Below are 72,089 nucleotides of genomic sequence, written 5' to 3'. Positions count from 1 at the left end.
TCAGTAGTTTACTCTGAATTGCTCTACACACACACGCTCACACACACACACACACACAGACACACATACACCACGACCATTTTGTAAAAAAAAAAAAATAACGATCTAGTGCTACAGATGCATCTTGTGACTGCGGATTTCCGTCCAAAACTGTAAAACACTTCCTATTAAATTGTCCAAATTATCGCGAAGCACGTCAAGAAACCATACATACTCTCCCTAACCACAGTATTCACCTCCCATACCTTCTAAATGGGGACAGACAGTATTCTCTAGATTTGAACAGGAAACATAGTACACTCGTTCATTGAACGTTCAGGCCGCTTTGGGCAAACCAGAATCAATGCTCCACAAACCGGACAACAACTTTAATTTCTGCACAACTCTTACCCATCCCTCTTCTTTTTATTCCTTTTCTTCCCCTCCTTCCTTCCCCTCCTTCCTTCCCCTTACTGTCTTTCTTTATAATGATTATGCAAAGGTTATTATGTTATTAATAGATTTAGTTTATTTAGACAAATTGTTCAGCCGTTACCGCCTTACGTTGTAATATCCATGCAGGAACACCACTTTAAGCTTCTAGCTTGTTGCTGTTACCTGTGTCTTTTGTATACATGTCATGATTGTAACATTTGTTGAAATAAACTTATGTTTAAACCAAAGATGAAGCTTTCGTTTCTTCTTTTTCCTCCCAGTCAAAAATGTATTGCGATTCTCTAGCCACTCTAGAAACCTTTTTCTGTCCAATCCTCGAAACATGTCTAAGGAAAGGAAACAATTGAAAAACAACAATAACAGCAGACTGAATAATCTTTATTTATTTTCCTTGTCTACTCCACTGGTCGAAAATGGGGGGTGGGCGTTTACTAGGTACTATACCATGTACACCTGCATGCAACTGAGGTTTAAAAAAAAAATTAAAAATGTCTCCCCATGTTTTTATTTCATTCAGTTTGTTTGGGTTGTTGCTATTGACTTTGAAACTGACACGCCGGCGAAAACGCCGGTAACGCCTGCGCAGAGAAGAGCAAGCATCGGGAATCTTCAATTCTAAAAATAACAAACACTTGTAGCTGCCGACCTTCCGCTAGACACACATGAATACCGGGGAAAAATATATAATTACTGGGCAGTACAAATAAATATTGGGCGGTAGTTAACGACAGTTTGACTTTGAAGGACACAATGTTGCAGCTTTTTAGCCAGCGTGTCAGTTTCAAAGTCAATAGCAACTACCCAAACAAACTGAATGAAATAAAAACACGGGGAGACACTTTTTATTTATTTTTTTTTATTTTTTTTATTTTTTAATCTCAGTTGCATGCAGGTGGCTGCTACCGCATTTTCGTTTTTTTGTCTTCTCTCTCACCTTTGTTTTTTGAAGCGGGGAGCATCCTTCATGGTTATTTTTTTATTTTTTTTAATCAAATGTTTACATGTTTAAGTTAACAAACTTTATCAATAAACTAATATCATGTTAACCAAAGATTTTTTTTTTAAACCATTCCTGCCTAAAAAAAAAAAATTAAATCAATTTTGCTATTATAACGTACTCTTTTGCACATGAAGAAAATAAACAAATGCCAAAGAGTAAAAAAAAATTACGGGCAGATGGAGATTTGAACTCGACTAAATCACGCATCAGGCGAACGAGAGAACCGTTCGGCCACGGACTCAGTTGAAAATAAATGGACACTGTAATGCATTAAAGAAGACGCTAGCACGCTTTCACCACAAGCCGGTATGATGGAGCATCGGTTGAAATCAGTCTTTCGCGAGCGGTATCTCGCATTTGTCCGCAATGCATTGGTGCTTAAATGACACCAATGTGTGTCCATGAGGGACATAGATCTACAAACAATATTTTAACAAGATTTATTCAAAATTGACGGTTTTAGAGGAGGCAGGTTTCACGGTATTGATTTCAGCCATTTCCCATTCTCTCACACTTCCAGTCAAACATTAAACTGTGAAATACTGTGAACATGGATGTTATTGTAATAATTAGGATCAGTACAACACAAAACAAAGAAAAAAATTATACGCAGAGTCTTATTTTCCATAGAAAATCAAGCGAAACGAAAGTTGCCCCCAAAACGTGAAAATCTATCAAACTGTGACAAACTTGATGCAAGCCTGACCCCAGAAAGAAGACAGAAAACCACTAATACAAAATGATTTACATAAATTTTAAACATATGACAGATTTTCACAACAAAGTTCCTTGCCTGAGGCTGTCTATATGTTTGCATGATGCTGTCCTTGATCAGAACACCATTTTCACCTAAACCGGCCGGCAAAATGGTTTTTTTTTCACATTTCAAGGTCTCCATACACTAACAAAAGTCACATGTTTTGAAAGTGTATTTATGTGTGTACAAGATAAAAATAGATAAGTACTTCTTTATCATTTTTTTAATGGCAGAAATAAACTTATACTATCGATACCCCCTAACTTTAGAAAACGGCAAGAAGAGCCAAGATACCTGTTTCATTAACAAGGAACACTTTTTTTGTTCATAAAAAGACACTCACTCATTTTGATATAAAATAATAATTAATTGCATACATATATGAATACAGAATGTTAAACAAATCTAGTTTTATTTTAAGTGGAAAAAACACACACCAAAAAACACGCACATAACTGACGCACACAAACTGAAGGCTTGCAACCAAAGACTGTGGGTACCCTAACTACTCTCCTCACATAGGGAGGGGGGAGATAGAAGGATCCCTAAACAAAGCCTGCCTCAACACGACTTTAGCAGGTAGCCGTGCCTGCTTGGTCATCCAATTATGCCGTCGAAAAACAGAAACAAAGAAGAACAAGTCGCGTAAGGCAAAAATACAAAATTTAGTCAAGCTGTCGAACTCACAGAATCTGGAACGCCGAAGAAGAAGAAGAAGAAGAAGAAGAAGAAGAACTCACAGAATGAAACTGAACGCAATGCAATTTTTCAGCAAGACCGTATACTCGTAGCATCGTCAGTCCACCGCTCGTGGCAAAGGCAGTGAAATTGACAAGAAGAGCGGGGTAGTAGTTGCGCTGAGAAGGATGGCTTTTCTAGATCTGTACCTCTCTTAGTTTTAACTTTCTGAGCGTGTGTTTAATCCAAACATATCATATCTATATGTTTTTGGAATCAGGAACCGACAAGGAATAAGATGATGTGTTTTTAAATTGATTTAGAAAATTTAATTTTGATCATGTTTATATTTTTAATTTTCAGAGCTTGTTTTTAATCCAAATATAACATATTTATATGTTTTTGGAATCAGAAAATGATGGAGAATAAGATAAACGTAAATTTGGATCGTTTTATAACAAAAATAATTTTTTTACAATTTTCAGATTTTTAATGACCAAACTGTCATTAATTAATTTTTAAGCCACCACGCTGAAATGCAATACCGAAGTCCGGGCTTCGTCGAAGACTACTTGACCAAAATTTCAACCAATTTGACAATTCGACAGTAAAAATGTAGTAGCCACTTGCTAGATAATTGTTGGGGGAAGTAAATGTTATACCTATTAGAACATAACAAGAAATTACATTTCAAAGAACTTTGGTATGTTTTATACCGTCTTTTTACATTTATTTTACTTAGCACAATTACATTTTCCCTCATATAGAGAAGTAAAAACATGCCTCAGAAAAATTCGAAATTCCTTACAATTTGATATGTTGTTGCTCATTCATTTCTCCAGCTATGGTGAAAATGTGAATATTAAGTCCCATGCCAAAAAATTAAACTGCAGGCTGTTTAACCCAAACCTACCCCCTAAATTTTGCGGTCGTCATTTTTCATTCCCCACATTCATAGACATCAATACATTTCAGAGATGAAAGCAAGCATAGCTTTCATATTTTGCATACTTATACCCTACGATGTCAACAAGGTCACAGGTGAGTTCCAAGACTTTGTAACCATTTCAGTATTTTGCAAAAACACAAACAAAAAAGGATACAAATCCTATACTGAAAGGGTTGTACATTCTGTTTAAAATCTGGAAAATAGAAGATATTTATTCTTTGAATGGAATGCAGCAAACAGTTTACAGTACAAAGAAGTGTGCATTATTTTATAGAGGTTTTGTATATGAATTTTGTGAGCGCTATTGGAGTTTTGTATTTAAAGAAGTAAAAACAATGCCTCAGACATATTCCAAATGCCTTAAAATGTGATATGTTATAGCCCACTTATTTCTAGAGCTATGGTGAAAATGTAAACATCAAGTCCCATGCCAAAAAATGAAACTGCATCCAATTTCCCAACCCTACCCCCTAAATTTCGCGGTCGTCATTTTGCATTCCCCACATTCATCGACATCAATACATTTCAGAGATAAAAGCAAGCATAGCTTTCATATTTCGCATACTTATAGCATACGGTGTCAAAAATATGTTAACCAACATTCGATGACCTTGACCTTCACACAAGGTCACAGGCGAGTTCCGAAACTGTGTAACCAGTTTGGTATTTTGCAGAAACACAAACAGAAAACATCTCTACTTAAAGGGTTTTATATTCTGTTTAAAATACAGAAAGCAGACGAAAAGCATTTTTTAATGGAATGCAGTGAGAAATGTACAGTACACAGACGGTTGCAATGTTTTATACGCGGCATTGTGGGTAGCGCTATTGCTGTTTTTCATTTCACAAAGTAAAACATAATGCCTCGGAGATATTGAAAATGCCTTAGAATATTATATGTTGTAGCCCACACGTTTTTCGAGCTATGCTGAAAATGTGAACATCAAGTCCCATGCAAAAAAAAACTTAAATTGCAAGCAGTTTCTCAACCCTACCCCCAAAATTTCACCCTCCTCATTTTTCATTCCCCACATTCATTTTCATCAACACTTTTTTAGAGATGACAGCAGCAGAGCTTTCATATTTCGCATACTCTACTTATAGCCTGAGGTGTCAAACATATGTTTACCAATATTCAATGACCTTGACCTTTACCCAAGGTCACAAGCGAGCTCCAAAATTTTGTAACCATTTGAGTATTTTACAAAAACACAAACAGAAAAAGAAAAAAAACTATGCTAAGAGGGTGGTAAATTATGTTTAAAATCCAGAAAATTGAAGATATGCATTGTTTGAATGGAATGCAGTGCGAAAAGTACAGAACAAGGAAGTGTCACATGTTTTATAGTCTTTTAATATGAAGTGTGTACAGTAGAACTCCCCCTTAGCAGGGACCTTTAATATAGGTCTATGCCCTGAGCGACCCCCCTGTTTACGACCACCCCCTTTTTACGACCGATTTTGCTACCACGGATGCATTCTACTATATAATGAACCCCCAGTGAACGACTCACCCCAAAACGCGACTTACGACCGAGCTTTTGGGGATGAATTACGACTTTCGCGCATTTGTAGTCGAGCAGACGAAAACAATACATGGCGGCTCTTGCTCCTCGAACTATCGCGAGACGAAAAAAAACCTGAATCTCGCGCACGATAGAATCCGCGGCGACGTCCTTAGGAGTCGGGAAGACGCAAATCCTGTGTATCGTCAAGGATAATGACCCAAAACGCGACTTATGACCGAGCTTTTTGGGATGATTTACGACTTTTGCGCATATTTCGAGCAGACGAAAACACAACATGGCGGCTCTCGCTCCTCCAACTATCGCGAGAAGAAATAAAAACAAAATCTCGCGCGCGCGAGATCCTGATACATCCGGGTTTTTTCTGCACGCTATCTTGTCACGACGACTGTCTTGTTGACAAACGAAGATTCGCGAAAGAAAAAGAAAAGCGCCGACTCTTGAGTAGAGAGCTAATAAAGTAATCGCAAATCGAGCGAAGTGGCAATCCGCGGCGAGTGACTTCCTTGGGAGTCGGGAATACGAAACATCTTGGACACCCGGCCAGTACTGAAACTGGCCTTGGCAGGGAACGATTCAAGGGGGGGCAATCTCAGTCATCTCAAAGAGGGAAATCCAAACGTAATCCGCCTTGTTCGATTGTATGGGCTTGGACGATAGAGAACAATAAGAAAAGCAAAAGCTGGAGTCAGTCTGGACGAAATTGCTATCAAGAACGCAGAATTGATTTTTTCTGAGTTTTTTTTTGTTTTTTTGCCGTAAGCGCCATGTACTGAAGCACTGAATTTCTCATAACTGCTGTTCACAATGCGGCCGCAGTGAAACCAACAAGGGGCCTCACCGTCTGGAAGAGTTTCCTGCTCCGATAAACATGGCGCTTACAGCAACAAAAAAAAACTCCGAAAAAATCAATTCTGCGTTCTTGATAGCAATTTCGTCCAGACTGACTCCAGCTTTTGCTTTTCTTATTGTTCTCTATCGTCCAAGCCCATACAATCGAACAAGGCGGATTACGTTTGGATTTCCCTCTTTGAGATGACTGAGATTGCCCCCCCTTGAATCGTTCCCTGCCAAGGCCAGTTTCAGCACTGGCCGGGTGTCCAAGATGGAATACGAAAATCCTGTGTGTCGTCAAGGCCGGATAATGACTCGGTGTTATCTAGATGGTGAGAAGGATAGCGAAGCGAAGCGAAAGTACACAAAGAGAGGAGCCTGTACGAAGACCTCAACGATTACGCCATGAGTAAATTTTCTTTGAAATTTGAGTTCAAGTTGTTCTGCTGTAATGTGTTTGGGTTTGTGTGTGTGTGTGTGTGTGTGTTTTGATATGACAGTAAACTGCAACTGTGTGTAAACATGACAGTATATACATAGCTGCAACCAAATTCATGACCGACCGGCCAAAAACTCAAACCCCCCTTTTAAGACCCCCCCTATTTACGACCTAATTTTCAAGGTTTTTCCAAAGTCGTAAACAGGGGGTTCTACTGTATAACACTATTGCAGTTTTTCATATAGAGATGTGAAAAATATGCCTATGAAATTTTCGAAGATCCTTAAAATGTGATATGTTGTACTGAGCACATTCATTTCTGAAGCTATGGTACAAATATGAACATCCAGTCCCTGGTCAAAAAATAAAACTACAGGCAGTTTCCCAACCCTACCCCATAAATTTCGCGCTCGTCACTTTGTCTTTGGATTCCTCACATTCATGGATATCAACACATTTCTTTTTTCTTTCTTTTGTAAGCTGCTCATGTTTAACAGATATGATTAAAATGTAGTCATCATGTCCCTTAACAAAAAGTACAAACACAAGTATCAGTTTTCGAAAACTGTGCAAGCCACTCGTATCGCAGTAACAGATATATGATTTAAATGTAAATATCTTGACCCTGGACACAATGTACAAACAAGTATTTCTCAAAACCTAAATTTCGTGCAGGCCATTTTTTATCCTTCGTGACATATAAGCGTGTGGAATTTTTTAGAGATGACAGCGTGCACACACGCGCACGCGCATTCAAGCGGCACGCACGCTCGCACGCTGACATACAGCATACATGCAAACAAACACTCACACACACACACACACATGGGCACGTGCAAGACTCGAATCATCTCAGGTCTAAGGCCGGGTTTGCCGAAGTAATTCGCCAGCAGGCTGGTGTGTGTGTCCGTGTGAGCCCTCATTGTGCGTGTGTGTGTGTGTGTGTGTGTTTCATCCGAAGGAGTTGATTCTGGTGTGTACACGTGCTACAAAGTCGCCTTTCTGCAATCTTACGTGCAGATTATCCTTCTTAGATGACTCAATTTTTACTTTTGTCAGATGTCCTCAAAGATGTTCTGCATTTTATTATTAATAAACAAGGTTTTGTTGCATGCCGCCCGGCAGTTTAATGGCCCGGTCACACAGCCCAAAAGTCGCGTAAACGAATGAATCACGCATAAAATTTGGTTGTGCGTGCTTGTCGGTCGAGAATTTGACCATTTTCGCTGATTCACGCGATGAAAATCACCGATGAATATTGCGCAAGAACTACGGAAAGATCACGCAAAAATCACTAACAAACCACGCACGTGACTACAGCGCATAGGCATGCAAAGGTCCACGGAAAACCACGTATAATCTGCGCACTAGTACTATCACTAATAAACTGCGTATGAATCGCGCATGACTCGTGATTCGCGCATGAACTGCAGTATTGCGCTGTTTTACGTAATTTCTGCGTAGTTTGCGTAGTTCTTACGCGAACAATGCGCAAAACATGCGTCATATCAGTGTCTGCTAATCGTCAGTGGAAAGTCGTCGATGAACGCGATAGCGGCAACATTTTCGCGAACGATCACTGATATTCCACGCATATTTCGCGCATTGTTCGCGTAAGAACTACGCAAACTACGCAGAAATTACGTAAAACAGCGCAATACTGCGTAAACTCTTACGCGAAGCCAAGTTTTGAGCTGCTCAAAACCTGGTATCGCGTAAAGCGCCGATCCGGCGAACATCTGGGCCCGTATGCATGAACTAGAAGTAAGAAACACTGGAAGTAGAGGCCTCTTTTCGAAGTGGGAACTCCCGAAGTCAACTTTCTAACTGTTCACAATGCATGAACTGACTTGAACGCCAAAGTAGTGACAGCGAGAGTATTAAGGTCAAGGTCGGGGAAATTGGGGGAATCCCTACTAATACGCATGCGCACGTTTCTATCAACATTTCAGTCAACGAAAATGGCAAGGCACGTGTGCCGCTCAAAAAGAAAGTAGACACAGAGGGGCGTTCTGCGCCTTTTTCAGATGGTGAAATTGCTGTACTCTTGACAGAAGTGTTTTACGAAAGAACGGTTATTCTGTCCAAATTTCAGAACAGTCTAACTGTTAAACATAAAGACGCTGTCTGGTCCAAAATTGCCAAAGAAGTGTCGCGCTCTCTCTCTCTCTCTCTCTCTCTCTCTCTCTCTCTCTCTCTCTCTCTCTCTCTCTCTCTCTCTCTCTCTCTCTCTCTCTCTCTCTCTCTCTCTCTCTCTCTCTCTCTCTCTCTCTCTCTCAGTCTCTTACGACACACGCACACACAGACAAACGTACACTCATGCACATACTGACACTATGACACAAGTGACACTGACGGCACACATAAACACACACACACACCACACACCGCTGCACACACACACACACGCGCGCGCTCATCACAAATACACACCACACCCGCACCCATACACGCACGCACACAGTCACAAACAAATAACCACACACTCACTCTCTCTCACTTTCTCTCATTCTCTCTCAATCTACACTCATACACACACTGAAACTATGATGACACAAGTGACACGTCACACACACACACACACACACACACATACACACACACACACACCCACACACACACATACACACACACACACACACACATACTCACCGTAGTGACACACATATACACACGCGCGTACAGTTGAAAGTCAAGACATGATATGACTTTTTCAAAGCATAGGAAGGTTTCTTTTGCAAATGAATAAAATTAACACAGAGGCAAAACCCGGTTTTTGCAGCCGGAATGCAACTGCAGAGGCTTAAAAAGGAAAAGATTAATAAAAAATATATAGCTCCCGGCGGAACTTGAACCCGGAGCAACTGAACGAGAGTCCGGAACGGTTACCACTGCACTATGTTACTCGTGTAGAATAGAGGCATGATGAAAAAAGGCATTCTGAGTTATTCAGTCGTGCTGGTTTGAAAGCTCGCCACCTTCGCCGAATGACTCGAGCACGTTTTTTTCGGTCAGTAACTGATCGAACTGTCGCTTTTGAGTCACTCTGTTTTAAGCATTTCACCTAAATTAAACAAGAATGTCACAGTCCGTGTCTATGGTGCAAGGTAGGAGACCGTCTCATTGTAGCCAAGTTACGACAGTTGCTCGATTGACGCATTTCACGTCTTCGATATTGTGTCTGAGATAATTTCCCAATGAGCTGCCTTTAAAAACGGAATGTCCTGCAATTGTAGTATGCGCTGGAGGTTTCTTTTGGACGGTGCAAGACAACTGCACCCCAACTGGGCCCGATTGCACCCCAACACCTCTGGGGTGCAATTGGGCTAATTTGTTTGGACAATACCAACCCATTCCACACCATCCCTTACAGGGCCTCAATTGGCTTATTCTTGAGACTAAAGAAATTTTTATAAAATAGTTCATGTATAAAGCAGTAAGATAATTAAAATGATCTACAGCGTTTACGTGAACATACACGCAAACACCTTCACTGAACATGCATGAACTTGTGACCGAGGCACACCATGTTGTCTCTCGATGTCATGTCACCATTTTGCAGCTTTTGCCTCTGATTGAAGGCAAAGCGGACTTTCCTGAGAGCATCGGACCTGATCAGAGCACGTATGTGCAATGTCCGCATTCTGATGTAGGTGTTTGCCTGTTCATCTGCTTTTCATATATAATTGCTGGTTTGCCCCTCTCGCTAGTAGTTTCAACAAAATCCATCATCCAACTTTCAGTGTCTCAAAGGCAGAATGTGGGAATAGCACAACAGTTGAGGGCCCCAAAGGGGGGGTATCATCACGATCACGGGAAGGGAAATTTTAGCTTTCACGATCACAGTTACCTTGATTTTTTTTTCACGATCACGAACACCAGTGGCAAATCACGGTCACGGTAAAAGTTGCATGTACAGAAAGCACGTGTCAAAGTAAACACAACCACACAGTAATTCGCTCCTCTGGATCTATTGTTTATTCAACACAAAGTGAGAACTGTTGCACTTTTTATTATTATTTTTTGAATTCTCTTTCATACACACATAGAAATACATATCATGATTTGTAATCAGTAACAAGAATGTTGTTTTCATTGTTTTCTCTCTCTCTCTCTCTCTCTCTCTCTCTCTCTCTCTCTCTCTCTCTCTCTCTCTCTCTCTCTCTCTCTCTCTCTCTCTCTCGCTCTCTCTCTCTATTTCGTTATCTCTCTCTCTCTCTCTCTCTCTCTCTCTCTCTCTCTCTCTCTCTCTCTCTCTCTCTCTCTCTCTCTCTCTCTCTCTCTCCACTCATACACATTCAACTCACACACCCTCACTTACACATGAATTTTTATTCTTGCACAATTTGACATTTCCAGAGCAAAATCTTGAAAACCCATTTTCTCCCCAACTATTGGGTGGATTGAAATTGAAGTACATGAATGTGTGATGGGGGTACACCATCGCCTGGTTTCATGTCCTTGAAAAACAAACAGGAATGCTACAGGCCAAAAATGGTTTTACCTGAAAGAAGCGCGCAGTGCCAGTGGCGAAGCCACAAGCCTGAGCCTGCGAAGCAGGCGAGCCAACTAGGGGGGTCCGGGGGCATGCCCCCCCGGAAATTTTGTCAAAAAACGGTTAAAATCTGTGCAATCTGGTGCATTCTGGGCATCATTTTCCGGGCTGTAATAGTGTTGTGATCTTGTTAAAAATCCCATTTTAGCCTCCCCCCACCACCATTCAACACACCTCCAAACTGGTGAAAACAACACTACTGTGCGCTGGCTTCATTGAGACCGGTGCCTGGTCGCGTTGCGCGATATTCACACGGATCGTTTTTGCGGATATTTTTTAACTTCACCGGAAAAAATTTGACTTTACCGGATTTTGAAAACGGCTTTATCGAATTTCCGTTAATTACCGGAAAAGTAGCATGCCTGACAAAATCCCCAACGAACATGACTTTGATCGTCTTTGACATGAGGATCAAGTGATCCAAACTGGCACGTCTCCCCGCCATTGTTTCTGAATTTAACCCATTGTTGATATTAAAGTTTACAGGCGCTAATATAAATCCAAGCTTAATGCAAAGAAGCGACAATTAGAATCTATGCCAAGCGTGTCCACGTTGCTGGGATGAAAAACACAGTCTAGTTTCGGTTTTGGCTACACGCAGACTCGATCTCGAGCCAGTCGAGGACACACTGAGCGAGTGACAGCCGGACGTGGCAATGTCGACAATGTCAATGATCTCACTCAAACTCAAAGATCTTGAACAAATTTCAAGATCTTTGCCTACATTCAGAACAGTCATAGAGCAACATAGATCAACATACCTTGATATTTCGTCTTCGGAAAGACCGACCCGTAGCCTGACCTTTCCACCAAGGAAGGCATTCTCGCCGCCTGCTTTGGTCTGGCTTGAATCCACAAAATATAACAGAAGTTCGATGACAGTACCGCTGCACGCCATGTTTGATCTTCGAATTCGAATTTGACTGAATGCACTCAAAACTTTTGCACGAAGCCCTTCCATTGGATGAAGTTTGGAAGACTTTTGCAATTTGCCTTCTGATTGGATCTCTTTTTGTCAGTGTGTGATTGGTTCTTTTGAAGGGAAGCAATCGCTGTCAAAATCATATTTCTGAATGTGTTGTTGCTTCCCTTCAATCGGAGTTGGCTCCTTGACGAATAGACTAGAGGATCATAGAGTGATACAGCTGTGAAAAATGTACGTTGAAAATAAAATGCTTTGCAATAATGCCCATCACGATCACGAAAACAAATCACGATCACGATCACGAGACTTGATTTTTTTTTCATCACGGATCACGGGCAAAGTCCCATCACGATCACAGAAATGGAAATTTCGGCAATCACGGTCACAGAAAGGTCAAAAAACGCCAATCACGATCACGGTTTTAAACCCTTTGGGGCCCTCACGGTTGTAACGGACAAGAAAAGACGTGTGCACATGTTCAGCTCAAGTGGCAACCCATGTCCGCAACGTGACTTTTACTCAAAGCCACTCTGACAAACTCGGTAAGACAGAACTACTCGTGAGGCCCTATAAGGGTTATGGTTCTCAAAAAAAACCATGATGGGGTGTAATTGGCCACATTTTTTTCTTGGGGAGCTATTGGGCAAGTTTGCGCTTGGGGTGCAATTGTACTGTAGCCCTTTTGGATGGGTAAGGACCCTTGAGATGCGATATCGTCGTATAATTATGTCAAGCGAGAGGCCCTTGACATTGGAAGTGGGAACTTCGAAAGCAAAGTTGCCAGCTACTCGGTATGCACGAGCTAAATTGAACGCCGAAGTAGTGGCTTCGAGAGTTCTGAGGTCAAGGTCGAGAAAATTGGGGGAATCCCAATTAGTGCGCATGCGTTTGTAAACGGTAGGCTTGGTGACCAGAAGAAACAAATCTCATCGCGAGTTCGTAAATGGGCAAACGTTGATCGCGCTGTAGCTTTTACTATAATTGTTGTTTTTAACTAGTTGAACGAAAGCTGTGATAATTGTCCTTAAATAGAATGACTGTCTATAATAATGATTTCGTTGACCAGAATGTTGGGGACAATAAAAAAAGGTTGTTTATGTGGTAGCGAAGTCGGTTAACTTAAAACTCTTTTTGTAGTGTTTTTTTAATGATTGTGTATCGGTAAAACTGCTGGACAAAAATAGTTTGGTCAGAGCGAATGTTTGTGTTACTGGTAAATTTAAAAAGGCAGAACTCCATTTTTTGGGAATCAAGATATAAGGTGTAGTGAAAAGAAGATAAGTTCAGCGAATTTCATATTATTTGAGAAAATGTGTGTCCGAATTTTTAAAACAGAAAAATTGTTGTACTTAGGTGTTTGTAAATTACGTTTGTCCTCGTTAATTGTGAAGAGGATGTATGTTTATATAAAGTTCAAAGTCAAGATTGGATTTTTGTAGCCTACGTGCGTGTGTGCATGTGTATTAGACATAATACATAGACATAGAACACTTTATTATCTCAATTACGATAAACTCGGGTGTGGTGAATCACAATAAACAGCATAAAACGTAAGAACATGAATAAAATATCAAGGCGCAAATATAGTCAGCTCATCAATAGCCCGGTGTGGGGAGTGGGTACACACACACACACACACACACACACACACACACACACACACACACACACACACACACACACACACACACACCGTCGAACACACACATAACGTCGAACACACACACACACACACACACACACCGTCGAACACACACAAACCGTCGAACACACACATAACATCGAAAACACACACACACACACACACACACACACACACACACACACACACACACACACACACACACACACACACACATAAAGCAATGACAAAAAAAATAGCAGAAACTTACACTTCAACACTCGAACACACACACACACACACACACACACACACACACACACACACGCACACAAACACACGCACGCACGCACACACACACACACACACACACACACACACACACTCACACATGCACACAAAGACGCCCATTTTCATAGAAACACAGTAACCCCCTCGTATAAGCGGGAATGAAAGAGTGGTGGCCAATGACCCAGAACAAACAAAAGTCAAAGCTGGCAACTCAGGTTTGTATTCAGGGAAATTTGCACGAAATGCATGCAGAAGATACGACTTTTCCCTCTATTTTCTCTCTTTGGGAGCGTCAGCTCGGTTTGACATGAAAAACTGAAGAAAAGCCCTGCCTTTTTGCACTGAGAAACTGTGGAAGTAGCGTGTTTACTACTGGGTCTGGCTGTAGTACATTAACCCTCATTTACTTCCTCATTAGCTTCCAAAGTAAACTCTTTTTTCGTCCCATGCATGCGAGAGTGAGGATGTACTTCCGATGTCACTCAAAACTTTAGAAGTAGTCGCAAAATACCCTGAGTTACTTCCTCGCTTTGCTTCGAGGTAAACCCTTTTTCCGGCCCATGCATACGAAAGTGAGGCAAGTACTTCCGATGTCACTCAAAACTTCGGGAGTTGTCGCGAACTTCCCCCATAAGCATACGGGCCCTGCGGACAACAGTTACTACGGAGGTTCCACTGACGTCAGACAAACTCAGTGATGAAATGCGCATGTATCGCCGGCGTAAGGATCGAATTTCGTGTTTGATTCATGCGTTTACGCGACTTTTTGGCTGTGAGTGACCGGGCCTTAAAGGTCCTTGTCTACATTTTTATACCGAAATCGCCATTTGACCATTAGAATGCAGAGTCTATTATCTGACAATTATCAACAATACACCCCCTTTCGATCAGGAAAGACGAAGCCAGTGTAGCCGTTTGAAAATTCATTGTAGTATTCCAGCGGCGTAGTAGGCTACTCATAGTAGGATATCCTTATTTGAAAAATGCCAAGCGCAAAACTCCTCTCAAATCCCGTGCATTTCGTGCGTTTAAAAAAAAGCGTGGTCGTCTACATTTTTGCTTTTTTTCAATAATCTAATGCAGATTTCGCTAAAAAGTTATGTCAGATGATGAATGAACCATTGGGGGAAAAAGTTATAGAAAAAAAAATAAATGTAAACAAAGATTTTATTTTTGGGTAGCGTGACTCACGCTTCCAATATTTTGTTTTCTGTTTGCTGAGAACATGTGCTTTGCCTAAAAATACTGACCAATCAAATTCATGTCACTATGCTTATAGCCACGCCCAAACAAGTGCAGCAACAGTTTGACACCGGATCGCTGTCCACGCTTTTTTTTAAAGGGCAGCTGTTGGGTTTTGGCTCTCAAAATCTGTTCATTAGAATGAGTTATCATGTAACTGAAACTATACTTAAAAGTTACTTGGTGATTTTGACAGCTTGATAACACAAGTCCGAAGACTTTAGACATGCTACAATGTCTTTAATCGAAGAAAGTTTGCATTCTTGGCCGAGTCAATGCAGCCCGCTCGAAAATTACTTCCCTTGGACGCGTGACGTCAGCCGCGGAATCGGCCGGGTTGAACGGTGCTCTCTTTATGCCGTGTAATGGGCGCAATCGGGTTGTCAAGTCAAGCCCTCAAGCATACTTCACGGGTAGGTGAAGAGAAACTTAGGATGGGGTGACTTCTCCCAGGCCAAAATTTCGCAGTAAAAAACGGAGTTCATAACATGTCTTCCGTCCCCCTCCTGCTTTTGTTCCACTTGAACCCTGTTTTTGTTCAACTTATTGGCAGATATTGTCACGCGTCGAGGAACACAAACACACACACACAAACACACAGACACACACACACACACACGCACGCACATACACAGACACACACACACATACGTGTTATCACACACACACACACACACACACACACACACACACACACACACACACACACACACACACACACACACACACACACACACACACGATAACCATCACAAACACAGTTTGACAAATTCATCTTTGATTTTTTGCGGCCGAACCCCCCTCCCCCATTTTCCACACTAGATCCACTGTTTCATCTTTGTCTCCGTCTCTCTTCCCTTTATCTTATCTCGTCTATCTACTTGAGTGAGTAACTGAAGATGTATTATCATCATCTCTTTCCTAGATTTTCCCACCGACAGAGTTGGCTTTTGTCTTGAATTCAGTACCTCACACGTACACGGTAATTGGTGTGACACCTCAAGCGGACCTTCTTCATAAGTGTACAGTGTCTGCTGACCAGGGACACGAGGGTCTGTGGTTGAGCAACTTTATGGTTTAACCGGGTGGACTGGAGGAGTAGCAACAGCATGTGAACCACTTTAGAAATGACTTGTAAAGGTTGCAGTCGGTCAGATCAAAGAAGAGAAAATGGGAACGTGGGTCTTGAGAAGATACCACCATCCTAATACTTTACTTTGTGCAAGAATCAATCACGCGTACAGCATTACAGATGTCCAGCTGTAGTCTACATTGTACTGTTGTTGTTGTTGTTGTTGTTGTTGTTGATACTAAATTTGTTTGATATCACGTTGTTGTTGTTGTTGTTGTTGTTGTTGTTGTAAGCACGCTGCTGGATTCCACACACACACACACGCACACGTACACACACACACACACCATTACAACAAAAATATTCATCAATAACACAGACACGTTCGAGCTTTTGTCGCGTCGAGCTTATGTCCATTCGAGCTTTTATCGCATCGAGCTTTTGTCGCGTCGAGCATTTGTCCATTCGAGCATTTGTCGTTCGAGCATATGTCGCGTCGAGCTTTTGTCGCGTCGAGCATTTGTCCATTCGAGCATTTGTCGTTCGAGCATATGTCGCGTCGAGCTTTTGTCGCGTCGAGCATTTGTCCATTCGAGCATTTGTCGTTCGAGATTTTGTCGTTCGAGCTTTTGTCGTTCGAGCTTATGTCATGTACCCAAACTTCCGGTGTCCGACATAAGCTCGAACGACAAAAGCTCGAACGACAAAATCTCGAACGACAAATGCTCGAATGGACAAATGCTCGACGCGACAAAAGCTCGACGCGACATATGCTCGAACGACAAATGCTCGAATGGACAAATGCTCGACGCGACAAAAGCTCGACGCGACATATGCTCGAACGACAGAAGCTCGACCGGACAAATGCTCGACGTGACAAAAGCTCGACGCGACATATGCTCGAACGACAGAAGCTCGACCGGACTGTACAATGATGCTGTCAAAACTACTTTGATAACGTCATATCTGAAACTGTCACGATGATGTTGTTCTAGTTTCGAGCGACAAATTGACTAAATTTGTTTGATATCACGTTGTTGTTGTTGTTGTTGTTGTTGTTGTTGTTGTTGTTGTTGTTGTTGTTGATACTAAATTTGTTTGATATCACGTTGTTGTTGTTGTTGTTGTTGTTGTTGTTGTTGTTGTTGTAAGCACGCTGCTGGATTCCACACACACACACACGCACACGTACACACACACACACCATTACAACAAAAATATTCATCAATAACACAGACACGTTCGAGCTTTTGTCGCGTCGAGCTTATGTCCATTCGAGCTTTTATCGCATCGAGCTTTTGTCGCGTCGAGCATTTGTCCATTCGAGCATTTGTCGTTCGAGCATATGTCGCGTCGAGCTTTTGTCGCGTCGAGCATTTGTCCATTCGAGCATTTGTCGTTCGAGCATATGTCGCGTCGAGCTTTTGTCGCGTCGAGCATTTGTCCATTCGAGCATTTGTCGTTCGAGATTTTGTCGTTCGAGCTTTTGTCGTTCGAGCTTATGTCATGTACCCGTACACTTCACAGCGGCCTTATCGGCTTCCTCGAGTGACGTCACAGCAAGGCTAACGCTGCGGCGTCTTTTCTTGTGCTGACAGAGTTGTCGGTCGCGGATTTTGAGTCGTTTCGGCCTGCCAACTGCTTCGTTTTTTTGCGGATTGTGAGAACTAGCAGAAAGTTTCACGCATTTTAATGGTTTCAAACTAATGATGAAAGTGTCTTCTTCTGGACCAAATCAACAGTCTTTAGTTGAATCAACTCGGAAAACTCTTAAACGCGTTTTTGCACGCGACTCCGCGCATTTTTGAGACCAGGCCAACCCGACAGCTGCCCTTTAAACGCACGAAATGCACGGGATTTGAGAGGAGTTTTGCGCTTGGCATTTTCCAAATAAAGATATCCTACTATGAGTACAATACGCTGGAATACTACAATGAATTTTCAAACGGCTACACTGGCTTCGTCTTTCCTGATCGAAAAGGGGTGTATTGTTGATATTTGTAGATAATAGACTCTGCATTTTAATGGTCAAATGGCGATTTCGGTATAAAAATGTAGACAAGGACCTTTAAAGCTTCCTGTTGTTCATGTAACCGTGCCGCAGTAAGGCTGATGGGGTCCAGTATGTCGACCAAAAGAGTGGGATTCCCTGTAGGTCGAGTTCCTGTAGGTGGATTCCCTGTATACCTAAGACTTTAAAATTGGCAATCTAGTATACAGGGAATCCCACAGGGTGCAGTTTTTCAATAAAACTTGCAAACCATACTCGAATTTATAAGAAATATCAAAAAAAGATCGAAAAACATCAAATTCTAACGATCGCTAAGGCATCACGTGACTTTCATTGATATTAGCGAAACGCTACAGGAACTACACCCTGTGGTATTCCCTGTATACAAGATTGCCAATTTTAAAGTCTTAGGTATACAGGGAATCCACCTACAGGAACTCCACCTATAGTGACTCCCATTCAGTTTTGGTCGACATGCAATAGACCCCAACAGCCGCAGTGGGTGTGTGCGAGTCAGTGTGCATGCGTGCGTGTGGTTTGATCCTTGAAAGGACAAGAAGCGCAGGACTCCTAACATCAAATTGGTCAAAAATATAGTTACTCTGAAAGATTTAAATAGTCAATGCAAGACCCACCCAATGTTATGAAAGCAAATGCCAAAAAAGTCGTTTATCTACTGGAACATTTCAGTTTATATTTGTTTTAACTGTGTTTAAAAAAGGCAAATTTAACTGTCCAGCACTACTTCTTAATCTCAAGTGATTAATTTAGACTCGCTCGTTTCAGATCACTCGAAATTTTATGAAGGGAAAAATGTATGTCGTGTATTGGTTGTTAAATGATCTTTTTTTTTTTTTTTGAACAGTTTTTATTCACAAAAAGCTCTTTTGAACCACATAGTGAAAACAATTTACACTTAATGAACATGCAAAAGTACAAATGGAAAGATGGCATGAAGCAAAAACATGGTTATGATGTAAACGAAAAAGAGATTTTGGGAGGAAGAAACAAGTATAAACAGATCAAGAGCAATTTAAAAGATCAACATGCATTTGTGACATCGATCATACATATCAGTGTCAAAATGTTATAGAGAAAAATCAAAGTTGGAGTGAGTGACAAAAACAAATAAAACTGAAATACTGCACGGTAAGACTAGATTAAATAACAAAGAGATTCAAATTGTGAGACGCTGCACACCCCTCACACACACACCTTCCCTACAAATGAACACATCCAAGGGAAGCAATAGCTGAAAAGAAAATTTGTGTCACTGCTACTCTGCCTTGAGGAGTTGCTTCCCTTGTACCGTACTACGAGAGCTTTGTTCGCAACAATTTTGCATGTGTTGATGCATCACAGCGTCGCAACCTCTTGCGTGACGTGACATAAAACTGGAAACCAAAGAATGTAGTATGCAGTAGGATGTCATGTTTGCTAGGTCTTTTTCTTTACAGGGGAAAAATTGACTGACAAGATCTTCAATTGCATGATGTCACATATTTTCAGTTGGCACATTTAGGTATAGTCGTGTACACACGCACACACACATTCACAGAATAAGTATATATTTACACATTGTACACTCATTTTTAATCCCATGCAGTGGGGGAAAAAACTGAAGTCTTTCCTTATGCAGCTTACTTATAAAGTTTAAAGCCCTCTGCCACAAATTTACCCAGGTTTAGCAGCTTTTTTCGATTCGGGGTGGTCATGAGATTAGAATACTTGAAAAAGTTGGGATGTTGTCTAAAATGAGGGGGAATGAATTTCTCACGGATTTCAGCTAAGGCAGGGCATTCCAAAAGAAAGTGAAATTCGTCTCCAACTCTATTTAGGTTGCACTTTGTGCAGACTCTTTCATACTTTGGGAGGTTGGTGTATCTGCCTTTCTCAATTGGAAGCTTGTGGTTACTCGTTCTAAATTTTGTTAGAGCGATTTTGTAGCAATTAGGTAGTTTATCGAGATAGCTCTCATAATGAAAATTCATCTTGAAGAGTGAATAATTATCAGCCTTACTGCATTCATTACAGGCCTTGGTCCAGTCTTGTATATAGATGTCTTTGAGCTTTTGCGCAAGAGTATTTGCCAGCCAATTGGTTGACACGGAATTAGGGAATAACCACACAAATGATAAACCACAATCATTTAGAATAGATTCTATCTTTTTTAGCCACTCACTCTTGTACACATCATATTTGGCACACTCATTGAGAGTGCGTAGCATCTGGCACGAATATTTTTTACTACAAGTAAGGTCTGTTATCAATTTATGCCAAAATTTAACCATCCTACAGTAAACATGGAAGTACGGGTCCAAGGGAAATAATCTATGTAAATGTTGAGTAACATGTCCATTACAGTTGCGTACCTTGTGAGCTTGATCCAGGGAAAGCACTCTGCTTGGCGTGGAGGATTAATTTTGGCTCAGAGATTATGGTAGCAGTAGCACTGAAGAATGACGAACGGTAAATGTTCAACGTTAGCTGACCCAAAGACGAGTTAAACTTACAAAGAGTAAGTTACACTAAATCATCTGTGGCCTATGCATAATTAAGAAACGGTATTATAACCGTTATGCGCCTAACCGTTAAACATCAGCGTTGTAATCGAGCCGTATCGTATGTTTCTAGAGAACTTCTGAGAAGGCTAAGTCTTCGATCAGTACTTCACTACTTGTAATCTACACCCGGAACAAGGTGAGATGATGTTTACAGTTCGGCATTCACTACAGTATTATAACCGTTTAACGTCAGAGTTGTAATCGAGCTGTATGTTTATGGAGAAGCCTACTTCAGTACTTGTACACCCGGAACTAGGCGAGATGAAAGACAGGACATTTTATCGATCGATCCGATGTATGGTAACTTGTAAGTGGTTTGACTACGGCAATTGTTTGAGAGGAAAGCTGTGATGGGAAGAAAACACGCGGAGATGGGGGCGGGCGGGGGTTCTTAATTATACAACGGGGGGGAGGGGAGGGGAGGGGGGGTATGAAAATTTTAGGAGGGAAACAGAATGTAAGCATTGGACCAATTGGTATACTTTTTTGCATCTGACCCTCTCTACAGAGAACTAGACAGCAACTTCCAAACACGCTGACATCATTTTGATCCACAAAGACAATTGTATGGGGAGATTTATTGTGCTCTGGAATTGCCTTTGTTTTAGGAATTTGACACTGTTCATTAAAAGGGTGTAACAATCATCGCACTAGCTTACAATACGCACTCCGACGTTAACTTCCGGTCACGAAGTGAATTTGCCATTCGACGCCACTTTGCGATAGAAATGCAGAGCAGTTGCATTATCAGAGAGTACAAAGCTACGGTGACTCCTATCTTTAAGAAAGGCAGTCGCCTGACCCCAGGCAACTACAGACCGGTGAGCCTGACCTGTATCCTGTGCAAAGTGATGGAGGGTCTAGTGAGGGAGAGAGTCATGAAGCACCTGGCAGAGAATAACCTTATCCACAAAGAGCAGCACGGTTTCGTCGCAGGTCGGTCATGCGTGACTCAACTCCTGGATGTTTTGGATGCCTGGACTGAGGTTCTTGACGATGGCGGGAGTGTGGACATCATTTACACTGATTTCATGAAAGCGTTCGATTCGGTGCCTCATAAACGTCTGCTGTCGAAAGTTGCGGCCCACGGAATCCAAGGAAAGGTCCTAAGATGGGTGGAGTCATTCCTCACAGACAGAACCCAGTGCGTAGTGGTCAACGGAGCATCCTCACAGCAAGCTAAAGTTACTAGCGGCGTGCCGCAAGGCAGCGTTTGCGGGCCTCTACTCTTCGTCATCTACATCAACGACCTGCCGGAGGTGTGTTCCTGTCCTGTCCGCCTATTCGCCGACGATACGAAGGTCTACACTCGCAGCGACACAGAGGGGGGCCAGAGGCACTACAGCATGACCTGGACAGTCTACAACAGTGGTCGGACAACTGGCTGCTCCGCTTCCACCCAGATAAGTGCCACACCTTGAAGCTCGGCAACAAGAAGTCCGAGGCAAAGTACTTTATGAAGGGGAAGAGGGGAGGGGTGGATGTCAACATTGAGCTACAGGAGAGTGAGGTGGAGAAAGACTTGGGTGTGCACGTCGACAACAGACTGAGCTTCAAAGAACACGTCAGCATAGTCTCTGGAAAGGCCAACCAGATCGTGGGCGTCATCAGGAGAACTTTTGACTACCTGACGGAGGAAATGTTCATCCAACTATACAAGAGTCTGGTCCGACCCAAGCTGGAATACGGGCACTCAGTGTGGCAGCCACACAACAAGACGCTATGTGCTGAAGTGGAGAACGTGCAACGCAGAGCGACCAAACTCATTCCAGGTCTGAAAGACGAGCCCTACTGTGAGAGGCTGAAAGCTCTGAAACTTCCAAGCCTGGAACACCGTCGCCTGCGGGGCGACATGATAGACACCTTCAAGTATGTGCACGGCATGTACGAAGCGGACAGACCCCACTTTGAGCCCATCAGCAGTAGAGACACTAGAGGCCACTCTCTGAAACTCGGCAAAGACCACTGTAGACTGAACGTACGAAGCAATTACTTCTCCCAGCGAGTAGTGAACACCTGGAACAGTTTGCCTGAAGAGGCAGTAACAGCGCCATCAGTCAACAGCTTTAAGACCAGGATAGACAATTTCTGGCGCCACAGTACTTCTATGTACAACCCTACCTGCCTAGTCTAGATTGTAGAACAGCCCGCCACGCATGCTACAGTCTAGTAATAGGACCTATGTAAAGGCTACACAGCCTACCACATAGTAAAGTTCAAGTTCAAGTTCAAGTTCAAGTTCAAAAACATGCAGTTCCTGACGAAACTGAGCCCTTACGGATACAGACTTTTGGCAATGTTTTATGGACAACGATATTGATAATGACAACGACCAGAGCACGCAAATGGATTTTAAAACACACCCAGCCCCCCCCCCCCCCCCCCCCCCCCCTCTCTTTTCTTGCCAGAATGATCATCCTCAAGATCGTGGGCATTACCGGAAAGAAGAAGAAGAATACTGTAATGTAGATTGCATTCTCTGAGTGTACTTAAAAGACCAGACAACCATAATTGCGAAGGAACGTAGTGCACTTTTAGTTCTTCTTCTTCTTCTTCTTCTTCTTCTGCATTCGTGGGCTGAAACTCCCATGTACACTCGTGTTTTTGCACGAGTGGATGTTTACGTGTATGACCTTTTTTACCCCGCCATTTAGGCAGCCATACGCCGCTTTCAGAGGACTTTTAGTTCATAGTATCAGAGTACACTAGGGACAAACACACACACAAAACTGATGCACGGCAGTTTATTATCAGAGTAAGGAACACACTTGGAGTGTGTATCGACATAGAAGTGGTTTCATGTATATCATGTGAGAGTACATTATTGCCAGCCCTGTTTACACTCGAAAAAGAGATCGAGTTTTCAAGCCTCTCTGTCCATAAAATTGAGCAACACAGTGCTTAAAGCCTCACTACGCCTCACATGAGGTTGATAGAACGATGGAATCTTTCACCAAATAAACTATTCTAACCTAATGGAACACACTTGCTCTAGCTTTAATTAACAGCAGTAAATGACACAGTTCGTTTGAACGGCTATTTAGTATGCGTAAACCACACACCAGTTCTCATGGTTTATTCAACCCCAGAGCGATCGTGGACTCGTGTGACCCACTTTCTTTTTTTCACAATTTAGTCATCAGTTTGTGGTTTCAATGCGACTCGCTGTATATATAATTGTGTACCTCTGAATCTAAAATGCAACAAACAACTGCTAGTCACACGAACTTATTGGTGGCGGTAGATTTCAAAGAAACAAAGCGACATGCAGAAAATGTGTCTGCTTCGGCAAACATTCAAAACTTCAAATTGTACTGATCTTGTCTTGATGAAAAAAAAAAAGTTTTATGATTTAAAAATGTTTGTCTCAATTGTCATGCTGTCAATTTATTATTTAGACTTTAAAAGTTAGTTCTAGCGCCGAAACGAGGCTTCGAAAGTAAATACGGCTGGCCACGCAAAAATACATTTGAAAAATGCTAGCTCTTTATGGAGGGCACCTAGGATGTTTTCTCGCGGTAAGTGTTTGAACGAAAGGGTGTTTGTACTATGTGTAAAAGCCTAACAATTAGTGTCTGTGGTCAGAAACTGATAGTTTACGGGAAGCGGATTGGGCCTATTTAGTATGCGTAAATCGTCGCGATATAACCTTCGTGGTTGAAAACGACGTTAAACACCAAATAAAGAAAGAAAGAAAGAAAGAAAGAAAGTATGCGTAAACCACACACCAGTTCTCATGGTTTATTCAACCCCAGGGACTCGTACTCGTGTGACCCGCTTTCCTTTTTTCACAATTTAGTCATCAGTTTGTGGTTTCAATGCGACTGGCTGTATATAATTGTGTACCTCTGAATCTAAAATGCCAAAAAAACCTGCAAGTCAAACGAAGTTGTTCGAGGCGGTCGTCTTCAAAGAAACCAAGCAACATGCAGAAAATGTGTCTGCTTGGGCAAACACGACCAGTTGCATGACCTGCTTCCGGACTCCCTTTTTTCAAGCTTTTGAAAACTTTGAATTGTACTGATCTTGTCTTGATGGAAAAAAAAGAATTGTTTTATGATTTAAAAATGTTTGTCTCACGTCATTGCTGTCAATTTATTACAATGTATTTAGATTTTAAAAGTTAGTTCTAACACCGAAACGAGGCTTCCAAAGTAAATCCGGCTGGCCACGCAAAAATACATTTGAAAAATGCTTGCTCTTTATGGAGGGCACCTTGGATGTTCTCTAGCGGTGAGTGTTTAAACGAAAAGGTGTTTGTACTGTGTGTAAAAGCCTGACAGTGTCTGTGGCCAGAAACTGATGGTTTATGGGAAGCGGAGTGGGCCTTTAAGTTAATTCACCCACTTTAAATTTCATTCTGTTATAAGTGTATTCTAGCTGTTGCGTCCCTAATGTATCCTGCAGAATAGATCTGATGACTCTGTAATGCTTTCATCCGGGAACAGTCAGGGACCATTGACGCCTTGGACAGTGAACAGCCAGAGACCATATTTTTGCGTACTTCAACATGGAGGAAGGAGACACAGCTCTTCTGTCAGACGTCAAGATAGAGATAGATGTCGCTGAAGAGATGCCACAGTGTTGGCATAGGACTGAACCACATCCGCAAGGTAAGAATTTTAATGAGACCCCAGAATTAATTTACAGAAGAAAAAAATGCAAAACTCTGCTGAAATAATGACTTGTACGTTGTTTGAATTTGTGCATTACAAATTATCTGCCCTGCAGGAACATCTAAAAATGTTTCACTCCATAAAATCCCCGGAAGATTATTTGTTCATCAAAGAAAATTATAGGTGTTCATCAAAGGAAAAGTTGAAGGTTTAGAGTCCTTTTTGACTCACCTGAGTAATTGGTGAGTATTTACTATTAGGATTGATATGTGTCCAGTTGTACGGCCGGCCGGCTGTCCATGAACAGAAAACTTAACGTTGAGGTTATCTCGAATGTTTTTCAAGTTAGACCTCTGAAACTTTGAACACTTTTAGGGTTTGATCACAGGGGATAACCTGACATAAGCGGGGCGGAAGTTATACGCAGGTCCTGACACTTTTTACATTTAAATTCCACTCGTGCAAAAAAAACCACACGAGTGTACATAGGAGTTTCAGCCCACGAACGCAGAAGAAGAAGAACTTAATGTTTTAACATAGAGGGGGAATCGAGACGAGGGTCGTGGTGTATGTGTGTCTGTCTGTCTGTCTGTGCGTGTGTGTGTGTGTAGAGCGATTCAGAGTAAAGTACTAGACCGATCTTTATGACATTTGACATGAGAGTTCCTGGGAATGATATCCCCGGACGTTTTTTTCATTTTTTCGATAAATACATTTGATGACGTCATATCCGGCTTTTTGTAAAAGTTGAGGCGGCACTGTCACACCCTCATTTTTCAATCAAATTGATTGAAATTTTGGCAAAGCAATCTTCTACGAAGGCCGGACTTCGGTATTGCATTTCAGCTTGGTGGCTTAAAAACTAATAAATGAGTTTGGTCATTAAAAATCGGAAACTTGTAATTAATTGGGGACGGGGATATAGCTCAGTTGGTAGCGCGCTGGATTTGTATTCAGTTGGCCGCTGTCAGCGTGAGTTCGATCCCAGGTTCGGCGGAAATTTATTTCACAGAGTCAACTTTGTGTGCAGACTCTCTTCGGTGTCCGAACCTCCCCCCGTGTACACTACATTGGGTGTGCACGTTAAAGATCCCACGATTGACAAAAGGGTCTTTCCTGGCAAAATTGCTTAGGCACAGTTAATATACCCGTGTGACTTGGAATAATAGGCCGTGAAAGGTAAATATGCGCCGAAATGGCTGCAATCTACTGGCCGTATAAAATTTCATCTCACACGGCATCACTGCAGAGCGCCTAGAACTGTACCCACGGAATATGCGCGATATAAGACTCATTGATTGATTGATTGATTGATTGAATTAAAATTATTTTTTTATTAAACGATCCAAAAACAATTTCATCTTATTCTTCGTCATTTTCTGATTCCAAAAACATATACATATGTTATATTTGGATTACAAACAAGCTCTGAAAATTAAAAATATGAAAATTATGTTTAACATTAATTTTCCGAAATCAATTTAAAAACAAATTCATCTTATTCCTTGTCGGTCCCTGATTCCAAAAACATATAGATATGATATGTTTGGATTGAAAACAAAATCAGTAAGCTAAAAAGAATTGACATACAGAAAAGCGTCCTGCTCAGCGCGACCACTACCGCTCTATTCTGCATGGCTTGTCTCGTCGCGATATAACCTTCGTGGTTGAAAACGACGTTAAACACCAAATAAAGAAAAGAAAGAAAGAAAGCATGGCTTGTCGATTTCACTGCCTTTGCCACGAGCAGTGGACTGACGAAACTACGAGTATGTGGTCTTGGTGAAAAAAGCAGTGCGTTCAGTTGTATTCTGTGAGTTCGACAGCTTGACTAAAATAATGTTGTTATTTCGCCTTACGCGACTTGTTTTCAGTTTTGTTGGATTTAAAGTAAGCTACTGATTCAGCGCTGACTTAATTTGTTTCTCGATGCATAAAATGTAATAGAGCAATTGATATTTGTCTGTAAATTACCCTCAAAGCTGAAAATGTCGGCGATCGAGCGCCTGAAATGGCTGTTCGATGGGCTTTGGAAGTAGAAATGTGCTTTTGTTCACAAAATCAGCTCGTATTTGACATCGGTTTGGGATTCTAATAGATGATGGAGTCATTGACGATGCAAAGAAGTGCTATTTCGGAGGTAGAATATATCAACTGGCCCTGTAGACGACAGGCGTTCAAATGTGAGAGATGAGCGTACGCGGGGCTGCCGACCGCGAATGAGACAGCAGATTCCTAATTTGTTTTGATCAGTAACAAAAAAGGCTTTTGTACAATCACTTGTCTTTTAAAAACATGCAGATTCTGTTCATACGCCATGATTTGTACAAAATCACATGTTTCTGTTCGTACACATTTCTTTGATCAGGGAGAAACAGGCCCCTACTACAAGTTATGAGTGTTCCAGTGGTCGTCATATAGCACAGAGTACGCCTACGAGTGATATTGGACCTATGTAAACCATAAGATGTATTGAATTTGCTTCATCCAAAATCACGAACATATAACGCATACAAACGGAAACAATTTGATGAAGTGGTACTTCTTCTTCTTGTCGTTCGCTGTTAGATCGTCAGTCCGAACTGCAGGGCGAAACGTGCTGTCCTAATGAAGTGGTACGAACAGACACCTGTTTTCATCAAAACTGATTGATGCAAGTTCAATACATCTTATGGTTCACATAGGTCCAACATCACTCGTAGGCGTACTCTGTGCTACATGACGACCATTGGAACACACATAACTTGAAGTGGGGGCCTGTTTCTGCCTGATCTAACAAATGTGTACGAACAGAATCAATTTTTGTACGTACGAACGAAAACATGCACTTTTGTACGAACGAAATCATGGCGTACGAACAGAATCTGCATGTTTTCAAAAGACAAGTGATTGTATAAAAGCCATGGGTTTCTATAAGTATAAACTTCTGTTCAAGCAAAATTTCGTAACAGGCAATGGTTTTGGTGACCATGCGCAACTCAGGGGTCAGATTTGATAATAGAGCAAGAACAACAAGAAAATGTTAAAAAATCAGGCAATTCTGCCACGTTTGGACCTCGTGTGTTATCATGAGGATTACTTATCGTACACATAGCCCAACCAATTAGCTACATAACTCTTGCAATATCACAAAAGTGCGCTGCCCACCATACTTACCGCCACGCTTTTTCCCCAAGCAAGTGCCAAAAATGAGGCTGAATGAACAGAAACATCCTGCGTACGAACGGAAACATCCGGTGTATGAACGGAATCAGTTGACACACCCTGATAGTGTCAGAAATGAGGTCACACAAGTGTCTGAGTATACATATTTTGTCTGGGCTAGCCAAAACTCAATTTGGTCAAAAAATTAGTAATTTTTATGATTCTTGTTAGAAAGAATCTCTTTTTTTTTTTTTTGAATATGTGAAATTTTCTTAGGGTTGAATAACAAAATGGATTGATACAGGTCATATAAGGAGTTCTCTTGAACATTATTTTATGAAGCTGGAACAGCTTTTTTTTGTGGGGGGGGGGGGGGGGAGCATAGGTTGTGGAATCCTCCTTTTCTTCTTCTTCTTCCTCGTTCGCTGAATCCTCCTTTTAAAGGTGGTCGTCTACATTTTTGCTTTTTTTCAATAATCTTATGGTTAGATTTCGCTAAAAAGTTATGTCAGATGATGAATGAACCATGGGGAAAAAAGTTATAGAAAAAAAAATTATATGTAAAAAAAGTTTTTATTTTTGGCTACTTTTACCATGCATGATTTAGCCCCAAATGTATGTCAAGTTTCAAGGTTTTAACTTTAAAAAAAAAAGTCTGAGAAAAAGATATCTTTTCCTTTTGACAAACGCTCGTGTTATCATTTTTTTTGCTTTAAGGTCGACTTGCGTACTCGATCTTTTGCTAATCTCAATTAAAATTCATCTTGGAAGTTCGGTTTTATTATGCTTATAAGGCCAAATAAAAAAAATAGGTCTGTTTACGGTATCCCAACCGACCCTAATTTTTCGGCCCGACCCTAAACTTTTTTTTTTTTAAATAAAAAAAAAATGAAAATGAAAAAAAAAAATTTGGTCTTTGTCGTAAAGTCGCTTTTTGGTGTCAAACCGGAGCGTACTTAGCTATATTGTAATAATTTTTGCCTTGTGAGGAAAGACGATAAAATTCCCTTCGTTTTCAAACAACAATTGAACAAAATCGGACAGAAATGGACCAAACGAGACGGGGGGGGGGAAATCCGACCGACCGACCCTATTTTTTTTGGCCATGTTACCGTGAACAGACCTATTTTTTTATTTGGCCTAATTAAGAAGCTTAACACTTTCGCGACGGGACACTGATAAATCAGTACCAGCGCTGACACGCCCATGGACGGGAAGCGCATTTTTCAGTACCAGCCATAGAGGGTACACGACTCGTGATTGCTTCCCGGTTTTTGAAGCTTGCAAATAAATTGAGTTGTTTCCCTTGATACACTTGGCGTCCCCTTCTGCCATTTGCAAATCCGCCTGATTTGTGTGCGTTTTTGAGGGAAAAAAATGAATCAAAGGTGAGCCTTGTCTCGGGAGGAGATTCTCCGGATGTTGGACCTAGAGGATCCCGTAGAGCATGATTCGGACGTATCGTTTTCGCCTCACGAAAGTGATACAAGCAGTGAAAGTGAGGAAGAAACAGTCCCGTTGTTGCTAGTACGAGTCGGCAAACTACACGTGGTTGGCGGTGATACTGCTAGACGAACATGTATCTCGGAATCGTGCAGGAGCTATGGGGGCGTGGCAGCACTGATAACAATGGATGGCTGGAGCCTTCAAATCCTTTTGGAATTGTTCATAGGTGTACAGTTGGTACTTTGTTGTGAAAATGTGACTTATATTCAATATGGATTACCTAGACATCATTTGGTGAGTGTTAGATCTACAGTTTTGTTTCATTTGAGTCAGGATGCTGTGAGTGAATGCGTGATTTGCTTGTTTTTTTCTTTGTACTGTCTCCTTATTTCTGTGTACAATGTTAACAATATTTCAGCTAATTCATAGGTTTTACACCTTGTTTGGTTATAACATTATTTATAATACTTTCTGTTAAAAAATAACTTTTAAAAAAAGCAGTAGAAAATAAAACACACACAAAAAAACGTTAAAAAACACAAATTATCCCCCTTTCACCCCCCTTTCACCCCCCTTTGCTAAAACAAATCGCGTGACAAACTTATAAATAGCACGACTGAACTGGGCATCCATTTTTGAATTAGTACACAAAATTTGGTGGTGATTGGACTTAATTCAAGCTTGCTAGACAGATTTCTTTACAGTTACTGATTTTTGGGAAGTTTCTTGGTGGCAAGCTTGGGCAGGCAGGACGTAAACGCCGTGGCAGTGCTAGTCACAATAGTGTTAAACTCAGACAACAAATAGTTAGTTTTCCCATTAAACTCGATAAGGTAGTAACATTTTATGTTGAACGCAAGATTATGTCGCAAGCAAGATCTCAAAAGATGTTGACGACATAATTTCAACACTTGGTAGCGCATTCGTGGTTCGTGATTTCTTCACAAATTTTGAACACAGAATCAACCCGCCTGAGGGAAAAGAACCCTCACTTGTTGGACATCAGTGGGGACACAGTACATATCGTTGCCAATGCAGCAAAGGCGCTTTTCAAACCCTTTGACGGCTACCTTGAGAACATATCGTCAGATATTTACTACGACCTGGAGAAGTCGCCAAAGGCAAAGGATCTTTTTCAAGAAGTGCAGGTTGTGCTCGGACAACCAAAGGGGCTTCACATCATCAGGCCATGCCCCAGTCGATTTCTGCAAATGTTACAGGTGTGTGACAGGATTTCAAGACTTATCGACAGCCTCCGCGTCTACTACTTCTCCTTCCTGTCTACAGAAGAGCAAGAGCAGTACCGGTAGGAATGGTTCTTGATATATATCATCCCTCTTTTTTTTTCTGCTCCTCTTCAATTTCTTCTTTGTTGTAAGTGAAAATCTGATATTTGATCTGTTTGTTTAGTCTCTATTCACCTCTCTTCACTTTCTGTGTCTGAAACCTTTCTTATTTTTGGCTCACGTAAGTGTAGCCTATGCGATCGTAACTTTGTCTGTCTGTGCGTGCGTGGGTATGTGCGTGCGTGCGTGTGTATGTCTGTGGTAGAAACTCTAACATTTGAAGACGTCACATTACATTGACGTCACATTATGACGTAAGAGGGTTAGACGTCACGCGAAGGAAGTACTGAAAGTCTCGGTCATTATTATTTTGAGCGGGCCGAGACTAGTTGGCAGTCGTGTCCCTGTAAGTAGGCTACATGCAGACAGACAGATCTAGATCTAGTGTCTCGCTTTCTTGCACAGTTTCACCTATGCTCTGTGTGTGTGTGTGTGTGTGTGTGTGTGTGTGTGTGTGTGTGTGTGTGTGTGTGTGTGTGTGTGTGTGTGTGTGTGACGGAGTGATTGAGTTTGTGTTACTGTTTGTCGATTTCTTACGTGAGCCTTGATGGCTTCGCCTCTTGTTTTGCTTTGTATTTAAAAATGATTATAAGACATGGTTAGATTTGTTTCTATTGTTACAGCATTACTGTATATTATTATGGTAACAGGTAACATACACTCATGCTCACATACTCACTCTGACACACACTTGCACCACTCAAACTGTAAACTTTTGCTTCCTGAATGTCATGTTGGTTTTAAAAATAAAATATCTTTTTTTCAGGCCTGTGATCAACAGAATCCTCGAGAGTCATGCGGTGTCGTCCAGTGCAGCAGCCAGGATCAGAGTGATCCAGATTGCACAGGCCAAGCAATCCAAGACGTCCTCAAACCTCTCAAGAAAAGACAGGATCCTCACTGGTCTGTTTAAGGACTACACCCAATTTCAGGCCACTGTTGATCTGTACAGGGGACTCTTGAAAAAACTGGAGAGCTACACCAAGCTTCTTCAGTCAGAAAAACCAGTGCTCCACATCCACCATGAGCTGATGTTTTCCTTGGTGCAAAAGTTTCTGATGCTGTTTCTCCAGGCGAATCACGTTCCAGAGACAGTGAAAGGAATGGTGAACCTGAAAGAGGAGGTGCGCTTGCGATCTATGCAGGTGGCTGATGGTGAACTGTGCGTCGGGGAACATTGCCATGCTGCGTTCACAAAGGGCATCAAGCAGTCTCGCCACTGGGCAGCTGATATGGCAGGCAAACTGAGAGAAGGCTTTGGGAAGGCGTCTTTCTTGCTGCTTGACAGCCTTCCTCTGGACAACTCGACCATCATTCAGCTGAGCTGTCTCAACCCAGCAGCTGTTTCAGATCCCCGGTTTGGCAGGATACTGAAGAAACTTGCCACATCGCTGCCAAACGTCATCACTGAAGAGCAGAGGGGGACATTGGACTCTGAAGCCAGGGACTATGCTGTAGACAAGGATGTCAAGAATCTTGCTGCCAGTTATGACCCAGACAGTGACACTTGTCGCCTTGATGTAAACTTTTGGAGCCTTGTGTTTCGGCTCAAGACCAACGGAAGTGTCAGATTTCCAATGATGATGCGACTCATAAAAGCCCTCTTGTCCATCTTCTCAGGGCCGTTAGTGGAATCGTCCTTCAATACGATGGATGACTGCATCAGAAAAGACAGAGTGAATCTCTTATCCGAGAATTATGAGGCTGTTGCCATGGTACGATCATCTCTGAAATCAAAACAGGCCACCGCAACAACACTGAGTGTGACACCAGGCATGATTTCATGTGTACAAGGGAGCAAGGGGGCATTCGTTCAACACAGTGTATGGAAGAGGGACAAAAAGAAGAAGACACAGACACAGATATGGGATGCAGCAGTGGAGCAGTTGAAGAAAAAGTCAGGGAGGCAGGTCAATTGTCTACCTAACCTGACATCTTCTGCAAAGAACACACCTCCTGCCACCTCAACCAGCAGTTCCGCCCCTGCCCGCAGTTCAGTGTCTGCCAACTCAACCAGCAGTTCCGCCCCTGCCGGCAGTTCAGTGTCTGCCACCTCAACCAGCAGTTCTGCCCCTGCCGGCAGTTCAGTGTCTGCCAACTCAACCAGCAGTTCTGCCCCTGCCGGCAGTTCAGTGTCTGCCACATCAACCAGCAGTTCTGCCCCTGCCGGCAGTTCAGTGTCTGCCACATCAACCAGCAGTTCTGCCCCTGCCGGCAGTTCAGTGTCTGCCAACTCAACCAGCAGTTCTGCCCCTGCCGGCAGTTCAGTGTCTGCCACATCAACCAGCAGTTCCGCCCCTGCCCGCAGTTCAATGTCTGCCAACTCAACCTGCAGTTCTGCCACTGCCCGCAGTTCAGTGTCTGCCAACTCAACCAGCAGTTCTGCCCCTGCCGGCAGTTCAGTGTCTGCCACATCAACCAGCAGTTCCGCCCCTGCCCGCAGTTCAGTGCGTGCCAACTCAACCAGCAGTTCTGCCACTGCCCCTTCCCCCAGTTCAGTGTCAAAAAAGGGAAAGAAGCAAGCTGCAGTGGGTGATATCAGGTCTTTTTTCAAGAAACCAAGGAGCTCTCATGACTGATATGTACTGGAGGGGTACATCACGAAGCGTCCCGGTACCGAAGCGTCCCGGTGCCGAAGCGTCCCGGTACCGAAGCGTCCCACTATAGCGCGTCACAGGGGTACCGGGACGCTTTGGTACCGGGACGCTTCGGGACGCTCCCGCGCAGTAGGGCACAAAGCGTCCCGGTACCGAAGCGTCCCGGTGCCGAAGCGTCCCGGTACCAGTCACCACGCACATCCTGGGCTCGCATGCCAATGTATTATATAGCAAAGGGAATGCCTGTAATTCACACAGAGCAATCACTTGGTCTTAAACGTGCACAAGACAAAAACTTTCATACTGGGGGAGCGAGCCAGTCTGAAGAGTACTCGGGTCCAGCGCGAGCGTTCTTTATTACCCAAATGAACCCAAACAAACCCAAATTAACCCAAATGACACAATTTAAAAGTCGGAGGCAGAACTGAAAAGACTTTTTCCGACGCTCACGCTTAGTGAAGCCAGAAAGCGTGTGTGATAACAGACATATCCCTCTTGTGAACGGAAGCCTACGGACTTTTTCCCCGAACTTGTCCACACGGGTACAGTATTTCTGTGTTGTGAGTACAGATCTAAAGTAAAGTTGGGGAAAAGTTGGACAAAAAGTGATTTTTTTTTTTTACCGAAAGCAAATCAAGGTCTGTGCAAAATTAAAAAAATCAGTGAACTCAAGGTCAAATCAAGGTCAAGATTAAATTTAAAAAAAATAAATATGGTTAGTCAAGTCAAGGTCAAATCAAGGTCAACAAGGGCCAATCTGGGGGGGGGGGGGGGGATTACACGGGTTACGTAACCCCCCCCCCCCCACCCCCCCCCCCCCCCCAAAAAAAGAGGTAATTTATTGGCTCAGGATGCACCAGATAGCTCTATTTTGCTTCTTTGGATAAACAAAATTTCCGGGGGGGCATGCCCCCGGACCCCCCTAGAGGCTTAAGCGCCTTTGGCGCCGTCAACTTGTATCTTCGCAGTCATTTTGTAACCCCCCCCCCCCCCCCCTCCAAAGTGAATTGATCCGCCCTTGGTCAAGGTTTTAAAAAAAAAGTCTAAGTCCTGTGACGCGTTATAGTGGGACGCTTCGGTACCGGGACGCTTTGGTACCGGGACGCTTCGGTACCGGGACGCTTTGGTACCGGGACGCTTTGGTACCGGGACGCTTCGGTACCGGGACGCTTTGGTACCGGGACGCTTCGGGGTGTCCCCTACTGGAGAAGGCTATTATTTGTAAGAAACTCTGTACAGTGTTGTGTAAAAAGTCTTGAGTGGTGCTTCATGAACAATTTTGTGTCAATACTGATACATGATTTTATTGCCATTTTTTTGTCTTAATCTACGTAGCAATCTCCCTGTCAGCTTGAAGGAGAGGCCTTCAAATACCCTTAAAGTTGTACATTTTGCCCTGACCCCCTAACAGGGGTGCTGCCCCTGTACCCAGCCAGGGGCCTCGGCGGCCCCTGGATCCCGGCCTTTTCAGTTTTTTCATTTTCCAGCAGTTGCACCCATGAGAATGTGTCACATGGTTCCCTAGATGAAGTAGATCCTTGTACATGTAAATTTTGTTTTTAACATAAAATAACCGTTAATTACCGAACATTATGTCGCACTCAAGATATGACGACATTTTCAGGTTTGTTTTCAAAAATGCTGTTTAAAAGTTCTGCCGTCTTTGCTGGATTACTTAAAAGACAGCAGTTTGATACACCGTTATCGCTTGACGTGTCGACGTCAATTCCAGAGTTTAAAAAAAAAGAGCTTTAGTAAATATCTGCGATTTAAAAAATGTATGCCGTGATGACCACACATCTTGCATGCGACACATTAAAATTCGGTTATCGAAAAAAAAAAATTCTGTCGAGATTTAGATTTGACGTTTGGTCTCGTCTGTTAAGCGATGTTTAAGGCTTTCAATCAAACTAACTGCAAGGCATTTGTGCTTCTTGTTATTTTTCTGTGGCATATTCAAAACACAAGGTATCACGATGTCCATTTTCAGATGACCGATTTTCGCGTTATTTTTGACTTTTAACAAAGATAACTTCAAAACCGTTCAAGTCAGACACACGAAATTATGTCCACTATATCTTCGCACATTCATCCACACACACACCAATTTTCAGCAGACACACGTTTTTAGAAACATTTTTATTGTAAAAAACAAGCCGTCTTCTGTTCTGTGAGCACCTTTTGGCACTTAATTATTAAAACCAAAGCAAAAGAAAAATTGATAGTTCACTGTCATACTTAAAGTTGATCATAATCAGGATTGTATTCATGGATGGGTCTTGTCTGTTTTTTGTTTTCTATCCAGTGCCAGTCAAGGAAGCTGTGGCGACAGAGAGTACAGCTACAATGCATGCAGTGCAGACAATGGAAGGACAAGCTGCAGTCAACATTCAGTGTGGTCTCTGGCTGAAACAAGAGACTGAGACTTTAGAAACACAAGCTGCATTTAACAATCACAGCGATATCTGTCTAGAACAGAGTGTTGCAGTCAATGTTAACGTTGATGTCTGGGTAAAACAAGAAATAGAACCACTAGAAATACAACATGCAGTCAACCATCACAGTGACATGTCCCTGAGACAAGAGGCTGGGACACCCAAAACACAAGCTGCATTCAACAATCACAGCGATGTCTGTCTAGAACAGAGTGTTGCAGTCAATGCTAACGGTGATGTGTGGATAAAACAAGAGATAGAACCACAAGAAATACAACCTGCAGTCAACACTCACAGTGACATTTGGGTGAAACAAGGTGCTGGGACACCCAAAACACAAGCTGCATTCAACAATCACAGCGATGTCTGTCTAGAACAGAGTGTTGCAGTCAATGCTAACGGTGATGTGTGGATAAAACAAGAGGTAGAACCACCAGAAATACAACCTGCAGTCAACACTCACAGTGACACGTGGGTGAAACATGAGGCTGGGACACCCAAAACACAAGCTGCATTCAACAATCACAGTGATGTCTGTCTAGAACAGAGTGTTGCAGTCAATGCTAATGGTGATGTGTGTGTAAAACAAGAGGTAGAACCACAAGAAATACAACATGCAGTCAACCATCACAGTGACATGTCCCTGAGACAAGAGGCTGGGACACCCAAAACACAAGCTGCATTCAACAATCACAGCGATGTCTGTCTAGAACAGAGTGTTGCAGTCAATGCTAACGGTGATGTGTGGATAAAACAAGAGATAGAACCACCAGAAATACAACCTGCAGTCAACACTCACAGTGACATTTGGGTGAAACAAGGTGCTGGGACATCAAAAACACAAGCTGTTGTCAAAACAGTCGGTGTAATGTGGCTGGGACAAGAGTGTGATGCTAGGTTCACAAAATCAACGTCTACACGAGAGAAGAAGCATGTGTGCACAGTGTGTGGTCATAGATTCATAAAGTCTGGATGCTTGAAAAAGCACATCTTAACACATACAGGAGAGAAGCCACACGCATGTGCACTGTGTAGTGCAAGATTTCCACGTTCTAGCGATTTGAAGCGGCACATGTCAACACATACAGGAGTCAAAAAGTATGCATGTACAGAGTGTGATGTTGGGTTTGCACGGTCTGGACATTTGATGGATCACATGTTAACTCACACAGGAGTGAAAAAGTATGCATGTACAGAGTGTGATAGTAGTTTTACACATTCTAGGGGTTTGAAGCGGCACATGTTAACACATACAGGAGTGAAAAACTATGCATGTACAGAGTGCGATGCTAGGTTCACCCTATCTGGTACTTTAAAGCAACACTTGTTAACACATTCACGGGTCAAAAAGTATGCATGTACAGAGTGTGATGCTAGGTTTGCACGGTCTGGATATTTGATGGATCACATGTTAACTCACACAGGAGTGAAAAAGTATGCTTGTTCAGAGTGTGATGGTAGATTTACAAGTTCTAGGTATTTGAAGCGGCACATGTTAACACATGCAGGAGTGAAAAAGTATGCATGTACAGAGTGCGATGCTAGGTTTACATGGTCTAGTTCTTTGAAGCGGCACATGTTAACACATACAGGAGTGAAAAACTATGCATGTACAGAGTGCGATGCTAGGTTCACCCAATCTGGTACTTTAAAGCGACACATGTCAACACATACAGGAGTCAAAAAGTATGCATGTACAGTGTGATGTTGGGTTTGCACGGTCTGGACATTTGATGGATCACATGTTAACTCACACAGGAGTGAAAAAGTATGCATGTACAGAGTGTGATAGTAGTTTTACACATTCTGGGGGTTTGAAGCGGCACATGTTAACACATACAGGAGTGAAAAACTATGCATGTACAGAGTGCGATGCTAGGTTCGACACCCTATCTGGTGCTTTAAAGCAACACATGTTAACAAATTCACGGGTCAAAAAGTATGCATGTACAGAGTGTGATGCTAGGTTTGCACGGTCTGGACATTTGATGGATCACATGTTAACTCACACAGGAGTGAAAAAGTATGCTTGTTCAGAGTGTGATGGTAGTTTTACAAATTCTAGGTATTTGAAGCGGCACATGTTAACACATGCAGGAGTGAAAAAGTATGCATGTACAGAGTGCGATGCTAGGTTTACATGGTCTAGTTCTTTGAAGCAACACATGTTAAAACATACATGTGTAAAAAGGTATGCATGTACAGAGTGTGATGCTAGGTTTGCACGGTCTGGACATGTGAAGGAACACATGTTAACTCACACAGGAGTACAGAGTGTATTGCCAGGTGTACACACTCTAGTACTTTGAAGCAACACATGTCAACTCACACAGGAGTTAAAACTGCATGTACAGAGTGTGATGCTAGGTTCACCTGTTCTGGGACCGCAACACGGTGGCCTAGTGGTAAGGCGTCCGCCCAGTGAGCGGGAGGTCGTGGGTTCGAACCCCGGCCGGGTCATACCTAAGACTTTAAAATTGACAATCTAGTGGCTGCTCCGCCTGGCGTCTGGCATTATGGGGTTAGTGCTGGGACTGGTTGGTCCGGTGTCAGAATAATGTGACTGGGTGAGACATGAAGCCTGTGCTGCGACTTCTGTCTTGTGTGTGGCGCACGTTAAATGTCAAAGCAGCACCGCCCTGATATGGCCCTTCGTGGTCGGCTGGGCGTTAAGCAAACAAACAAACCTGTTCTGGGCCCGTATTCTTGAAAAAGGTGCAACATTGTGTCCTTTAAAGTCAAACTGTCGTTTAACTACCACCCAGAATATACTCAATTTTTGTAAAGATTTTAGTCAAGCAGTGTGTTAAGTCCTTTGTACTGGAAACTTGCATTCTCCCAGTAAGGTAATATATTGTACTACGTTGCAAGCCCTTGGAGCAAATTTTTGATTAGTACTTTTGTGAACAAGAAACAATTGACAAGTGGCTCTATCCCATCTTCCCCCTTCCCCCGTCGCGATATAACCTTCGTGGTTGAAAACGACGTTAAACACCAAATAAAGAAAGAACAAGTCGCGTAAGGCGAAATTACTACATTTAGTCAAGCTGTGGAACTCACAGAATGAAACTGAACGCACTGCATTTTTTCACAATGACCGTAGTCCGCCGCTCGTGCAAAACGCAGTGAAACTGACGAGACTGTTTAGCGCGGAAGTGGTTTCGCTGTGCTGCATAGCACGCTTTTCTGTACCTCTCTTCGTTTTAACTTTCTGAGCGTGTTTTTAATCCAAACATATCATATCTATATGTTTTTGGGAATCAGGAACCGACAAGGAATAAGATGAAATTGTTTTTAAATCGATTTCAGAAATTTGATTTTGATCAAAATTTTTATATTTTTAATTTTGAGAGCTTGTTTTTAATCCGAATATAACATATTTATATGTTTTTGGAATCAAAAAATAATGAAGAATAAGATGGACGTAAATTTGGATCGTTTTATAAAAACAATTTAATTACAATTTTCAGATTTTTAATGACCAAAGTCATTAATTAATTTTTAAGCCACCAAGCTGTCAATGAAATTTGATTGAAAAATGAGGGTGTGACAGTGCCGCCTCAACTTTTACAAAAAGCCGGATATGACGTCATCAAAGACATTTATCGAAAAAATGAAAAAAAACGTCCGGGGATATCATACCCATGAACTCTCATGTCAAATTTCATAAAGATCGGTTCAGTAGTTTACTCTGAATTGCTCTACACACACACGCCCACACACACACACACACAGACACACATACACCACGACCATTTTGTAAAAAAAAAAGAAATAACGATCTAGTGCTACAGATGCATCTTGTGACTGCGGATTTCCGTCCAAAACTGTAAAACACTTCCTATTAAATTGTCCAAATTATCGCGAAGCACGTCAAGAAACCATACATACTCTCCCTAACCACAGTATTCACCTCCCCTACCTTCTAAATGGAGACAGACAGTATTCTCTAGATTTGAACAGGAAACCTAGTACACTCGTTCATTGAACGTTCAGGCCGCTTTGGGCAAACGAGAATCAATGCTCCACAAACCGGACAACAACTTTAATTTCTGCACAACTCCTACCCATCCCTCTTCTTTTTATTCCTTTTCTTCCCCTCCTTCCTTCCCCTCCTTCCTTCCCCTTACTGTCTTTCTTTATAATGATTATGCAAAGGTTATTATACTGTTCAAAAAAAGAAACGCATAGCTTGTAATATTTGGTTAATTTAGTTATATGGCTACAAGGATATCCACCAAACTGCAGAAAATGTTTATCTGGTCGTCGACCTTTCGTCCATTGCCTAATGGGTTAGTGCATTTGTAAACAGGAATCGCTTGACAAGTGGCCCCCTTCATCCCCCCCTTCCTCGTCCTGATATGGCTCTGCGTAGTCGGCTGGACGTTAAGCAACAAATAAACAAACAAATCGTCCATTGCCACAAGTGAGTGATATGGCTCTGCGTAGTCGGCTGGACGTTAAGCAACAAATAAACAAACAAACAAACCACAAGTGAGCTCTGCACGTGACGCATGCGTTATCAGTGGCTACAATGTCAAAATTGCTCATTTGGCATGACCACTCGTCATGCTTCAGTGTAATCTCGTGAAACTCGGGGAATATTGAGCTCTCACCATGTCTTCCAAAACCCATAAAAGCGGATTGTTCGCCACAAAGAAATCAGACGACAATTCAGCGACGAAAGATGGCCCGATTGAGCAGAGAAGACCGCCAAATTGCATTGGGTCGTTTACAAGCAGGCCAAAGTCAAAGTGCAATCGCCAGGCACTTCCACGTGTCCCAGAGCACCATCAGTAGACTGTGGGTCAGGTTTCAAGCCACTGGCTCCGTTGCTGACTTGCCACGAGCGGGAAGACCAAGGGCGACAACTGCTGCTCACGACCGCTTCATACGGCTCCGCCACCTCCGGAATCGTTTCCTGTCGGCCTCATCTTCTGTCCAGGCTCTCCCCGGGCCACACCGATTATCGGACCAGACCGTGCGGAACCGCCTGCATGAAGCTGGTTTGAGAGCTCACAGAGGAGCTGTCCTCACCCGCCGCCATCGCCAGAACCGAGTGCAGTGGGGCAACCAGCACCTTCACTGGAGACACGTGTGGTTCAGCGACGAGTCCTACTTCCCGCTCCAGCGACATAATGGTCGGAGGAGGGTCTACCGGAGAGTAAACGAACGTTACGCGCCCAACTGTGTGGATGAGGCACCCGTTCATGGTGGTGGAGGCGTCATGGTGTGGGGGGCGATCAATACCGCTGGAAGGAGCACCCTGGTGCACGTCCAAGGGCGCATAACTGCCCAGCGATACGTGGAGGAAATTCTGCGCCCACACGCCCTTCCTCTTCTGGCTGACCAGGATGCCATATTCCAGCAGGACAACGCTCGCCCGCACACAGCACGACTCACCACCCAGTTCCTCACCGACCACCATGTCCAGGTGCTTCCCTGGCCATCCATGTCGCCAGACATGAACCCGATAGAACACCTCTGGGATGAATTGGACAGACGTGTGCGCAGGCGAGAAGAAGCGCCGGCAAATCACCGCGATCTATTGCAGGCACTTCAGGAGGAGTGGGACACCATCCCACAGCAAGATATCCGGCATCTGATCCAGTCCATGCCCAGAAGGTGCCGGGCAGTTGTTGCTGCTCAAGGCAGTCACACCCCCTACTGACTTGACAGCCTCGGCACCCAATCGTATTGATTGACTGATTGATTTGAAGATGCAAATGAACTGTGTGTGCATTCAACTGTGTCCATACCAAATTTCAAACAAATAATCTAAATATTGGATTTTCTGTTAATTTTTTCGAAAAATAAAACAAATTTGGCAAGTAGCAACTATGCGTTTCTTTTTTTGAACAGTATATGTTATTAATAGATTTGGTTTATTTAGACAAATTGTTCAGCCGTTACCGCCTTACGTTGTAATATCCATGCAGGAACACCACTTTAAGCTTCTAGCTTGTTGCTGTTACCTGTGTCTTTTGTATACATGTCATGATTGTAACATTTGTTGAAATAAACTTATGTTTAAACCAAAGATGAAGCTTTCGTTTCTTCTTTTTCCTCCCAGTCAAAAATGTATTGCGATTCTCTAGCCACTCTACAAACCTTTTTATGTCCAATCCTCGAAACATGTCTAAGGAAAGGAAACAATTGAAAAACAACAATAACAGCAGACTGAATAATCTTTATTTATTTTCCTTGTCTACTCCACTGGTCGAAAATGGGGGGTGGGCGTTTACTAGGTACTATACCATGTACACCTGCATGCAACTGAGGTTAAAAAAATTTTTTTAAATGTCTCCCCATGTTTTTATTTCATTCAGTTTGTTTGGGTTGTTGCTATTGACTTTGAAACTGACACGCCGGCGAAAACGCCGGTAACGCCTGCGCAGAGAAGAGCAAGCATCGGGAATCTTCAATTCTAAAAATAACAAACACTTGTAGCTGCCGACCTTCCGCTGGACACACATGAATACCGGGGAAAAATATATAATTACTGGGCAGTAAAAATAAATATTGGGCGGTAGTTAACGACAGTTTGACTTTGAAGGACACAATGTTGCAGCTTTTTAGCCAGCGTGTCAGTTTCAAAGTCAATAGCAACTACCCAAACAAACTGAATGAAATAAAAACACGGGGAGACACTTTTTGGCTCACGTAAGTGTAGCCTATGCGATGCTAACTTTTGTCTGTCTGTGCGTGCGTGCGTATGTATGTGTGTATGTCTGTGGTAGAAACTTTAACATTTGAAGACGTCATATTACATTGACGTCACATTATGACGTACGAGGGTTAGACGTCACGCGATGGAATTACTGAAAGTCTCGGTGATTGTTATTTTGAGCGGGCCGAGACTATTTGGCAGTCGTGTCCAGTGCAGACAGACAGATCTAGATTAGTGGGGCTCGTATGTTGCAGACGCACTCATAAATCATTCACATCTTGCAACAAACATCATACTTTGTGGTATTGTTCCTTATAATTATTTAAGGGATTTCAGATACAGAGCCACTTCAGAAATCGTTTTTTTTGTCTTTGATAGGGAATAAAAGGCTGCATTTACAGCAGACGAAATTCGTACCAAAAGCGCTCAGCAGTAAATATTCCCAACTCAGCAAATGTAAAATTCAATGGTTTACCATGCACCAGAAGTTGTCTGCTGATAACACATGCATGACATAAATACTCTTATGGGTATTTTTGTGTTCTGGTATTTAATTTGATCGTTTTTAGAATTGTATACATCCGCAGCATGAAAATTCAAGATGGCGGCCTCCGCAACATTGCGTGTTTTGATTTGAGCGAAAACAACGTTTCTGAAGGTAAGTTTTCAAGAATACGCATCCATTCACCAATGTCACATCATTTTACTGTTTAATTCTCCCCTGGGGTCTGTTATTCATCGGGTGAAGCGCTGAAATGCAGAGTAATCTTGCAATAGCTCATCAAGCTGGATTGTGATGCTGATAGATCTAGATCTATCTGTTGATTACAAGTAAGGAAATCATGATCGCCACGCTGGTGATTTTAAACAGATTAAACGAACTTTGAATAAAAGGCGAGGAGAAAGAGATTGTTCATGGTATGATAAATGATTCGTCCTGCCTACGTTAAGGACTTCCATAAGGTGGGGAGGGGTAGAGTCAAAAACTGAGTGAGGGTAGGCCAGATAGTAGGATGACCAGCTGGAGATAAAAACACTCCACTCCCCATGTCTTTACAGTGTTGTGATCAAACTTTCAAAGACGGTAGGTAACAGACAAAAGCATACAGTGTATGCTAATCAAATGAGATAAGTGGTTTTGAAAAATGAAGAGGTACCGCTCTTTGAGTTTTACAATTTTGGTTTGTTGCTTGTTTCTCATCCTTTTGCTTATTTTAAGTTGACCGTGCATTGGTGTGAATTTTATTTTTACAGGATATATACAAGAGTTACACCACATGCCGGTTCCTGGGAACAAGCGTTCTGCATTTATTCCGGTGCCACAGAAGGGAGCCGATTTCACTAGTACTACTGTATCAAGGTTTGTTACCTAATACATCTTAACAGTAAGATTTTTTTATTTGTATTAATTGGAACATGTTTGCACATCATTTGTAAGCGACCTCTGTGAATTTGATGGGTTTAACGTACGAACCCTCACTATGGTCAACATTCTGTTAGCGACTGTTTGAAGCGAATAAATGTAGCGGTCAGAAAGATTCCAGAATCAGTTGGGTCACTGGAAACTGTGTTTGTTTGTTTTTTAACCTGAAACAGTAAGAATTATACGAATTCATGAAATACAATTTTCTTTCATTTTGGTCTGTTGTGTGAAGACTTGCTAACCCGGCTTTGACCGACTCTCTGAGATAGTAAACATTATTCAAATACATTCAAATAAAAATGTCACTTTTCATCTTTTGTGTGAAGGGTACCACAGGCTGATTTCCTGCACCATGGATGTAGAGGAGGCCAGACAGTCTGCTTCTCATTCCAGCTGTGTTGCGTTTTTTTCTGCTCGTGAAGTGTATCGCCACATTGCCAAAGCCATTGGCCAAGAGAAGTCACCCTGTCTGCCCATTTTGCATAGCCTTACAGGCTGTGACACTATGTCGTTCTTCAATGGTATTGGGGAATCAGAAGGCTTGGGAAGTATGGCAAGCATTTGAAGACGTCACTCAAACTTTCTTCAGGTTGTCTGCTCCTCTTTGTAAGCTGAGTACCACTGACAGGGCAGCACAAGAGCTTTTTGGTGTGCATTTGTAGGACAAAACCAGCAACGTACTGGGTGTAAACAGTGCTAGACGGTACCTCTTCAGTAAAAAGAGCTGCCAAATTGACCATAATCCCCTTACAAGTCAGGTGCTGCTGCAGGACATGAGATTGAGAAGAGCCATCTACCTATTAGACTTCCAAACTCTGTGGGCTGGCAGTTCAAGGCTGGAAAGTGGGAGTCATTCTGGACGAGCTTTCAAGAGATATCCAGCGTGTGCCGAGAACTCATGAGGTGTGCCTGCAAGAAGAGCTGTACAACAAAACGCTGCAAATGCTGCTAAGAAGGACTGCAGAGCACTGCTCTCTGCAAATGTGCTTGCATGCCTGTGAAAACTGTCAGCATCTAAACTGTGCAAAAATATTATTGCACCCATTTTCATACCCCAACTCAAACTTTTATTCCTGTGTCATTTTATTCAAACTGTCTATGCCATTAAAGGCTCGCATCTTCGCTATCTGGCACATTTTTTTTTAACATAATCATTTACGCCGTCAAAATAAGGATACCCTTGACGTGACAAAGAGATGTGACAAAAACTTCGGGTACCTTTTAAAAAGCCGACGACAATTCCTGAGGCACAACTGGGTCACTGGTGTATACGAAGAGAAAGTCAACTTGATTATCCATCCAGAACAGGTTGTTTTATTTCGCCATCTTGCATATTTCTAGTGTTGTGCCATTGTACCTACTGATGTATGTGTCGATCTCACGGATGAGATGTTTATGTGTCAAATTTGAGGGATACCCAAGTCAACTAAAATCCATGTATTTTAGCAATGACCAAGTGGGTTGCGTTGAAACTTTCAGGAATGTGTGTCTACGCACGAGGCGTAGTTCAACCGTTTGAGTACACTTTCAAATCTTCACGAAATAATATTTTAAAAACTGCCACAGGTTTGTTGACTTACATCCCACATATTTTTGACTTCGCATGTATATATGACAGATGGTTGTTTCAAGTACTGCCAAAGTTTCTTTTGAGTATAGACACTTGCCGGAATGTGCTAGTTGTGTAAACACATGAGAAAAAACAACGTTTTCGAAATACAGCGATTATGAATTTTAGTCGACTTTTGAGTTGATACATTACATTTTTATCAGTTTTATTTTGGGGGTACCCTAAATAACCCATGTAAAGGCCACCTTTTATCTTAAAAGTGTTCCAGTTAGCCAAGTTGAGTGCCCTCAATAGCATACATTGAATATAACAGCACAGGAATGAATGTTTTCGTTTTGGTATGAAAATTGGTGCAATATATTTATTTTTGCACAGTTTAGGTAATCCACAAATTCTTCAACCCTGCCACCCACACCGTCCAATCATTCTCTGCACCAACAATACATGTATTGTTTTGTTTAAAAATGTGTTTGTGTTAGTTTCTATTGCAAGAGAATGTCTTGTAGCATCAAAAATGCCTAAATACCCTTTTATTGGCGGCCATTTTGAAAATTGTAAAAAAACTACTGATTTCTTAATTTTTTCACGGTGGCTCTGTATCAGGTTTTGTTAAGCAAAAGTAAATGTCCATTTACGCCAAATTTGCTGTTAATCACATGAAGTGAAATATGCCTAACATACTCAACCGTTTACACTGGCGGCCATTTTGAAAAATTGTTTAAAAACTACCCATTTTTTATTTTTCGCGATGGCTCTGTATCAGGTTTTGTTAAGCACATAAAACTCTTCATATTTGCTTAATTTGGTGTTTGTTGCATGATTTGAATGATTTTGCAACATAGGAGCCCCACTAGATCTAGTGTCTCGCTTTCTTGCACAGTTTCACCCATGCTCTTTCTGTGTGTGTGTGTGTACTGTGTGTGTGTGTATGTGTGACGGAGTGATTGAGTTTGTGTTACTGTTTGTCGATTTCTTACGTGAGCCTTGAAGGCTTCGCCTCTTGTTATTTTTTTATTTTTTTTTTTTTTAATCTCAGTTGCATGCAGGTGGCTGCTACCGCATTTTCGTTTTTATATTTAGTCAAGTTTTGACTAAATATTTTAACATCGAGGGGGAATCGAAACGAGGGTCGTGGTGTATGTGCGTGTGTCTGTGTGTCTGTGTAGAGCGATTCAGACTAAACTACTGGACCGATCTTTATGAAATTTGACATGAGAGTTCCTGGGTATGAAATCCCCGAACGTTTTTTTCATTTTTTTTTATAAATGTCTTTGATGACGTCATATCCGGCTTTTCGTGAAAGTTGAGGCGGCACTGTCACGCCCTCATTTTTCAACCAAATTGGTTGAAATTTTGGCCAAGTAATCTTCGACGAAGCCCGGACTTCGGTATTGCATTTCAGCTTGGTGGCTTAAAAATTAATTAATGACTTTGGTCATTAAAAATCTGAAAATTGTAAAAAAAAATAAAAATTTATAAAACGATCCAAATTTACGTTTATCTTATTCTCCATCATTTGCTGATTCCAAAAACATATAAATATGTTATATTCGGATTAAAAACAAGCTCTGAAAATTAAATATATAAAAATTATTATCAAAATTAAATTGTCCAAATCAATTTAAAAACACTTTCATCTTATTCCTTGTCGGTTCCTGATTCCAAAAACATATAGATATGATATGTTTGGATTAAAAACACGCTCAGAAAGTTAAAACAAAGAGAGGTACAGAAAAGCGTGCTATCCTTCTTAGCGCAACTACTACCCCGCTCTTCTTGTCAATTTCACTGCCTTTGCCATGAGCGGTGGACTGACGATGCTACGAGTATACGGTCTTGCTGAAAAATGGCATTGCGTTCAGTTTCATTCTGTGAGTTCGACAGATACTTGACTAAATATTGTATTTTCGCCTTACGCGACTTGTTTTGTCTTCTCTCTCACCTTTGTTTTTTGAAGCGGGGAGCATCCTTCATGGTTATTTTTTTTTTTAATCAAATGTTTACATGTTTAAGTTAAACTTTATCAATAAACTAATATCATGTTAACCAAAGATTTTTTTTAAACCATTCCTGCCTAAAAAAAAAAAATTAAATCAATTTTGCTATTATAACGTACTCTTTTGCACATGAAGAAAATAAACAAATGCCAAAGAGTAAAAATAAATTACGGGCAGATGGAGATTTGAACTCGACTAAATCACGCATCAGGCGAACGAGAGAACCGTTCGGCCACGGACTCAGTTGAAAAAAAATGGACACTGTAATGCATTAAAGAAGACGCCAGCACGCTTTCACCACAAGCCGGTATGATGGAGCATCAGTTGAAATCAGTCTTTCGCGAGCGGTATCTCGTATTTGTCCGCAATGCATTGGTGCTTAAATGACACCAATGTGTGTGCATGAGGGACATAGATCTACAAACAATATTTTAACAAGATTTATTCAAAATTGACGGTTTTAGAGGAGGCAGGTTTCACGGTATTGATTTCAGCCATTTCCCATTCTCTCACACTTCCAGTCAAACATTAAACTGTGAAATACTGTGAACATGGATGTTATTGTAATTAATTAGGATCAGTACAACACAAAACAAAGAAAAAAATTATACGCAGAGTCTTATTTTCCATAGAAAATCAAGCGAAACGAAAGTTGCCCCCAAAACGTGAAAATCTATCAAACTGTGACAAACTTGATGCAAGCCTGACCCCAGAAAGAAGACAGAAAACCACTAATACAAAATGATTTACATAAATTTTAAACATATGACAGATTTTCACAACAAAGTTCCTTGCCTGAGGCTGTCTATATGTTTGCATGTTGCTGTCCTTGATCAGAACGCCATTTTCACCTAAACCGGCCGGCGAAATGGTTTTTTTTCACATTTCAAGGTCTCCATACACTAACAAAAGTCACATGTTTTGAAAGTGTATTTATGTGTGTACAAGATAAAAATAGATAAGTACTTCTTTATCATTTTTTAATGGCAGAAATAAACTTATACTATCGATACCCCCTAATTTAGAAAACGGCAAGAAGAGCCAAGATACCTGTTTCATTAACAAGGAACACTTTTTTTGTTCATAAAAAGACACTCACTCATTTTGATATAAAATAATAATTAATTGCATACATATATGAATACAGAATGTTAAACAAATCTAGTTTTATTTTAAGTGGAAAAAACACACACCAAAAAACACGCACATAAGTGACGCACACAAACTGAAGGCTTGCCACCAAAGACTGTGGGTACCCTAACTACTCTCCTCACATAGGGAGGGGGGAGATAGAAGGATCCCTAAACAAAGCCTGCCTCAACACGACTTTAGTGCCGTGCCTGCTTGGTCATCCAATTATGCCGTCGAAAAACAGAAACAAAGAAGAACAAGTCGCGTAAGGCAAAAATACAAAATTTAGCCAAGCTGTCGAACTCACAGAATCTGGAACGCCGAAGAAGAAGAAGAAGAAGAAGAAGAACTCACAGAATGAAACTGAACGCAATGCAATTTTTTCAGCAAGACCGTATACTCGTAGCATCGTCAGTCCACCGCTCGTGGCAAAGGCAGTGAAATTGACAAGAAGAGCGGGGTAGTAGTTGCGCTGAGAAGGATGGCTTTTCTGTACCTCTCTTAGTTTTAACTTTCTGAGCGTGTGTTTAATCCAAACATATCATATCTATATGGTTTTGGAATCAGGAACCGACAAGGAATAAGATTATGTGTTTTTAAATTGATTTCGAAAATTTAATTTTGATCATGTTTATATTTTTAATTTTCAGAGCTTGTTTTGAATCCAAATATAACATATTTATATGTTTTTGGAATCAGAAAATGATGGAGAATAAGATAAACGTAAATTTGGATCGTTTTATAACAAAAATAATTTTTTTACAATTTTCAGATTTTTAATGACCAAACTGTCATTAATTAATTTTTAAGCCACCACGCTGAAATGCAATACAGAAGTCCGGGCTTCGTCGAAGACTACTTGACCAAAATTTCAACCAATTTGACAATTCGACAGTAAAAATGTAGTAGCCACTTGCTGGATAATTGTTGGGGGAAGTAAATGTTATACCTATTAGAACATAACAAGAAATTACATTTCAAAGAACTTTGGTATGTTTTATACCGTCTTTTTACATTTATTTTACTTAGCACAATTACATTTTCCCTCATATAGAGAAGTAAAAACATGCCTCAGAAACATTCGAAATTCCTTACAATTTGATATGTTGTTGCTCATTCATTTCTCCAGCAATGGTGAAAATGTGAATATTAAGTCCCATGCCAAAAAATTAAACTGCAGGCTGTTTAACCCAACCCTACCCCCTAAATTTTGCGGTCGTCATTTTTCATTCCCCACATTCATAGACATCAATACATTTCAGAGATGAAAGCAAGCATAGCTTTCATATTTTGCATACTTATACCCTACGATGTCAACAAGGTCACAGGTGAGTTCCAAGACTTTGTAACCATTTCAGTATTTTGCAAAAAACACAAACAAAAAAGGATACAAATCCTATACTGAAAGGGTTGTACATTCTGTCTAAAATCTGGAAAATAGAAGATATTTATTCTTTGAACGGAATGCAGCAAACAGTTTACAGTACAAAGAAGTGTGCATTATTTTATGGAGGTTTTGTATATGAATTGTGTGAGCGCTATTGAAGTTTTAGTATTTAAAGAAGTAAAAACAATGCCTCAGAGATATTCCAAATGCCTTAAAATGTGATATGTTACAGCCCACTTATTTCTAGAGCTATGGTGAAAATGTGAACAAGTCTCATTCAACCCTACCCCCTAAATTTCACCCTCGTCATTTTGCATTCCCCACATTCATAGTCATCAACACTTTTTTTTAGAGATGACAGCAGCATGGCTTTCATATTTCGCATAGTTATAGCCTGGTGTGTCAAAGATATGTTTACTGATATTCAATGACCTTGACCTTCACCCAAGGTCACAAGCGAATTCCAAAGCTTTGTAACCATTTCAGTATTTTGCAAAAACACAAACAGAAAAAAACTATGCTAAGAGGGTGGTAATTATGTTTAAAATCCAGAAAAATTGAAGACATGGATTGTTTGAATGGAATGCAGCGTGAAAAGTACAGAACAAAGAATTTTCACATGTTTTTTAATATGAAGTGTGTGTAACACTATTGCAGTTTGTGAAAAATATGCCTATGAAATGTTCGAAGATCTTTAAAATGTGATATGTTGTAGCACATTCATTTCTGAAACTATGGTACAAATATGAACATCCAGTCCCTGGTTAAAAAAGAAAACTACAGGCAGTTGCCCAACCCTACCCCCTAAATTTCGCGCTCTTCACTTTGGATTCCTCACATTCATGGATATCAACACATTTCTGAGATGGAAACGGGCAGACCTTTCATTATTTGCATGAGCATAGTTTTTGATGACACGTATTTTCACCATCATTTCAATGACCCTAACCTTCACACATGGTCACAATTTACAGTACTTCCAAAAATAGTGATCCCTTCAATATTTTGAGAAAAAAACACAACTACATCCCTACATAAAGAAGATGTGGATTGCTTGAAGAAATGCAGAAGTACAATACTCTTAAAAGCTGTTTTCTCGTTTGAAAAAGTAAACACCGACCCCCCAAAAAAATTTAAAAAATAAATGAAAAAAATGAAAGTCTTTATTTTATTTTTTGTTGTAAGCTGCTCATATTTAACAGATATGATTAAAATGTAAACATCATGTCCCACAAATTACAAACTCAAGTATTTTCCAAAACTGTGTAAACCACTCATATTTAACGGATATGATTTAAATGTAAATATCTTGACCCTGGACAAAATGTACAAACAAGTATTTTTCAAAACCTAAATTTCGTGCAGGCCATTTCTTATCCTTCGTGACATAAGTGTGTGGAATTTTTAGAGATGACAGCGTGCACACACGCACGCGCATTCAAACGCCTGCACGCTCGCACGCAGACATAGGCAAACACGCAAACAAACATGGGCACATGCCAGACTCGAATCACCTCAGGTCTAAGGCCGGGTTTGCCGATGCGGACTGGTTTGTTTGTTTGCTTAACGCCCAGCCGACCACGAAGGGCCATATCAGGGCGGTGCTGCTTTGACATATGTGACCCTCCACCACGAAATGAGTCGCATATGTCACCTCGTGCGGTTCTGCGCTAGGCTTGATATAAGTCCGGAGAGTGTATGGTAACAGCGTGAGGGTCACCTTAGTCACAGGCTTATAACTCAAACAGTTTTCGCTCTTTTCTAAAACGGTTTTCACCACTGGATAGAGCATAAAAAACTCTTTAGGAAAATGTAAAAATATGAAAATCATGCAAAGGTGACATGCGACTCATTTCGTGGTGGAGGGTCACATATAACGTGCGCCACACACAAGACAGAAGTCGCAGCACAGGCTTCATGTCTCACCCAGTCACATTATTCTGACACCGGACCAACCAGTCCTAGCACTAACCCCATAATGCCAGACGCCATGCAGGCGGAGCAGCCACTAGATTGCCAATTTTAAAGTCTTAGGTATGACCCGGCCGGGGTTCGAACCCACGACCTCCCGATCACTGGGCGGACGCCTTATCACTAGGCCAACCGTGCCGGTAAGCGGACTGGTGTGTGTGATATCTGCAATAGCACGTTTTTATGCATGAAACAAACGGCTGTGGTTCACAAGAACTCTAGCGATGGCTTTTGACTGTTGAGAGGAACTGGCGATATGCATCAACCGTCGTCTGCTACGACCCTTGCATGACCCTGCTTCCGGGCTTTTCTTTTTTCAAACTTTCACAACTTCGAATTGTACTGATCTTGTCTTGATGAAACAAGAATTCTTTTATGATTAAAGAATGTTTGTGAAACAAGCTGTCAATTTATTATTTAGATTTTAAAAGTTAGGTCTAGCCACGGTCCAAAAACATTCTGATAATCATCGATCCACGGCTATCGCCAGTTTACATTGATAGAATGAGACCCGTGGGTGAATATGTTCCTCATGTTCGGAGCAATGGACTCAATAAGAAAAGAAAACCACTGTGGATGAATGAAAAAGCATTGGCCAAAGTGAAAAAGAAACGTTCAGCATATCAGAGATATGTGCATGCAAACTAGGGAAGGGGCAGACTACTTATTTTATGCCGCAGGCCAGAAACCAAGCTAAGAAAGACATTGCTGGAGCTGCTAAGAGCAACCCCAAAGCATTCTACGCTTACGCCAAAAGCAAGATGGCCACCCGGGATGGTGTGTCCGATCTAACTGATAAGAGTGGTAAACAAGCAACGAAAGACAGTGAGAAAGCGGATATGCTTAATGACTTTTTCTGTAGTGTGTTCACGAAAGAAAATCTTGACTACGTCCCTGATTGTGAGGGAAGGAAGTTGAATAATGAATTGAATAACATAGACATTGACACGAACGCTGTCCTGAAGTTGCTAAAGGCACTTGACGCCTCGAAGTCAACTGGACCTGATAATATGCATCCAAGAGTGTTGAAAGAATTGGCTGACGTTTTAGCTGAAGTTTTAGCGATTGTTTTTAGGGCATCGCTAGCTGAAGGAACAGTACCATATCAGTGGAAGCAGGCAAATGTAACACCCCTTTTCAAGAAGGGCTGTAAGAGCAGTCCAGGCAACTACCGCCCAGTGAGTTTAACAAGCATACCATGCAAACTGTTAGAAAAGTTGATAAGAACCAGTGTTTTCTCTCATTTGGCAGCCAACGACTTGTTATCAGATTGCCAGCATGGTTTTGTGGCAAACTTAATTAGCGTCATTGAGGACTGGACAGATAGCTTAGATGATGGAGTACCGGTTGACGCTGTGTACCTTGATTTTGCTAAGGCATTCGATTGTGTTCCGCATGTGCGGTTACTGAAAAAATTAGAAGCATATGGTATCCATGGACTTGTCAAAAACTGGATCGGTGATTTTCTAAGTGATAGAAAGCAAAGGGTGAAGGTCAATGGGTCTATGTCGGACTGGAAAGACGTGACAAGTGGAGTGCCCCAGGGCAGTGTGCTGGGCCCGGTTTTATTTGTTATATACATTAACGATCTCCCTGAGGTTGTGAGCAGTCTGTGCAGCATGTACGCTGATGATACGAAAGTGTACCGACAAATCAGAACGTGTGAAGATAGCAAGGAACTCCAGAGGGATTTGGACAGTTTGGTCGACTGGGCAGACAAGTGGCAGATGCGCTTTAATGCAGATAAGTGTAAGACATTACAGTTCGGTACAAAAAATCAGAAACTTGTGTATAATATGAGAAAACCTGGCAGCGTGGACAGAGTTGATCTGGAAAGCTCAAGTGCAGAAAAGGACCTTGGGGTCAATGTACTGACAGTGAATTGAAATTCTCAAAGCACGTGGAAACACAAGTCAACAAAGCAAACAGAATCCTGGGTCTCATTAGACGGTCTTATGAGCATTTGGACGCAGAAACGCTAAGACTTCTCTTTGTTGCACTTGTACGGCCTCATCTGGAATTTGCAAATGTGGTGTGGAGTCCCCGACTCGAGAAAGATAAAAATTTGATTGAAAGCGTGTTAAGAAGAGCCACGAAGTGTATTCCAGGGTTGAAGACCTTGAGTTACGACTGAAGAGCGTTTGAGAGTCTTGAAAGTTCCAAGCATGTGCTATAGGTGTATCCGGGGAGATATGATTGAAGCATACAAATTCGTGCATGGATACTACGATTGCAAGAACCCACTGGAGCTGAATAGCCTGTGTAATACCCGTGGACATCAGTTCAAGCTCAAGAAGAAACAATGCAGAACATTTCTCCGACAATCTTTCTTCACGAACAGAATCATAGACACATGGAACTCCTTGGACAAGAATGTGGTAGAAGCGCCGACAATGAACAGTTTCAAAAATCGCTTGGACAATGCACTGAAAGACTATTATATGTATAGCCCAAATATCAGTATGCCTCTCACTACACCAGCCAAGAAAAAGTTAGGCTAGGATAGCAACTGATCAAAAGATCAGACAAAGGCTTAACAGCCTAAGTATTCACGACTTTTTTCCGTGACCTTTCGTATTTCATGGGGGCTGCCATTTTGGTTTTGATGCGCTTCCTTTTCCGGTTTACGTATTTTCCGGTTTAACATAGCATTTGCGTTTTTTTGTCAGAAGAGTGATATTTGGTTATGAAGGAAGTCAAGTCCGCCATTACCTGCAACCTCAGTTGAGTGTTTACTTTGAACTTAAACTTGAACCGTAACAGTGTGTAGCCAGTTCGCAAGACCTGTTCATCTTCCTACCAGTTCCAACTGTTGTTATTAATGGGTCGCGCAGCTGGAGGAAGTGTTTATTTTCATTTGGAGCCCAACTTCAGTTCAAAACCAGTCAAGAACTGGCCTTGACATTCGTTTGGAACTTAGTTCAACGAGTATTTTCTCGAACGTAACTTTTGACCCAGCTGGTTGGCATCATGAATTAGACGTACACCGGCAGTTATAAATCATGTTGTGCAAAAGACTGTAAAGAAGTAGAAAATTGTGGAAAATCGGGAATGCTTTCTCAGTTTGTGCACCCTGGCAACATTCATCAGGAAAAAAACTGCATATGCCTTCCTCTGCAAAACAAAAGTCGCGCGAAGAATGCTGAACGGGCAGCGACGACTAGCTGTTCTTCTTCAAAGTAATAAACTACCCCCCAAACCCTGCAAGTTTGTGCGATTTACTTTGTGGACATGAAGCCAGCAGAGGGCTCAGGAATGCCCACTTAATTCCTTGATTTTACTTCCGTCACAAGAACTAAAAGAACATTCAATGTTCGTTAAATCTGTGGATCAAGTGACTCTAGAAGCGGAGGAAATGAAAATCACCGGCAGATCTGTACAAGATGTTGAATTCTGCCAGGGAAACGAAGCCGCTGTCACGGCAGAGAAGTCTCCGCCTACGAAAGTCGGTAGATCTAGAGCAAGGTAAACATACGTTTTTCAACGCTTGTTCACAAACACACACACACACGTACACAAACACACACACGCTCACACCATCACACACACACTTATGAAAGAGATGGAACAGCTGATCGAGTGATGACAATGTTGATTGATAAGTATTTTTTGGTGCGGTGAACTTGAGGCAATATTGTTCTATCAATCCATCAATATATTTTACACTTTCACCCCAGAAATGAAGCACGTGTACACATATTGAACAAAAGAACCATTTTAAGCTTCCATTGGTATTGTTTCCTCTTTTTTTTGCAGACATGTTGGCAGGAAGTGAGTGTTTCACCCCACTCTTGCAAGGTAGGTTGATCACTGATGACAAGTTCTGATTGTTTTTCCTTTTTAATATTAAACGGATGACAATCCGTACTCTGCAGATGGATCTAACCGAGATGGATCTAACCGATACACGGAAGCAACATTGGGAACACACTGTTATTCAGTCTGTGAATAGTTCATGTGTGAGGGGTATTACTGCAAGTACGTTCACTAATGTAGAGAAATAATTTTGGACTCAAACTTCAAGTTAAATTGTTTCTGCTGTCAGAGCCATCTTTCTGAAGGAACAATATTTTACATGCCACTGGATTGTTGTATATTCCTTATTTTGCAATGACAGGCTCAGCTTTCATTTGATTGTAATGTGTTTCTTATTTGAAGCTTTGTAGTTTGTATCATAAAAGCTCTGTAGAAGTGTTGCACTTGTTTTGCAGACTGCATTAGGCGTGGTAGCTATTGCACCTCCCCCCCCCCCCCCCCACCTATTTATCTAACACACCCACCCACACACATACACAGGGTGCTGACAAAGGATCTTTTTCTCATTCTCCTTCAGGCCATCACTTAATTTCTTGCAGACTGAGGAGCAGAGGATGTTTGAGCCGCTCCTAAACCTGAGGCACACAAGCCACAAGGTAAATAAGGTATCAGTATAAAAACAAATGTTTTCACTTTGATTTTTATCGCATCATTTTTTTTTAATTAAACTCTGTAAATTGTGGCAATTACACATTATGCTAATAACATTATTATGAAGAATGAAGATTTTCAACTTATCATTGAAGAAATGAAATCAAGCATTTTTGTTCATTCTGTATTTGATTATTATTTTCCAGTCTTTGGGTTGGCATAGTGGGTGAAATAAGGGTGAGGAGTGTCGGTTGGTGTTATTTTTTCGGTCTTGGTGATGTAATATTTTTCCCACGGTATTCATGGTTATGTTTGACTTTTGTGCAGATTCCAGAACAGCCTCTTAAACTGAAAAGCTACAAGGTCAACAATATAAACAGGTTACTGGTGTCTCAGGCATTGATGTTTTTAAAAAGATTTGCACAGCAATTTATGTGTTTGTAAACAGATAATGAAAATAAAGCATAACAACTTTTATATTTTGTAAGTGGAATTAAATGTTTTCATTTTTTATTTTGAAGTGTTTTTGTATTCAGGTTTTATTGGATGGGTGGGAGGGGGGGGGGGGGTGGTTTTGGTGGTTCTGACTTTTTATGATGTAAGGATTTTTTTCCTTAATTAGTTATTTAATTAGTTTATGTAGGGGGGGGGGGGGCGTGGGATTTAAAGTGTATTTCTGGCTTTCGGAGAGGTGCTAAATCTGTTAAAATGGAAATGAAATAAAACAATTGGTGGTGAGGGTTATTACAAAAAAAGTAAGGATTATTTCTCATACCTTTTTATTTTTTACCCAAAAATTATGTTACTGAAATTATTCATTAATTTTTAAAGAGGCAGACTGTGAGACAGGTGATGTAATTGAAGTTAGAATATCATGAGATGTTACTTACTTTCTTTACAATATCATCTAATTTGACAGTCCGACACTGAAGACTGCAGACTTCATGGCAGCCACTGACCTGACGATATGACAGCCATGAATTGAATATCAAACGCAGAAGAAGAAAAAGAAGAAGACAGTCCAACAGGAAAATAATTCTGGTATGCTCATAATTTCTATGCCAGTTTGAAAAAAGTCATGAATTGAAGTTTACCCAGGTTAGACATTAGCATGTCGTAATTGTGACAATGAATGTATCCGTAAACGCACCAATAGACTTACTTTGAAAAATTGAAGTCATGCATCGTCAATATGACTACAATCACAAACTGAATAAGGGGAAATCATGTCAATTTGGTGGTCTGGATCATCAGCTGTTGCTCATTCGCTATAATGGTCTACTTGACAAAGCCCGTCTTCATGTGCTTCTTTGTTTCTTTATACCTAGTGTAGACAACATGTAGGCGTTTGCAGACTGTTTATTGTATTGCTGTTGTTTGTTTGTGAGTAAAACTATGGTGTGACCTCAATTGTTTGAAATTTGTTGTGTATGTTCTACTTTGTGTAAGGTGTTTCTCCATGCCCCCAGAAGAACCGACATTATATTAAAACCTTCATACCCTGAAAATACTTGCATACTAGATGTTGTTTCTTATTGTAATGATTGGGGACAGGCAAGCTCTTAAATTGTGCAAGCCATCAGAAAACTGTCAAGTCTGATTTGCTAGAACAAGCGATATTAACACGTTATTAAGATGAATATTTGATTAAATATGTGCAGGAACTACTTCAGCAGATTCATATGGCCAGTCTCACAATGCAAGGAAGGTGAGTAAATTGAATTATGTCTCTCCCACCTGTTCTGTGTTTAGTGTCAGCCGTGATTGCCTGATGAGAATTTGAAAACATGTTGCTAACTAACATGAACCCAACCATGAAACGTGATGTAGGTGAGTAGCCCATCTAGAAAAACGAACCTGTTCTAATTCCGAATTAGAACAGGTTCTTTTTTCTAGATGGGCTACTCACCTACATCACGTTTTATGGTTGGGTTCATGTTAGTTAGCAACATGTTTTCACATAGAAAATGGTGGGCACCTGAACAAATATCTGCACATTACAATGAAGTCTTACTTTTTAATCTGATGGTTTAATAACCCCCAAAAACCCAACCAACCAGCACCCCCCCCCCCCCCCCCCCCACCCCCACCCCTCCAAGAAGAAGCTCACATAACTACCAACTACACAATTTCATTACAGAATCAAACAATGGGAAGAATCAGGATTCAGCAGTGCTAGGTCGTTGGGGGGGATAGCTATCACTAGGCACTCAGCAATGAATAGTTGAGGTTTTCACGGACATTAACAAAATCCGGTAACCTACGGACAGTAAATTTCACAGGGAAGGGAACAAGAACGTCAAAAATGGAAAAGTATGTTTTTTCTTTCAAACCATTGATAGAGCTCTGAAGCTTCACACAAGTTTTGCAGAGAGAGCACTCGGCCTCTTCATTTTTGGCACTAAAACATGCGCACACACAAAAAGAAAGTTTTTAAAAAGTGGCACCGATGTATTCTCACACTCACAGCCTTAGAATATTGCAGTTTGTATGTTACCAAATTGAGGCATGATTTTACTCCATACCTGACCAAATCTGCGACAGTCGGGCAAACTTCTTACAAGTCGGATTGGGCCTTCAATCAAATACTCAGAAACCAGCAGCTACTTTAAGTAATACTAGTTTTGTTGTTATTTTTTACAGCTTGTACTGAATGTGTTTTCTTTTATCTCCTCAGAATCGAGTCAGCCAGAGAAAGACCATTGAGAGGGAGAGCGCACAGTAAAGCATATATGGCATGCACTTCGGTGGACCAGTGCCATCATCTTCATAACAAGAGATGCAGATCATATTTTCTTATGTTTAAGTATAGCTGTTTGCAAAAGTATTTGACGATTCTTGGGTACGACTTTCGTGTTTAATCCTATTAGCTTGTGTACAGCCCCAAAATCTGTTTTATTTTGATTTATCATTTATAGTTTGAATTTTTTTTTAATGGAATTAGTCCAAATGTAAATACATCTAAGGTTGCAATATTGTTTTTTTGTATATATACCCTTAAAACTACCTCTTCGTGTAAACAAAATTTAATTGTAAAAAGAAGTGTTTCTTCAAGGGAGATAATTTGAAGCGAATTTTTTTTTTAAATCAGTAAAACTGCGTAGTGACATCCTCAATTAAATAAAAAGAATAAGGAATAAAGGTATACACACAGGTTGTACCCATTTTCTTGATTGCACTGCTTTTAAGTAGAAAGCTTTTTTTTCTCAGAATTATTTTACAAATAAAATTCAAGGGAGGCAATTGATATGATAAAAAGGAAGACTTTTTTTTCTTAGAATACTGTACACATTTAGTAAAGTATAATTTACAAGACAAAACACAGGGTTTTTTGGGTTTTTTTCTGTGCCTACTACTTGACAAGAGAACCACGAGATTTTTGTGCAGATTATTTAAAATTTTCTGTACAGTATATTTTACAAAGACAGATCCATACAATATACATAATTTTGTAATAGATGTTTTCAATTTGTAGGTATGTTTTTTTTTTTAAATCAACAGTTCGGATAGCCACAACAAGTGTGTATGTCTTGTGATTTGAGAGCTTTAGCACTGGATGCTTAGAATCCTCTTGATCATTTACTTCAGTAGGTAAAGCCACCTTCTCCAAAATCTTCTCTCCTATTCTGTGCTTACTACAGTGGGTTTGACAAGAGAACCACGAGATTTGTTTTTGTACATATGTTGCTTTTATCAGGGGTGGGCACCTGTCGCATTGTCGCATTTTTTTGCGACAAGGGAAGCCGATTTTGCGATAGGCGAAATTGCGACAAGTTGCGACAGAGTGCTCTTTTTAAATTTGCTATGTGTTTTTTTCCCCAGATCTATTTTAGCTGATTCCAAGGCTGATCAATCGGTGGTGTGTAGCCTGACCATATCGAGCACTCTTTGGCACTCTTCTGTTCTGAAGTCTGGAAAAGTCGTAAAATTAAGGTTATCCCAGATGAGATGTTTTTGCTGTTTTAGTGTTTTGGTTAGCGTTCAGGTGTTTGAACAGTAAATCGGCTGAGGCCTTTCGATCTACAACAGTGGGTACCAACAGGTGTATGCCCAAGTGTATTGACTGGTATGTTAAGTGTATGTTAAGGGGCAAACAGGCGATTTTCCACAAAAATCAGTGACAAAATCTGCTGCCAGAAACTGGCAATTATCACCCTCAGAATGCACCAGATTATAATTACATATTCTTACGCCGAATCACATGATTTGCATTGACCCACTTCGATGCTTAGGTTATGATAAAAGCTACCCCGTCTAGGTATAAGGGGAGCAACCCCAACTAAAAAAGTGACTGCACCAGCATGACTGGCACCCTGGGTTACGTCCCATGCAGCACACTACGTCATCAATGGTGCTGGTCACGTGATACCCCTTCAATCGACTACTATCACTCAAGGGTGACGGTTGTGTTTGCTTTTGCTCTGGCTTGTTTTGTGTCTACGGCACCCACTGGCCTCGGCCCCCGTCTACTTCTTGCTGGCTTGCAGCTGGTGAGATCGTTCATATTTTCTTGTATGTTTTATTGCTTCTGCTGTGAATTTCACATGTCCGTTGGACTCTGAAGTTTTCAGCAGTTGTTTGGCTTCCTCACGGTCGCCATTTGCATTAGCACGTTGTCTGGCTTCTGTTGTTTTAGTCCGTGTTCGGTCTATTAACGCTGTTGTAGCTTGCTTTGTAGCTGCCGTCGGTAGCTTTTACGCATGTGCTTTTCTATTGCTTGCTTACTTCTGAAATGTTTGTGTCTGTACGGACTTGATTATTTTCAGACTTGTGGCTTCCTCCTTGGTCGCCATGTTTAGTTAGCATGTTGTTGTTATGTTGATTTTTTCGTCCGTACTCGGACGCTTAACTCTTCGTATAGCTAGTTGTTTAGCTGCCTTTGGTAGCTCCTAACTGGTTTTAGCTGCCCTCTTTGCTGGCTTCTGAAAGGTTGGCGTCCGTTCGGACTTTGCTAGTTTCAGTTGTTTGTTTATTTTTCTCTCGGTGCTTACATGGCCGTTAATGAGAATTAGAGGGAGCTAAGGCCGAGGGTTAGGGCTTGGGCCCTGCTAAGCTCTATCCCTCAGCAGCCTCTTCTTTTGAAGAACTCCGTTGTTGTTCATGTTGGCACAATTTTAGGCAATTTTTACGTTGTTCTGTGCCGTTTTTCTGTTACGGACGATTGGCCGTCTGGCTCTCAGCCGTCCGTCTTGGCCTCTAAGGCTGTCGTTTTACGTCTGTTTCGGCTCCAGAGTCTAGGGCTCTGGGGCCAGTTTCATATACGCGCTCTTAGGCGTTCCTAGGAATAGGGCCTTAAGAGCTCTTAGCTGAGAGTGGGACGAAAGTTAGGAACGACGCGTTTCATGATCCATCTTTGGGATCGCTCTTTGCAAAGAGCGAGCAAAGCGCTATTTTTAGTGGCTAAACGGAGTTTCCCGATTAGTTACGTCACATCAGGTTGAAGGTCACAACATCCGGTTGAAAGCAGACGAAAAGCTGATGATAACATCGATCCAAACAAAGTAAGGACACATTTACACATACAGAAATAATAACCCTCCTTTCCAATGTTAACAAAAGCAACGCGATCGTGGAGGCTTGTTTTTCTAGCCCCGTTACAAAACGAATAAAACATGAGACTTGGTACCTGTACATACGTATGTATGTAGATCTAGATCTGAATGACGTCCTTGACATCGTCCAAAATGAATTTTCTAGGCCTCAAATTTGTTAATAACTTCTACATCTGTGGACCGTATCACTTGATATATAGGATACTTAAACTTCAGTCTATGCATGACCCTTCTACAAATTGACAAATTTTTAGATCAAATGGTCTGACTTTTGTGCATTTTCAAAAAAGGTTGCCAAATTCGGGGATCGACTCAACAGCACGAGGTTTGAAATTGAGCAGTCGCCGAACTAACCCGATTTCAGCACTCAAGATTGTTAGCTTTGGGATAATTTGAATGACTTAGTATACCTGAATCAACATCAGACAGTCAGTTATTTGAATATAGCAATTAAAAGCCGGATCAGGGCATTTCAAATGGATGCCGGGAAAGCGTTCCTGTCACTGATAAATGAATCAGTTTTGCGTGGCATTGCGAAAGTGTAACTGTACAACGAAGGGTTTATTTTTTCAGTCATTTGAGTTTAGCAAATATGTTCATAGTTGTGCATACACTTCAGTTCATCCACGACCATTCTACACAGTTTCGAGTCTCTAGGTATAATGATCGGACATTTACCTTTTCTACAAAATGTGTTTCAAATTACCCCTCCGAAATTGTGAGTGGCACGAAAGCTTTGCTGTTTAGGGAGCTGTAACTGCTTTCTTTAGGTCACCGATGATCTAAGGGGGTGAAGGGGGTGTTTGTGTATTCTCAGATATTCAGATAATCCAAACAGTAAAAGTCTGGAGGGTTTAAATCAGGTAAGTATTGCTACCGCTAAATGTCAAACCTTGTTCTGTTGAGACGATCGTCGAATTTGGAAACTTTGTTTCGAAATTGCACAAACGTCAGACCATTTGTTCTACAACATTGCCAATCAAGGGAAGGGTCATGCATAGGCTGAAGTTTATGTCCCCTAAATATATAGTGATCCGGTCAAGAGATGTAGAAGTAATTAGCAGTTGTGAGGGTTGCAGTTTTCTTGGGTCACTCTGTACGTGTCTTGTGCCATTTTGACAACATTGTGTGTGTGTTTGATTGATCTGCACCTTGCATCGATCTGCGACTGCGTAAGGCTTTGCTGACAGAGAGGGAGTTTTTTGTGGTTTTTTTTTTGTGTTGTCAGGTCAAAGTTGTTAAATTTATCTCGCGTACTTGTCATGCAATTGTGACGTAAATAAAAATGTATTTCATTCAGACATCACAGACTGGGTGTCAAAATATGTGTGGGTGTTTTAGTTTTTACATAGATCTATATGAATTATTTTCTGTACTTATGAAGACATTGACTCTGCAATAATCAGTCGTGATAGGTCATACTGAAGAGAGAGAGAGAGAGAGAGAGAGAGAGAGAGAGAGAGAGAGAGAGAGAGAGAGAGAGAGAGAGAGAGAGAGAGAGAGAGAGAGAGAGAGAGAGAGAGAGCATTGGTCAGCATATGATCCTACGGATGGTCATTTCAGTAAGAAAGCATTATTTGTATATCTTGACACAGACACACAAGCACACACACAGACTTTTATCTCCAAGCAGTTATTAAATGCCAACAAGAAGCATGGAACCCAACAAAACATCATTCAAATCTTTCTGATCATTCACATCTGACTTTATTTCAAGGCGATGCATCGATTTTCACCACAACTTAACACGAGAAATAGCAGGGTTTTATTGTTTGACCTTTTTCTGGTTACCTTTTACATACCTTCCTAACACTGTAAAGCATCAATCATAAACACCAACACGAATGCGTTTATATTTGTACATTGGATAATTATTAATTGCAGACTATGAGGCTTTTGTTGATTACATTCAGTCACTGCCACCTGTGATCATCCAAAAATCAATCAATCAAAACTGCCTTTAGACATGTACCCAAAAGTAAAAAAAAATTTCTTTCCAGATAGCCATAAACGCCATAAATACCGGACTATGAATCCCATAATGTAAATGGGGTGGTTGACAAGATAGTTTGCATAACAAGGATTTTTTTTATATATATACAGCTGTATCAGATACACAGAGGATGGCCAGGTGAAACCTTAAAATAGAGTACGAACATATTCTTTATTTGAAAGAGAATTTTAAAAGGCCCCTCTCCTCCTCCCCTCCCAGTGTTTGTCCAAGTGTAAGACTTGTCTTATCCCACCAATCCATGCAAAAGACAGTCCACATCTGTGATGATGAGAACAATTCTTTGACATGGAAAGATTGTGCCTTTAAAATATAAGTACCATGTCAAAATCCAGATCACAGGTTTGTTGCCAATGTTTACTTGCCCAATTTCACAAGGCACATTGAGTCAGACTGTGTGAAGTTCATGCGATACAGTATCAGATAGTAGACATGTACATTAATATTCAAAGCATAAGGTATGTATTTTGTTTTTACCTGATTAAAAGTTCAACCTGACAAAGCATATTCGAATATGTTTTATAGTTTTTGTTTGTTACTGAAGAATGTTTAAAAAATAATTTAGTATTATTGAAAAAAACCAATATTCTTGGGCTTGTTGTTCCAAATTCATGGGGTGACTGAGTTAAAATATTTTTTATTTACTTGTTGTTTCTTTTTATATTGGTTTGGGGAATAGCTACCAGCTTGTTTATGGCTATGTGAGACAAAGTTACATACACAATTTTCTTATCAATCTTTTATTATATGAAGTCTTATATCGCGCGCGTATCTCCAGACTCAGACTCAAGGATCTATTTATGCCGTGTGAGATGGAATTTTTTACACAGTACATCACGCATTCACATCGACCAGCAGATCGCAGCCATGTCGGCGCATATCCTACTTTTCACGGCCTATTATTCCAAGTCACACGGGTATTTTGGTGGACATTTTTTATCTATGCCTATACAATTTTGCCAGGAAAGACCCTTTTGTCAATCATGGGATCTTTAACGTGCACACCCCAATGTAGTGTACACGAAGGGACCTTGGTTTTTCGTCTCATCCGAAAGACTAGCACTTGAACCCACCACCTAGGTTAGGAAAGGGGGGAGAAAATTGCTAACGCCCTGACCCAGGGTCGAACTCACAATCTCTCGCTTCCGAGCGCAAGTGCGTTACCACCCAGTCCTTTATTTGTTCATGCAAGGCAGGTATTACTATTGACATTGGATATACACTCTGCCAAAAAAATATGTTGCACCCATTTTCGTACCCCCACTAGACCATTCATTCCCGTGTCAATTCATTCAAACTTTCTTTGTCATTAAAGGCCATCCACTTGGCTATCTGGCACACTTTTGGAATCAAAGATTCATTTTACATGGGTTACATGATCGCCTCTTAATTAAGGGTACCCCCCAAAATCGACCCTATAATAACGTTAGGCACTAATTATACATCAAAGAAAATTCAGAATAGGCACAATTTGGCAACTTTAACATACGAGGATAAAGCCAAATCAATTATTTTACCTTTAAATGCCATTGAACGTTTAAATGAATAAACACGGAAATGAATGTTTTAGTTAGGGTACAAAAATGGGTGCAATAAGGCATTAAGTTTGCCTTCAAAGTGTGTATGATTCAGAAATACTAGTCACTGTGTGTTGAACTGGGACACCTAAGAACAAGGTTGGGGTTAAAATCAAAATTCAGAAAATTGTCACAGTACTATCCCCTCTCTTTTTTAGGTCACAGAATTAATTATTCAATTTACATAGACAAACTTAAAAACTCAATATCTTCAACAACAACAGTCCGAAAATCAATGTGGCTTTAAATTTCATCGCAATTGAGTACACTGAAGAGCACAAGTCAACGGAAATTACGAGAAACAGTGATCAAAATGGTGCATATTCCAAGGAAGTTGAGGGCAGGAACTACCATAAAATACACCGGTTTTTCTCTTCAAGTCATTTGACCACAACTTTTGAAAAATTATCTTTTAACACAAACAAAGTAATTTGAACTACTCAGTCAGGCTGATGTGGGTTGCAAACGACCCATATGGAATTCCGTAAGGAATTTTACGCTGTGTATTCTAATTGGGATGGTGTAGGTCATGTACGACCCATACTAGGCCTAAAAAAAAAATAGGTGTGGTTACGGTAACCCGACCTACCCTATTTTTAGGGGCCGATCCTATAACTTTTTATTACATTTGTCAAAAAAAAACAAAAAAAAACCGAGTGCAAAAAACGCAATGAAAGCGAAAGCGCCCGTGTCGCACACTTATTTCCCTGTCAAGTACCGTACTTTCCGGGTCATAAGGCGCGACTTTTTTCCTCGAGTTCGACCCCTGCGTCTTGTATAACGAAGCCCTAATCCGTGTATGAAATACAAAAAAATCAAAGAGACCGCTTGAGCACCAGTCAAACAACTTGTGATAATGCATGTTTCAGCTACTAGGTACTGCCCTGCCTTTGATCTGGCGGCACACACAGATTTCCACTCTGTTAAACTCGGTCACTGACCGGTCACTGACCCCGATGCAGGAAGTGTTTCCTCTCTCAGATATGACAGGGGAACCACCTCTCATGGCAAAAACTGGGTCATTGACCCCTGGGAAGAAGGTCGTGTCTTTTAACAAGGCCACCCAGCTATCACAATGCCTTTGGTCACTGACCCCGATGCAGGAAGTGTTTCCTCTCTCAGATATGACAGGGGAACCACCTCTCATGGCAAAAACTGGGTCATTTTGGTGCGCCCTATTGGCCCCCTGCGTCCAATGGGTGACTGGATTACAATTTTTTTTTTTTTTTAAAGAAGGGGGTGCGTCTTAGATAACAAAGCGCTTTGTCACCCGGAAAGTACGGTAGGTTTAATTTGTACACATTAGAAAAAAAAGTTTAAAAAAAAAAAAGTGATTGCCTACCTACCTACCCTATTTTTTTTGGCTATGTTACCGTAACCACACCTATTTTTTTTTTTTGGCCCTATGCAAAGAGACGGCAAAACTCCTAATTGGATGGCGTGGGTAGTGTACGACCCATACGTTTTATTTTACTTTTAATCCTTCCTTGGAAAGTATGGATTGTACACGACCCACATCATCAGGACTGTGTAATCCAAAGCGTGATTCTTTTAACCCTTAGGCTGGTTGTCGCGACATATGTCGCGCTACTTTACGTATACTGTCACCTGGTTGTCACGACATATGTCGCGCTACTGGCTCAGTCTGTTTGGTCGGTTCCGATTACCTCCCATGGATGCAAAAACCTATATGACTGTTTTTTGTTATTTTTCTCTCTGTTAATTCACCAGTGGCTATGTAACATGTGTTACAGAATTGCACCAGTGTAAGGGTTAAAGAACTAGGCAGATGCGTTTGAGGGCAGAATGTTTTGATGAGGCAGTCTATTGTAAAACAAATTATATGACTGAAAAGGGGCATGTATTGATTGCCCTTATTCAAAAGGCTGTTTGAGTTCACATGAGGAAGTGTGTATACATACAGTGATTCCTACAACACAGGCACCCCCAAAAAACAAATTCGAAAAATCAAGGTTCCTGCGTTAAAATCGACAACAAATCAGACTCAGAGCAATCAAATGTGCATCTGAAACAGTCAATTTTGTTACTATGCCATGCTGAGCGGTGTATGTGTTAATTCTCTCAGTAGGTATATGTGGTAAACCGACACGGTTGGCCTAGTGGTAAGGCATCCGCCCCGTGATCGGGAGGTCGTGGGTTTGAACCCCGGCCGGGTCATACCTTTAAAATTGGCAATCTGGCGGCTGGCATTATGGGGTTAGTGCTAGGACTGGTTGGTCCGGTGTCAGAATAATGTGACTGGGTGAGACATGAAGCCTGTGCTGCGACTTCTGTCTTGTGTGTGGCGCACGTTATATATATGTCAAAGCAGCACCGCCCTGATATGGCCCCCTTCGTGGTCGGCTGGGCGTTAAGCAAAAAAAAAAAAAAAAAAAAAAAATATGTGGTAATCCTCTCAGTAGGCATAAAAGGCAGTTTTTGAAGCCGTTTTAGCGGGTAATGAAACAAAACAATACATTTGAATTTCTGCAATTTTTAACGCATTGCGTTCAAATATTTGGTGATTCGTGCTAACACATGTCATGAATTAGAAAAGACAACATTAAACAGGTTTGCGATTGTGAGGTGTTAGCCGGTATTTTTACCGACAATTATCAAATGAATTAATTAAGCAACAAATCAGTGCTGAGGCCGACGCTATTCTTAGCGTACATTAACGACCTCCCGGAGAGACTGACGGCACTAGCGCGCCTGTTTGCGGACGACACTGCAGTGTACAGGGTGGTGACTAGCGTAAACGACCAGGCCCAGCTACAACAAGACCTCCATCGCCTAGCCGAGTGGGAGAAGAGCTGGGACATGCAGTTCCATCCTGCAAAGTGCAACACCCTGCCTGTTACGAGGAGCAGACGCCCACTACAGCCCTCTTACCAGCTCCATGGGCATACGCTGGAGACAGTGAAGGCGGTCAAGTACCTGGGTGTGACCATTCAGGGTGACCTGTGCTGGGACGACCATATTAACAACATCGTCAGCAAGGCAAACAAGACCCTGGGGTTCCTGCGGCGCAATCTGAAGATCTCATCAAGATCCGTGAAAGAGCAGGCGTACAAGGCCTTTGTCAGGCCTATCCTGGAGTACGCCTCGTCAGTATGGGACCTGCACACCCAGAAGAACATCGACAAGCTTGAGACCGCCCAGAGACGAGCTGCCCGATTCGTCTGCAACCGCTACCACAACACGTCAAGTGTCAGCCGGATGCTGGACTCCCTTGGGTGGCAGTCTCTGGAGGAGCGCAGGAAGCTTGCCCGCCTATCGATGCTCTACAAGATCACGAACAGCATCGTCCACTGTCCGGGCATCAAGTCGAAGCTGGCCCCCTTACCACCACGCCAGCGAAGAGGCCATTGCCAGCAGTTCGGCCTCATCACCTGCCGCACTCAGTATCGGAGTGCCGCTTTTCTACCCAGCACAGTGAAGGACTGGAACTCTCTACCAGCAGCTGTCGTCGAGGCCCGCACTGTCGACACCTTTGTGTCGCGCGCCTCGCACTAAACCAGTAGCCACTGTGACTCATGTCCCCTCCCCCCATACTCCCCAACCTGTGAATTTTAAATGGACTTTTGGATGCTGGAAACGCTGCTTTCTTGGACTTGCGCAACATCCCATCAAGTGCCGAAGTAATCACTACTGCTGATTGTGGGCAATAATGGAAAGACAAGACAATCAGATGTACCGAATTACAAACAAAATGTCAAGTCATTTGAAACGTTAGTACTGCTGTTATGCGACATGTTAGAAAGAATTACAAAAAATAAAGATGTACCTTTTCCAAAGAAAACAGATTTGTTTTTAAATATGCAGGCTTTTTAAACAAACATTAAAGCTTCAAATTACACTGAAATGTAATTCATAATCAACGACGGCTGCTCAGACCACTTGTTCAAACGCGTACAAACATTCTTGGGAAATGCTCTCTCAAAAGCCCTGCTCAGCAGTGAGCTTGATGTGGGCTATTTGTGCTCAGCGCTGTGAAAATAGTCCACTTCTTAAAGATTACTTTCGCTTTGAAATCCTCATACCATCCATGTCTAATAAAATATGTACATGAAATTTGAGTATTTGGTTTATTTGAAGTTGAAAATAGCAACAAATTAAATTTGTTTGATGAGTCAGCTTAGACTTAGAGTTAGATCAACCGACTATTTTAAGGACTCTTTCTGGCATGTCAAATAAAAGCAAACCTAATCTCTCGAATGACTTGATGTACTTAACGACATGTCTTAGCATAAATTACCAGACGTTTGAAGGCAATGCATTGAGAAATTTATTAAATGTGCTGGATTTCTTCTGATTACCCACTAAAATGGCCCCAGAAACCGCATTTTACGGCTTCTCAGAAGAATTACATACCGTTCATCATGCCATTACGCCATTGTTAGACAAGATATGTAAACTAAGCTGACTGTTTGGATGCATATTTAATTTTTCTTTCTAATAACATGCACAACAGGTTTCCTTTCAGCAGTTTTGATAGTATACTGTTCAAAAAAAGAAACGCATAGCTTGTAATATTTGGTTAATTTAGTTATATGGCTACAAGGATATCCACCAAACTGCAGAAAATGTTTATCTGGTCGTTGACCTTTCGTCCATTGCCACAAGTGAGCTCTGCACGTGACGCATGGGTTATCAGTGGCTACAATGTCAAAATTGCTCATTTGGCATGACCACTCGTCATGCTTCAGTGTAATCTCGTGAAACTCGGGGAATATTGAGCTCCCACCATGTCTTCCAAAACCCATAAAAGCGGATTGTTCGCCACAAAGAAATCAGACGACAATTCAGCGACGAAAGATGGCCCGATTGAGCAGAGAAGACTGCCAAATTGCATTGGGTCATTTACAAGCAGGCCAAAGTCAAAGTGCAATCGCCAGGCACTTCCACGTGTCCCAGAGCACCATCAGTAGACTGTGGGTCAGGTTTCAAGCCACTGGCTCCGTTGCTGACTTGCCACGAGCGGGAAGACCAAGGGCGACAACTGCTGCTCACGACCGCTTCATACGGCTCCGCCACCTCCGGAATCGTTTCCTGTCGGCCTCATCTTCTGTCCAGGCTCTCCCCGGGCCACACCGATTATCGGACCAGACCGTGCGGAACCGCCTGCATGAAGCTGGTTTGAGAGCTCGCAGACCTCACAGAGGAGCTGTCCTCACCCGCCGCCATCGCCACAACCGAGTGCAGTGGGGCAACCAGCACCTTCGCTGGACCGTCCGGAATCACTGGAGACACGTGTGGTTCAGCGACGAGTCCTACTTCCTGCTCCAGCGACATGATGGTCGGAGGAGGGTCTACCGGAGAGTAAACGAACGTTACGCGCCCAACTGTGTGGATGAGGCACCCGTTCATGGTGGTGGAGGCGTCATGGTGTGGGGGGCGATCAATACCGCTGGAAGGAGCACCCTGGTGCACGTCCAAGGGCGCATAACTGCCCAGCGATACGTGGAGGAAATTCTGCGCCCACACGCCCTTCCTCTTCTGGCTGACCAGGATGCCATATTCCAGCAGGACAACGCTCGCCCGCACACAGCACGACTCACCACCCAGTTCCTCACCGACCACCATGTCCAGGTGCTTCCCTGGCCATCCATGTCGCCAGACATGAACCCGATAGAACACCTCTAGGATGAATTGGACAGACGTGTGCGCAGGCGAGAAGAAGCGCCGGCAAATCACCGCGATCTATTGCAGGCACTTCAGGAGGAGTGGGACACCATCCCACAGCAAGATATCCGGCATCTGATCCAGTCCATGCCCAGAAGGTGCCGGGCAGTTGTTGCTGCTCAAGGCAGTCACACCCCCTACTGACTTGACAGCCTCGGCCTCCAATCGTATTGATTGACTGATTGATTTGAAGATGCAAATGAACTGTGTGTGCATTCAACTGTG

At 41.7% G+C, this 72,089-nt stretch overlaps 2 protein-coding genes and 2 long non-coding RNA genes across 6 annotated transcripts in view; 3 read left to right on the top strand and 1 right to left on the bottom strand.

The window, feature by feature from the left end:
* Positions 1 to 662, top strand: part of LOC138976086 (uncharacterized) — an 18,746-nt gene extending 18,084 nt beyond the window's left edge. Inside the window, exon 3 of the long non-coding RNA XR_011458868.1 lies at positions 1 to 662. This exon is cut by the window's left edge and continues 3,380 nt beyond it. This is a non-coding gene — a long non-coding RNA (uncharacterized lncRNA).
* A 20,112-nt stretch (positions 663 to 20,774) lies between these two features.
* LOC138976077 (zinc finger and SCAN domain-containing protein 2-like) lies at positions 20,775 to 38,313 on the top strand. 3 transcript variants are annotated; one of them, XM_070348890.1, is made up of 5 exons: positions 20,775 to 20,853; positions 25,348 to 25,512; positions 31,066 to 31,411; positions 32,218 to 33,993; positions 36,354 to 36,623. In XM_070348890.1, the coding sequence occupies exons 2-5, from the start codon at positions 25,410 to 25,412 to the stop codon at positions 36,469 to 36,471; spliced, it is 2,343 nt and encodes a 780-aa protein (XP_070204991.1). In that variant the 5' UTR covers positions 20,775 to 20,853; positions 25,348 to 25,409; the 3' UTR covers positions 36,472 to 36,623. The 3 variants fall into 3 exon arrangements, with proteins under 3 accessions (XP_070204991.1, XP_070204990.1, XP_070204992.1); XM_070348889.1 differs by having other exon boundaries at positions 20,778 to 21,035; XM_070348891.1 differs by lacking the exons at positions 31,066 to 31,411; positions 32,218 to 33,993 and having other exon boundaries at positions 20,778 to 21,035; positions 36,354 to 38,313.
* Positions 38,314 to 55,184: 16,871 nt separating this feature from the next.
* LOC138976084 (uncharacterized) lies at positions 55,185 to 63,780 on the top strand. The gene is made up of 6 exons (XR_011458867.1): positions 55,185 to 56,097; positions 56,389 to 56,430; positions 56,966 to 57,044; positions 57,959 to 58,080; positions 58,701 to 58,747; positions 59,717 to 63,780. It is a non-coding gene; the product is annotated as an uncharacterized lncRNA (long non-coding RNA).
* A 4,892-nt stretch (positions 63,781 to 68,672) lies between these two features.
* The window catches only part of LOC138976082 (uncharacterized), a 7,927-nt gene continuing 4,510 nt past the window's right edge, over positions 68,673 to 72,089 (bottom strand). Inside the window, exon 3 of the mRNA XM_070348898.1 lies at positions 68,673 to 72,089. This exon is cut by the window's right edge and continues 1,199 nt beyond it. Within this exon, the coding sequence (XP_070204999.1) occupies positions 71,277 to 71,765 (489 nt within the window). The 5' untranslated portion in view covers positions 71,766 to 72,089 and the 3' untranslated portion in view covers positions 68,673 to 71,276.

This window comes from Littorina saxatilis, linkage group LG9, assembly GCF_037325665.1.
Source record: "Littorina saxatilis isolate snail1 linkage group LG9, US_GU_Lsax_2.0, whole genome shotgun sequence".
NCBI lineage: Eukaryota > Metazoa > Mollusca > Gastropoda > Littorinimorpha > Littorinidae > Littorina > Littorina saxatilis.
The sequence above is the reverse complement of the archived record's forward strand: the minus strand, read 5'-3'. Positions and strand labels throughout refer to the sequence as shown.

Bases quoted from the DNA above. Each gene is read 5' to 3' on its own strand.
- LOC138976077 (XM_070348890.1), top strand. From the start codon at position 25,410: ATGGAGGAAGGAGACACAGCTCTTCTGTCAGACGTCAAGATAGAGATA. The intron at 25,513-31,065 runs GTAAGAATTTTA...TTTTGAACACAG, and splicing joins GACTGAACCACATCCGCAAG to AATCAACCCGCCTGAGGGAA. The intron at 31,412-32,217 runs GTAGGAATGGTT...TCTTTTTTTCAG, and splicing joins GAAGAGCAAGAGCAGTACCG to GCCTGTGATCAACAGAATCC.